This window comes from Nicotiana tomentosiformis, chromosome 9 (assembly GCF_000390325.3).
Source record: "Nicotiana tomentosiformis chromosome 9, ASM39032v3, whole genome shotgun sequence".
NCBI classification, from domain to species: domain Eukaryota; kingdom Viridiplantae; phylum Streptophyta; class Magnoliopsida; order Solanales; family Solanaceae; genus Nicotiana; species Nicotiana tomentosiformis.
This window is the reverse complement of record NC_090820.1, coordinates 35,007,704-35,079,792: the sequence shown is the minus strand read 5'-3', so window position 1 is coordinate 35,079,792 and position 72,089 is coordinate 35,007,704. Positions and strand designations below refer to the sequence as shown.

At 39.1% G+C, this 72,089-nt stretch overlaps 2 protein-coding genes and 1 pseudogene across 5 annotated transcripts; 1 reads left to right on the top strand and 2 right to left on the bottom strand.

The window, feature by feature from the left end:
• Nucleotides 1-31,948: 31,948 nt before the first annotated feature.
• On the bottom strand, nucleotides 31,949-33,836 carry LOC138899475 (zeatin O-xylosyltransferase-like; annotated as a pseudogene).
• Nucleotides 33,837-56,628: 22,792 nt separating this feature from the next.
• On the top strand, nucleotides 56,629-62,186 carry LOC104095992 (F-box/kelch-repeat protein At3g06240-like). 4 transcript variants are annotated; one of them, XM_070186129.1, is made up of 4 exons: nucleotides 56,629-58,124; nucleotides 59,025-60,134; nucleotides 60,311-60,579; nucleotides 61,794-62,186. In XM_070186129.1, exon 1 carries the CDS (start codon nucleotides 56,988-56,990, stop codon nucleotides 58,092-58,094), a length of 1,107 nt encoding a protein of 368 aa, XP_070042230.1. In that variant the 5' UTR covers nucleotides 56,629-56,987; the 3' UTR covers nucleotides 58,095-58,124; nucleotides 59,025-60,134; nucleotides 60,311-60,579; nucleotides 61,794-62,186. The 4 variants fall into 4 exon arrangements, with proteins under 4 accessions (XP_070042230.1, XP_070042229.1, XP_070042228.1 ...); XM_070186128.1 differs by lacking the exon at nucleotides 60,311-60,579; XM_070186127.1 differs by having other exon boundaries at nucleotides 59,025-60,579.
• A 3,845-nt stretch (nucleotides 62,187-66,031) lies between these two features.
• Nucleotides 66,032-67,928, bottom strand: LOC104095994 (xyloglucan 6-xylosyltransferase 2). Its single transcript, XM_009602267.4, has one exon. It carries the CDS (start codon nucleotides 67,636-67,638, stop codon nucleotides 66,244-66,246), a length of 1,395 nt encoding a protein of 464 aa, XP_009600562.1. The 5' UTR covers nucleotides 67,639-67,928; the 3' UTR covers nucleotides 66,032-66,243.
• Nucleotides 67,929-72,089: the final 4,161 nt, after the last annotated feature.

The window sequence follows — 72,089 nt, the reverse complement described above, 5'->3', positions numbered from 1 at the left end:
TTCTGTTGTTGTGAATCGGATCTACCGGTCCTGTATTATTACATTCTGTGGTTATGAAACTAGAGCAGATCTCCTATTGCTTGAGATGACCGATTTTGAAATTATTCTAGGCATGGACTGGTTATCTCCATATCATGCTATTCTAGATTGTCATGCCAAGACTGTTACCTTGGCTATTCCAGCATTGCCTAAGCTGGAGTGGAAGGGTTTGCCTGTTAGTTCATTTAATCGAGTTATTTCTTTTATAAAGGCTCAACACATGGTTGAGAAGGGTTGTTTGGCTTATCTAGCCTATGTTCGGGATACTACTGCAGAGACTCCGGCTATTGATTCAGTGCCTGTAGTTCGGGAGTTCCCCGATGTATTTCCGTCAGATCTTCCAGGTATGCCACCTGATCGTGATATTGATTTTTGTATTGACTTGGCTTCAGATACCCAGCCTATATCTATCCCACCGTATCGCATGGCTCCGAAAGAATTGAAAGAACAGCTTGAAGAGTTACTAGCCAAAGGGTTTGTCAGACCGAGTGTATCGCCTTGGGGTGCACCAGTATTATTTGTGAAAAAGAAGGATGGAACAATGCGGATGTGTATTGATTATCGCCAATTGAACAAAGTCACTATTAAGAACAAGTACCCTTTGCCGCGTATTGATGATCTATTTGACCAGTTGCAGGGTGCTAGGGTATTCTCTAAGATCGATTTGAGGTCGGGGTACCATCAATTGAAGATTCGGGATTCGGATGTTCCGAAGACTGCTTTCCGTACTAGATATGGTCATTATGAGTTTCTGGTAATGTCTTTTGGTTTAACTAATGCCCCGGCAGCATTTATGGATCTGATGAACAGGGTATTCAAGCGATATATTGACTCATTTGTCATTGTCTTCATTGATGACATTTTGATCTACTCACGTAGTAAGGAGGAGCATGAGCAGCATATGAGAGTAGTTCTTCAGACATTGCGGGAACAAAAGCTATATGCTAAGTTCTCTAAATGTGAATTTTGGCTAGAGTCTGTAGCATTTTTGGGACATATCGTATCGGGCGAAGGTATTAAAGTTGATCCCAAAAAGATTGAGGCAGTTCAGAATTGGCATCGTCCTACTTCGGCGATGGAGAACAGGAGTTTTCTGAGTTTGGCAGGTTATTATCGTCGGTTTGTGGAAGGTTTTTCATCTATTGCAGCACCTTTGACCAAATTAACCCAGAAGGGTGCTCCATTCTGATGGTCCGATGATTGTGAGGTGAGCTTTCAGAAGCTCAAGACATCATTGACTACAACACCAGTGTTAGTGTTGCCTTCCGGTTCGGGGATGTATACAGTGTATTGTGACACTTCGCGCGTTGGCTTGGGTTGTGTATTGATGCAGGAAGGGCAAGTTATTGCATATGCTTCACGTCAGCTGAGGCCCCACGAAAAGAATTATCCGGTACATAATTTGGAGTTAACTGCGATTGTTCACGCTCTTAAGATTTGGAGGCATTATCTTTATGGGGTGTCTTGTGAAGTTTACACTGATCATCGCAGTTTGCAGCATTTGTTCAAGCAGAGGGATCTAAATTTAAGACAGCGTAGATGGCTGGAGTTACTAAAAGATTATGATATTACTATCCTGTATCATCCGGGCAAAGCAAATGTGGTTGCAGATGCCTTGAGCCGAAAGGCGGAGAGTATGGGTAGTTTGCATTTCATTTCAGCAGAGGAAAGGCCATTAGCCTCAGATATTCAATCCTTGGCTAACAGACTTATGAGGCTGGATATTTCAGAGCCCAGCCGAGTTCTTGTATGTGTTGTGGCCCGGTCTTCACTATTTGAACAGATCAAGGCTCGCCAGTATGATGACCCACATCTGGTGGTTCTTCGTGAAATGGTACTACGAGGTTATGACAAGGAAGTTACTATTAGAGCGGATGGTGTTCTGCGACTCCAGGATCGTCTATGTGTTCCTAATGTGGATGGACTGAGGAAAAAGATCCTGAAAGAGGCACACAGTTCTCGATATTCTATTCATCTAGGTGCTACGAAGATGTATCGTGACTTGAGGCAATATTATTGGTGGCGACGAATGAAAAAGAATATAGTTGAGTATGTAGCTCAGTGTCTAAATTGCCAACAAGTTAAATATGAGCACCAGAGGCCAGGTGGCCTACTTCAGCAGATGATCATACCATAGTGGAAATGGGAACGAATTACTATGGATTTTGTAGTTGGGTTGCCGCGGACCTTGAGAAAGTTTGATGCAGTTTGGGTGATTGTTGACAGGTTGACTATGTCGGCACATTTTATTCCTATTGTGACTACGTATACTTCAGAGAGGTTGGCCCAGATTTATATTCAGGAGATAGTTCAGTTGCACGGTGTGCCAATTTCCATCATATCAGATAGAGGTCCTCAGTTTACTTCACATTTCTGGAGAGCAGTACAGGGTGAGTTGGGGACCCGTGTAGAGCTCAGCACAGCCTTTCATCCGCAGACCGATGGACAGTCAGAGAGGACAATTCAGATTTTGGAGGATATGCTCAGGGCATGTGTGATTGACTTTGGAGGTCAGTGGGATCGTTTCCTGCCTTTGGCCGAGTTTGCTTATAATAACAGTTACCAATCCAACATCGAGATGGCTCCATTTGAGGCTTTATATGGTCGGCGATGTCGTTCACCTATCGGATGGTTTGAGCCAGGTGAGGCTAAGTTATATGGTACAGATTTGGTAAGGGATGCCTTGGAAAAGGTAAAGTTGATTCAGGAGCGACTTCGTACAACACAGTCCAGACAAAAGAGTTACACGGATCAGAAAGCGCGTGATATATCATTTATGGTAGGTGAAAAAGTTTTCTTGAAGGTTTCACCGATGAAGGGAATTTTGAGATTTGGGAAGAAGGGCAAGTTGAGCCCAAGGTTTATAGGCCCATTTGAGGTGTTGAAAATAGTTGGGGAGGTTGCTTATAAGCTTGCATTGCCTCCCAGCCTATCGGGAGTTCATCCGGTTTTACACGTATCTATGCTCCGAAAGTATCATGCCGACCTATCACATGTGTTAGACTTCAGCACAGTTCAGCTAGATAATAGCTTGGGTTATGAAGAGGAGCTAATTACTATTGTTGATAAACAGGTTCGCCAATTGAGGTCCAAGAGGATTTCTGCAGTAAAATTCCAGTGGAGGGGCCAACCAGTCGAGGAAGCGACTTGGGAGGCCGAGGAAAACATGCGGAGCAGATATCCAGACTTATTCAGCACTTCAAGTATAATTCTAAACCCGTTCGAGGACGAACGTTTGTTTAAGAGGTGGAGAATGTAATGACCTAACCGGTCATTTTAACTTTTAGAACCCCGTTCCCTAAAATAAAACTTTTCGTAGGTGCTTGTAATGAATTATGACTTACGGGGATGGTTGGTTCGGGATTTGGAAGTGTTTGAGGTAAAACCGGAACACTTGGTTCCTTAAGTTGGCCTTAAAGTACTAAGTTTGACTTCGGTCAACATTTTGAGAAAATGACCCCAGAATAGAATTTTGATGATTCCAACAGCTCCGTATGGTGATTTTGGACTTAGGAGCGTGTTCAGAATTTTATTTGGAAGTCCGTAGCTAAATTAGGCATGAAATGGCTAAAAACAAGAACTTAAGTTTGGAAGTTTGACCGATGAGTTGACTTTTTGATAACGGAGTCGGAATTCAGTTCCGAAAATTTTTATAGCTCCATTGTGTAATTTATGACTTGTGTGTAAAATTTGAGGTCAATTGGAGTTGATTTGATGGGTTCCGATATCGAATGTAGAAGTTGAAAACTCTTAGTTTCATTAAGCTTGAATTGGGGTATGATTCATGGTTTTAGCGTTGTTTGATGTGATTTAGAAGTTTGACTAAGTTCGTATGATATTTTAGGACTTGTTGGTATATTTGGTTGAGGTCCCGAGGGCCTCGGGTGTGATTCGAAGTGGTTAACAGATCAAAAATTTGAGTTAAAAAGCTGCTGCAATTTTTCCTCTTCTGTTGGACATTCTGGGCTGTGATCGAGCCCAGATATCGAGCAAGATATCGAGCCCAGGGTTGACAAGGTACAGGCTCGAGCTAGTGTATCGAAGCCATGATTGAAGGTCCAGCTCGAGGGCCAGTATCGAGACCCAAGATCGAAGGCTCAAGCTCGATGCCATGATTGAGGCTATGATCGAAGGCCATGATCGAGGTCCAGGCTCGAGCCTGTGACCGAAGCCGCGATCGAAGGCAAGGCTCGAGGACATGATCGAAGGTATGGCTCGAGGGCTAGGATCGAGGCCTAAGCTCGATACCCTGATCGAAGGTACACCTCGATTCCCTGATCAAAGGCACCTGTTCGATGCCGCGATCGAGGCCCAGTTCGAGGACCAGTTCCGAAGGCTGCTGGGCAGTTTTATGAAAAGAGGGCATTCATCCCATTTGCCATTTTTGACGAACTTGAGCTTGAGTAGAGACGACTTTTGGCAGATTTTCAAGGGAAAAACATTGGGGTAAGTGATTCTAACTCGGATTTGGTCTACATATACAAGTATATCATCGTTTTCACAATCTAATTAGTGTTTTGAGATTGAAATTTGGAAAAAGTTTAGAAATCTCATAGAAACGAAATTTTGAGATTTCGGTATCGATTCGGAGTCGGATTTGAGTGAAACTGGTATGGTTGGACTCGTAATTGAATGGGTTGTCGGATTTCATAACTTTCACCGGATTCCGAGATGTGGACCCCGCGGGCGAAGTTTTAATTAATTTCGGATCTTTTCTTTAAAATGTAGTATTTCCTTATAGAATTTATTTCCTATAATTTTTAGTAATTGTATCGAATTATTTTGGCTAGATTCGAGCCAGATAGAGTTGGATAATCGTGGAAAAGGCAAAATTGTGGATTAAATTAGAGCAAGACGAGGTAAGTCTCTTGTCTAATCTTGTGAGGGGGAAATTACCTCATAGGTGATTAAAAATTAAATAATTGTTGCTAATTGTGGAGGGCTACGTACGCACGTGGTGACGAGAGTCCTTGCGTAGCTACTATTAATACTAAAGTCCGGGTAGTTTAGGACTCAAAGCATGCCTTAGTTGTGTAAAATGTATTCTTTGATTTATTTATATTAATTGATATCTATATGAATATATTGTGAATTGTTAGATAAAGATATTAAAGGATGGAAATCACATAGGCTTGATTGTCTGTTTAAATCAATTAATTGTTAAAAGAAATTGTTCTCCTCCCAAATTTATCTTATAATGAATATACTCTCCTTCCGGAGGCACATAAGAAAATGTCCTCCTTTCTTGTGGAGCGGGCCGAACGCCTCGGCAGGATAGATGCATCTATGGATCGCGCCGCACGTCCCTCGGCAGTGTACACGACACTTTGGATCGGGCCGTACGTCCTCGGCAGAAATCGTGCTTAATAATAATAATTACACGATACTTTAATAATTTATTTCAGCTTGAGAAGCTAATTAATAAATTGGAAAAATCCTTGAAATTTAATGAATTATTATTCTTGCTTGTTTATGGGATTAATTGTTACTCCTGTAAATGAGATTTAAATTGATAAATGGGAATTTTTCTGAATTGAAGGAATTTAATTAATATATTGAGAATTGTTACATTTGAAGAATTTGATTATCTCTGCTGATTAAACAAATTATTGTAAATTCTGTAAATCATGCTGATTTAAATATTCTAGATATATTTCAGTTATTATTATTGACCCATAGTGAGTGTCAAAGTCGGCCATCTCGTCTCTACCACTTCGAGATTAGGCTTGATACTTACTGGGTACACGTTGTTTACGTACTCATACTACACTTGCTGCACTTTTTGTGCAGGATCTGAGACAGGTACTAGTGGAGGACCTATCATCACATACCCACGTCATCCCGAGGCATAATGGTGAGCTGCCTTTCTGAGCCGTTCTGCAGCTACCAGAGTCTCTTCTTATATTTATATTCTGTCTATTTTATTTCAGACAGTATTTGGAGTTTTGTATAATCTACTAGATGCTCATGCACTTGTGACACCGGGTCTTGGCACACACACATTGGTAGAAGTTGGTATTTTATTATTTTCTTAGAATAAAAGTTTAACCAATGTACGTATGACTTATTAGTTGGCTTGCCTAGCTGTAGTGTTGGGCGCCATCACGACCTATAGGTGAAATTGGGTCGTGACATAAGCCATATTCGATAGTATAGTGTGTGTGTGTGTGTATATATATATATATATATATATATATATATATATATATATATATATATATATATTAAGATGTATATATAGTATATACATCTTACTATATACATAGTATATAAGCCATATTCGATAGTATATATCTTACGATATACTATATATACATCTTAATATATATATATATATATATATATATATATATATATATATATATATATATATATATATATATATATATATATAAATCGAATATTAATGTACAAATCTTAAGATGTATATATAGTAAATCGAATATAGCTTATATATCTTAAGATGTATATATAGTATAGTATAGTATATATATTATAACGCATTGCTTTGAATATCTCTTTACAATATTTTTGTCTTTAAATTTGAATTAAAAAATTTAGGTGACAATTCTATAATATAATTTACTAGAAATTGCCTTAGATATTTTTATTACTATTTTTTTTCTCTAACTTGTATAAAAATAATTTATAAAATAGAAAGTTTTTGTTGGGCCCGCTTAGGCCCGGGACCGGCCCACTTAACACGGGATCACTAGTTCGTGGTCCCGGTCCGGTTCCAACGAGAAGCCCGTGACCGCTTAGGATCGGCCCGCCTAGGACCGGACCACTTAGGACCGGGCCCGCGAAGCCCACTTAGGACCGGGCCCGGCCCACATGCCACCCCTAATTGGTATTAAGTGAAATCACGTGTTCTTAGAGCCACACTATAAGTTTAATTGTTATCCAATTTTAAGGGTAAACAGTTTGGCGCCCACCGTGGGGCCTAGGATAATAGTGATTGCTTAATACCGATATCGATTACACACACTGCTTTACACTTGTTCTTGTAAGAAACTTTGTTTTCAGGATAAACATGCCAAACTCACAAGTAGCGCCTACACATGGTGACAGCAACCTCGAATTTCATGGGGAAAATGACAACATAGCCGCCCCAGGAATCGAGGTGCCTCAGGCCGACCTCGAGGGAGCATCAATTGCAAATCCCGTCGATGTTAGTTCACATGTCGCCCTAAATGCAAATTTGGGCGTTGATCCTGAAGGTAGTATACGCAGGGAAGTTCGATCAGGTGGTCAAGGTACGCAGGGCAGAGAAGATGATGGAGTTAACCTCCAATTGATATTCAAAATATTACAGGCTCAACAGGCCGCTATAGCACAACTACAAAATTAATACCTAACACCGAGTAGGATCGAGCCAGAAGTCGTTCAAAGGACCGAGCCTGTGCCGAAAAGGTCAAATGCTAACGAATCAGGGACCGACCCGCCATTATGAAAATGTTCGAGGAGCTCACTATATGGATTGAATCGGGAGAAAAGAAAATCGAGGCAAATGACAAGAAAGTAGAGACATACAACTCTCGGGCTGACCAAATACTGAAGGCACCGCCGATTCTAAAGGGTATGGATTCAAAAAAAAAATGTACATAAGCCTTTCCCTCCAAGTGCGGCACCGAAACCCATTCCGAAAAAATTCCGAATGCCAGAAATTCCTAAGTACAATGGGACCACCGACCCTAATGAGCATGTCACTTCTTATACATGCACAATAAAAAGGAATGACTTGGAAGACGATGAGATTGAGTCTGTTTTACTAAAGAAATTTGGAGAAACCTTGTCGAAAGGAGCAATGATATGGTACCACAATTTTCTGCTTAATTCCATCGATTCCTTAACTCCTTCGTAAAGGCACATGTCGGAGCGATAATGGTTGCAAATAGGAAGTCGGACTTCTTCAAGGTGAAACAAAAAGACAACGAAATGTTGAGGGAATTCGTATCTCGATTCCAAATGGAATGCATGGAACTACCACCGGTCACAGATGATTGGGCTATTCAAGTCTTTACTCAGGGTTTGAACTAACGTAGTTCGGTGGCATCACAACAGCTAAAACATAATTTAATTGAATATCCAGCGGTAACCTGGGCCGATATACATAATCGGTACAGTAAAAGATCAGGGTCGACGATGATCAATTGGGGACCCCTTCCGGTTCCGTTTATCCAAACAGGCCCATCGGTAGAACTCAAAGGGATATTGATAGAGAACCCCAGTCAAACAAAGATCGGTATCAACCATGCAACGTAGATCGAAGAAACATCAGCCCATGATGCAATCCCATCCGAAATGATCGAAGGAACGATCGAGGACAGAGCTCTTAAGGGCTCACGAGCAAAAATGGCTTCGATAAACATATCGATCCCACTGAAGCACCACGATTATCAGAATACAACTTCAACATCGACGCATCAGATATTGTGTCATCCATTGGGAGAATCAAAGATACTAGATGGCCCAGACCCCTACAAATCAATCCATCACAAATAAACCTCAATCAAATATGCAAATACCATAGTACACATGGTCATAGAACCGAAGACTGCAGACAACTAAGGGAGGAGGTGGCCCATCTATTCAACGAGGGTCACCTTCGAGAATTCTTGAGCGATCTAGATAAGAACCATTTCAGAGAAAAGGATGCAAATAGGAAAAACGAGCAGGAAGAACCACAATACGTGATTCACATGATCGTTGGCGGGGTCGATATTCCACAAAGGCCCGTGTTCAAACGCACTAAAGTATCAATCACCAAAGAAAAATGAACTCGAGACTATGTGCCAGAAGGCACTTTATCATTCAATGATGAGGAAACAGAAGGGATCTCACAACCCCACAATGATGCTTTGGTAATCTCTATCCTTATGAATAAAATTCAAGTTAAATGTGTTTTAATTAATCCATGAATCGCGCCCAATATTATTCGATCAAGGGTCGTGGAGAAGCTCATCCTACAAGATCAGATCATACCCGCATCTCAGATTCTCAATGGCTTCAACATGGCAAGTGAAACAACTAAAGGTGAAATCACCCTACCAGTAAATGTAGCCGGAACTATTTAAGAAACAAAGTTCCATGTGATCGAGGGTGATATGAGATACAACGCACTACTCGGAAGACTCTGGATTCATAACATGAGGGTTGTCCCCTCAACCCTTCACCAAATGTTGAAGTTCCCAACATCGGATGGAGTAAAAACGATGTATGGGGAACAAAATGCTGCAAAAGAGATGTTCGCGATCGACGAAATAATACTGGTATCGTCGCTTTGGTCAACAATGGGATTAGAGTTCAAAGGAAAACATGAAACTAATTAGCAACCACAGTCACCAGCCTCGACTTAGTTGGAGAAGCAGGGAACGGATGAGGACGATGACTACTGGATCCCTCGATCCTTCATAATCCCCGAGGATTCCGACGCCACCAAATCGACTGTCGAGGAACTGGAGCAAGTCATACTGATCAAGAATCTACCCGATTGAAAGGTATACCTGGGTACGGGGTTAACCCCTAAGCTCAGGGAAAAACTCATTAGATTTCTTATCGATAATATGGATTGTTTTGCTTGGTCCCACCTAGATATGACAAGGATCCAGCCAGAGATTACTATGCATCGATTGAGCTTGGACCCGAAGTTTCGCCCGGTAAAACAAAAGAGAAGGCCTCAGTCCGAGGTAAAACATATATTGATCAAGGATGAAGTAACCAAACTTTTCAAAATAGGATCCATTTGGGAGGTAAAATATCCCGAATGGTTAGCAAACGTAGTCGTAGTCCCTAAAAAGGAAAATAAATTTAGAATGTGTGTAGACTATAAAGATTTAAACAAAGCATGTCCTAAAGACTCTTTCACTCTGCCGAATATCGATCGCATGATCGATGTCACGGCCGGCCACGAGATCCTTAGTTTTCTCGATGCCTACTCCGGGTACAATCAAATACAAATGAACCTGAAAGATCAGGAAAAGACTTCGTTCATCACTAAGTATGGTACCTATTGTTATAGTGTAATGCCGTTTGGACTAAACAATGATGATGCCACTTATCAACGCTTAGTAAATCGAATGTTCGAAGAACAAATATGTAAGTCAATGGAGGTTTATATTGATGATATGCTAGTTAAGTCCCTGCGAGCAGAGGACCATTTGACACATTTGCAGGAGACCTTCGATATACTAAGAAAATACAACATGAAGCTCAACCCGGAGAAATATGCATTCGGGGTCAGCTCGGGAAAGTTCCTCGGCTTTATGGTATCAAATCGGGGAATCGAAATCAACCTCGATAACATCAAGGAAATTGAAGACATCACGGTCGTGGACAATGTTAGGTCCGTACAAAGATTAACAGGGCACATAGCCGCCCTAGGCCGATTCATCTCAAGGTCTTCAGATAGAAGTCACAGGTTCTTCTCACTTCTCAAAAAGAAGAATAGTTTTGCATGGACCCCGGAATGTCAACAAGCATTAGAAAAATCAAAGCGGTACCTCTCGAACCCGCCACTGCTTCATACCCTAAAAATGGACGAGCGTCTCTACTTATTTTTAACAGTCTCAGAAATCGCGGTAAGTGAGGTCCTAGTTCGAGAAGAGCAAGGTACACAATTTCCTGTTTACTATGTTAGTCGAACTTTAGGTGAGACCAAGACTCGGTACCCACACTTAGATCTGCGTAGTGACTACTTATCCACTAGGAAATTAAAACTATATTTTTAGTGTCACCCGATCTGCGAAGTGACTACTTATCCTCTTCGCAATATTTTGCATAAGCCCGAACTTTCAGGACGATTGGCCAAATGGGCTGTCGAAGTCAGTGGGTACGATATCGAGTACCGACCCCGAACGAACATCAAGTCTCAAATCTTAGCAGAATTCGTGGCTGAATTTACGTCATCCCTCGTACTAGAGGTCGAAAAGGAACTATTAATAAAGTCGGGTACATCATCGGGGGTATGGACCCTCTTCACAGACGGTGCTTCGAAGGTGAAGGCGTTCGGGTTAGGCATCGTTTTGAAGCCACCCAAGGGTAATACAATTAGACAAGCTATCAAAACTGTCAAGTTAACTAACAATGAGGCCGAGTATGAGGCCATGATTGCAGGTTTCGAGCTAGCTAAAGGTTTGGGAGCAAAAGTCATCGAGGCCAAATGTGACTCCTTGCTTGTGGTAAACCAAGTCAATAGAACCTTCGAGGTTCGAGAAGATCGAATGCATAGATACTTTGGACAAACTACAGGTGACTCTACATTGGTTTAAAGAATGGACCCTACAGCATGTGCCTCGAGAACAAAACAGTGAGGCCGATGCCCTCACAAATTTAGGGTCATTAGTCGAAGACGACGAGATTAGCTCGGGGATGTCGTACAACTTTCAAGGTCAGTAATCGAAGAAGGCCACGCCAAAATCAACTCCACAAGTCTGACCTGGGATTACAGGAACAAATATAATGAATACCTAAAGAACGGGAAGCTTCCATCGGATCCTAAGGAATCTAGGACTCTACGTACGAAGGCCGCACAATTCACATTGGTCGAAGACGGAACACTGTATAGAAGGATGTTCGATGGACCATTCACATTATGTTTGGGACCAGGAGATACCGACTACGTCCTACGAGAAATCCATGAGGTCACCTGTGGAAATCATTCCGGTGCTGAATCATTGGTTCACAAAGTCATCAGAGCAGGATACTTTTGGGCCGATATGGAAAAGGATACAAAAAAGTTCGTTCGAAAGTGCGACAAATGTCAAAGGTATGCACCGATAATTCACCAACCTGGAGAGCAACTCCACTCAGTCTTATCCCCATGGCCATTCATGAAATGGGGAACGGATATCGTCGCCCCTCTACCATCGGCCCCATATAAAGCTAAATTTATTTTGTTTATGACTGATTAATTCTCTAAGTGGGTTGAAGCACATGCTTTCGAAAATATTAGAGAGAAAGAGGTCATAGATTTCATCTGGGACCACATTATATGCCGATTCGAGATGCCTGCCGAGATCGTATGCAACAATGGAAAGCAATTCGTCGGCAGCAAAGTGACCAAGTTTCTCGAAGATCACAAAATAAAAAGGATGATGTTGACGCCATATCATCCTAGTGGGAACGGATAGGACGAATCGACAAACAAGACCATCATTCAAAATCTAAAGAAAGAATTGAACGACGTTAAGGGAAAATGGAGAGAAATATTGCTAGAAGTCCTTTGGGCGTATCGAACAACATCAAAATCCAGTACGAGGGCAACACCGTTCTCTTTATTATATGGCGTCGAAGCTCTGATCCCGATTGAAGTCGGGGAACCTAGCGTCAGGTTTCGATATGCAACAGGAGATTCAAATCATGAGGCTATAAATACAAGCCTCAAATTGCTAGATAAAAAAAGGGAAGCTGCTTTCGTTCGGATGGCCGCACAAAAATAGCGGATCGAAAGGTACTACAATCGAAGAGCCAATCTTCGACACTTTAAAATCGAGGACTTGGTTCTGAGGAAGGTCACCCTCAATACTCGAGACCCAAATGAAGGAAAACTTAGCCCGAACTGGGAGGGACCGTATTAGGTCCTCGATATCATCGGAAAGGGATCCTACAAACTTGGCACGATGAACGACGAACCGTTACCAAACAATTAGAATATATCACTCCTCAAACGATACTACTGCAAAGGTACAACCTTCTCCATTTTCATTTATATTTTTCATACTAACCATTTGCAGGTGTTTAATCAAATACATCGAAGGATTCTTCAAACACAAAGTCCTTAGGTATGAAAGCACGCGTTGCACTCTTTTTCCCTTAGACAAGTTTTTATTCCAAATGGGTTTTTCCGGTGAGGTTTTTAATGAGGCAACCATTTTTCGTGCTAACTTAGAGCAATTCAATAGTATCTGAGGCTTGTTTACAATCAACCTCGAATACTGGGGGGCATCACCCTCGGATAGGAAAATACTTCGTGCCGACAGAGTCTCAATAGGGAAATTTTGTAACAAGAGCCAAACGGTCGAACGAACCATGCCCATGCAGATCACTCGAGCCCTAATGGTAAACATGTACGCATGTTAATCTATTGAAAAAAGTATTTTTCCTTGCCAGATATTTCATGCCTTAGAGAAAGTTTTACTTTACAATGTCATGCTTGTGATCGGTTGTGGAAACTGACTTAAGGGCCGGTCACAACTAAAGTTCGAACAATTGATCCCGCATTCGGGGGGACTGCCATCCAAAAAATTGACATGATCGAATTACTAAAACCTCGAGATCGTAAGACCTTAAAGAAGGCAAACCTCGATCTTATAGGCCAAGGCCACCCCACTCGGGGACTGATACTTTGAACAAGTTCGAAGTATAACAGGGGAACAAGCCCAAAATGCGAAACCCAAGATTAAGTGTACGTCAAAATTAACACGGTTCGGAGACGCTCGATTTCCGTTATAAAACAGGCCTTCGAATATTTTCATAAACCGGTTAAAAAGGCTACTCTCGGCTAAATTACTAAGGGTCTCGATAATATCGACCCTCGAAAACCCTAGTGGGTATAAAGTCGTTCGAACTCTCGAACAAATTCTTTATTACATCCTAAGGCACAACAGATTTTATATGATTAAACAATAAACCTTTCAAGCCGAAAAGAGGGAGAAAGCCATTCTTTTTACTATGGCAGTATCGGCTTGATTCAAGAGCCTAAATGGCCATTTTATTTTTGATTTCGAGAAATCATCCTCACTCAATTAAAACCTAAGGGTCACCGTACTCCGAGTTCGAGCAAGTACTCACTCGATTATAAAAACTACACTTGTCCGGCTTCGATCAAATTGCCTAAGCCTCGAACTTATGAACAAAATTTTCATAAGGCATGAATGAAACAAAATTTTCACAAGGCATAGAATGAAATAAAGACAAGTCGGAAAGAGATCTTTATATATATGAGAATATTTACAAGGTCCGATCAGGATCCTATACAAAAATTCAAAAGTAAAAAATTTTACGGTTCCTAATTTTCTCCGGGGGCAGCTTCTTCTCCATCGAGGCCTCCCCCCCCTCTCGGACCTGCACTTGATCTCGACGTCATCATCATCATCGGAGAAAGCCATCGCTCCAGCATCGGCTTCATGCTCTCTAGCCTTTATTTTCTCGTGGGTAAGATCGAAACCTCGAGCGTGGATCTCCTCGAGGGTTTCCCTCCGAGATTGGCATTTGGCGAGTTCAGCAATCCAATATGCTCGAGTTTGAGCAGTCTCGGCTTCCACGATCGCATCTTCCTAGGCATTAGCTTTTTCGGCTTCAGATTTGCTCTTTGCAAGTTCGGAAGCCAACCGAGCTTCGAGCTCCACTATTTTTTTTTCCTAGGCCGAGCTCTTCTCCTTCATGCCTCGAAGCTGACTTTCGGCCGATGAAAATTTGGGATAAATCAGTCTTTTTTTCTGCAGCTAAACGGTCCATACCTTTTTTTTCTACCCCAAGGTCTCTGCCTTCATCATGTTGACCTCCTCGCAGAGCTGCCTGATCATCTCGACCTTCTGATGTAGCTGTGATATTGAAATGTTAGCCACCGTTCCTGAATCGAGCCTATGAGCTTTTAAGATTTTCATTACCTGCTCGATCAGGTCGGTCTGATCTTGATGAGCCTTGGCTAACTCGGCTTGGAGGTCCTTGCTTTTTTCTTCTCTTTGCCCATAGAGAAGTCTGAGGGAATTTCTCTCCTCCGTGAGCCCTCGGAGGTCGGTCTCATACCGACTCAGCTCAGCTCGAGACCGAGAAAATGTTTCCCGATCAAGCACCGAGGCCTACGTAGAAAGAAGAAAAGAAGTTAGACAGGAAGAGAAAAACGAACACAAAGGTAATACCAACTAGGGGAGTTAAGGCTTACCCGATTCAGAGCTTGTTGCGCTTCGTTGAAAAGGCTCGATGCCTCGCCCAAGTCTTTCCTTGAGACCTCCAAGTCGCTCAGGCCGGTAGCATCTTCGCCCCCAGTAAAATAATCACGGAAGGGATCTTCCCTTCCGTGGGCTCCTTTGATGGAGAGGGTCTTCAAAGCCCTAGCCTCTTGAATCATCTCCTCAGAAAATGAGGGGAGCATCGGGGAGCCCCCAATTTCTATTGCCCCAAGTGGATCACTTGGGGAGTTCTCTCCATCTCGAGGGGCCTCGAGACCAGCCCCTACAGTCGTACCCACCGTTGGCTCATTATGGTTGAAGGCATCTTCAATCCTCGATGACTTGGGGACTTCGCCGGAGTCTCTTCCCGAGACCCCCTCATCTCGAGACGGAGTCTCTACAGTCTTCACCGATTCAATAGCTTTTGGGGCCTCTGTGCTCATTCCCACTCGGGCCACCATCCCGAAGTCGTCTTCTTCCTTTTCTTCGTCTTTATCCCTTAGACGCCGAACAGAGTCTTCGGTCAGGAGGATGATGTTCTTCATCGGCTTACGAGTCGCCTTCTTCTTAAGTTCTGGATCCTCTGAGATTGAGATCTTTTTCCTCTTTTTGTCCTTTGTCGGTTTCGGTGTCGGGATCGAAGTCTCCTCCTCACCAGATAAGGGCCTCATGACAACATCTTTGCCAAGGCCTATATGAAAGGAAATTAAGTAAGAAATGCTTTAACAAAATCATCAAAGACGTAGAAAAGGGGCTTACCGTGAGTTTTGGTCTCACATCGGCCCTTTGATAAATCGCACCATGAGCACTCTCCATACGTAGAGGTCGGGGCTAGGTCCCGTACCCAGCTCTTGAGGTTAGGAATTGTAGCGGACATCCAAGCGATCGCTACATCACAAAAAAGGATATTGATGACAAGAAGCAAATGAGCAAAACATTTAATAGGAACTAATAGGTGGATTGTACTTACACTTCATATTCATTTCTCGGGAAATGGCATCTTCTCGGCCGGGATTAGGTCGGAAGTCCTCGCTCGAACGAACCGTCATATCTAGCCTCGGTCTTTGTCCTCGTCTATGCTCGATAACAACACTTTGGTAGCCCAGCGTTAGAGTTTTATTAACCTGCCTCGATAGAGGCGGGGCTGTACAACCTGATGAGGTGGTCGAGGGTGAAAGGCATCCCCTCGACTTTGCTCACGAAGAATCAGAGCAGAATAACAATTCGCCAAAAGGAAGGATGGATTTGGCTTAGGTTATTTGGTATTGACGGCAAAAATCAACGACGACGGGGTCGGGGGGGCCAGCGTGAAAAGGTAAGTGTAAACACTTAGAAACCCTTACACATGGGTGGTGATGTCCTCTACGGGGGTCGGGATCACTGTCACAACCCAATCTCACCTATAGGTCATGATAGCGCCCAACACTACGGTTAGGCAAGCCAACTAGTGATTTAAACACATATTCAAACCTTTTAAAAATTAACCGAATAATTAAACTCTTCTTACTTGCAGGAATTTAGACAATATGAAAAGATTTAGTAAATTAAATAATCAAGAATAGAATTAAATCCAAACATTCTACTAGTGTGTGTGCCAAGATCTGGTGTCACAAGTGTATGAGTATCTAGTAGATTATATAATAATTTCAAATATTGTCTAGAATGAAATAGACAGAATAAATATTTCAGGAAGAAGCACTGGTTGCTGCAGAATGGCTCAGAAGAGCAACTCACCACTAAGCCTCTGGATATCGTGGGTACGCGCCGATAGATCCAACTATAGTACCTGTCTCAGGTTCTACACAAAAGTGCAACAAGTGTAGCATGAGTATGTAAAGAACGTGTACCCAGTAAGTATCAAGCCTAATCTCGAAGAGGTAGAGACGAGATGGTCGACTTTGACACTCACTAAGGGTCAATAATAATAAATAAAATAAAAATAGAAATATTTAAATCAACATGATTCACAGAGTTAACAATAATTTTATTTAACCAATAAAAATAATTAAATTCCTTCAAATGCAACAATTCACGGTCTATTAATTAAATTCACAAGCTACAATTAAAAATATCAAGGTATCGTGTAATTATTATTATTATTAGGCACGATTTATGCCGAGGTCGTACGGCTCGATCTAGAGTGTCGTGTACACTGTCGAGGGACGTGCGGCGTGATCCATAGATGCATCTATATTGTCGAGGCATTCGGCCCGCTCCACAAGAAAGGAGAATGTTTTCTTATGTACCTCCGGAATGAGAGAGTATATATTATAAGATTAATTCGAGAGGATGAATAATTTCTTTTAACAATTAATTAATTTAAATACAAAATTCAGTATATGAGGTTTCCATCTTTTACTATCTTTCCCTAACAATTCACAATATATTACAAATAATTTAATTAAATAAATAATACAAATTTCACACGTAATTCATGATTTGAGTCATAAACTACCCGGACTTTAGCATAAATAGTAGCTACGTGTGGACTCTCGTCACCTCGTGCGTACATAGCCCCCACATTTAGTAATAATTATTAATTTAAATTAGCTATGGGGTAAATTACCCCTCACAAGATTAGACAAGAGACTTACCTTGTCTCAAAGTCCACTTTTCTGATCAAATGTCGTGTAAAACCTCAATTCGATGCCGAAAAATCCGAAACTATCCAAAAGTTATATAAAATAACTAATACATGATCACTAATTCGAAATTTATCTATTAAATAAATTACCCTATCCAAAATGGTAAAAGTCCTAAAATTCACCCTGGGCCCACGTGCTCGAATTCCGAAAAATTTTGGAGAAAAATGTTACCCATAATCTCAAGAACACAAATATATAATTTCTATCCAATTCCATAACCATTTTCGTGGTTAAAATCTCATTTTTATACAAATCTAGGTTTTTAATCTAAACCCTTGATTTCTAAGATTTACCGGTTATAATCTCTCCATAATCTATGTATTTAACTCAAGGTGTGTATAATTAACTTACCTTCCAATTGCTAGCTGAAATCCCCTCTCAAAAAGCTCTGAAATCGCCCAAACATGGAAGAAAAACGGACTAAGATGAACTGAGGCTCGTCTGATTTTAAGGTTCTGTCCAAGCAGGTTTTTCGCACCTACGAAGGGATTGACCGCATCTGCGGCTTCGCACCTACAGAAATTCCTCGCAGGTGCGAGTTTCACTCACCTGGACCAAGGTCGGATCTGCGCACACTGCTTCGCACCTGCGCGTTCGTAGGTGCGCCAAAATTCCGCATCTGCGGCGATGGCCTCCCCTTATTTTTGCCGCTTCTGCGAACAAAACTCGCATCTGCGAGGGTCGCACCTGCAGTTGTCCAAGCGCAGGTGCAATCATACCATAAGCAAAAGGCTTCAGTTCTTCCTACAAATTCCAAAAATGGTCAGAGCCTTGTCCGGTTAACACTCGGGCACCCGGGGCCCCGCCCAAACACACCAACAAGTTTGAAATCATAAAACAAACTTGCCCGAACACTCGAAACGTGTAAAACAACATCAAAACTAAGAATCATACCTCAAACCAAATTGATCCAACTTAGAAATTTCAAATTCTTCAAACTTATTTCGAACGCTCCGAAACATACTTATACTACTCGGAATGACACCAAATGTTGTGTGCAAGTCTTAAATCTCCATACAGAACTATTCCCAAACTCGGAATTTCAAACGGACCTCGATTACTCCAAAACCTACTCCAAACCAAACTTAAAGAATTTTAAACCTTTAAATAGTTTGTTTTCACTATTAAGCGCTAAAACACTCCTGGATTATCTAAAACCCGATTCGAACATACACCCAAGTACGAAATCATCATATGAACCTATTGGAACCGTCAAATCCCAATTCCACGGCTATTTTCCCAAAATATTGACCGAAGTCAAACTTGGCCTATTAAAGCCAAACTAAGGAACCAATTATTCCGATTTCAACCCGATCACTTCTAAATTCTGAACCAACCATCTCCGTAAGTCATAAATTAATTAAAGCACATACAAGGAGTTTTATTTAGGGGAACGAGGTTCTAAAAGTCAAAATGACCGGTTGGGTCATTACATTCTCCACCTCTTAAACAAATATTCGTCCTCGAACGGGTTTAGAATTGTACCTGGAGTGCTGAATAAGTGTGGATATCTACTCTGCATGTTTTTCTCGGCCTCCCAAGTCTCTTCCTCGACAAGTTGGCCCCTCCACTGGAATTGTACTGCTGAAATCCTCTTGGACCTCAACTGGCGAACATGTTTATCAAAAATAGCAATTGGCTCCTCTTCATAACCCAAGCTATTATCTAGCTGAACTGTGTTGAAGTCTAACACATGTGACAGGTCAGCATGATACTTCCGGAGCATAGATACATGGAAAACTGGATGAACTCTTGATAGACTGGGAGGCAAAGCAAGCTCGTAAGAAACCTCCCCAACTCGTCTCAACACCTTAAATGGGCCTATAAACCTTGGGTTCAACTTCCCCTTTTTTCCAAATCTCATGATTCCCTTCATCGGCGAAACTTTCAAGAGAACTTTTTCACCTACCATAAAAGATAAGTCACGCACTTTCTGATCCGCGTAACTCTTCTGTCTGGACTGCGCTGTACAAAGTTGCTCCTGAATCAACTTTACCTTTTCCAAGGCATCCTTCACCGAATCAGTACCATATAACTTAGTCTCACCGGGCTCAAACTATCTGATGGGTGAACGACACCGCCGACCATATAAAGATTCAAATGGAGCCATCTCGATGTTGGATTGGTAACTTTTATTTTAAGCAAGAACGGCCAAAGGCAAGAAACGCTCCCACTGGCCTCCAAAGTCAATCACACATGCCCTAAGCATTTCCTCCAAAATCTGAATTGTCCACTCTGACTGCCCGTCGGTCTATGGATGAAAGGCTGATATGATATGATATTGGCACACCGTGAAACCGAAATATCTCCTAAATATATATATATCTGGGCCAACCTCTCTGAAGTATACGCAGTCACAACAAGAATAAAGTGTGCCGACTTGGTCAACCTGTCGACAATGACCCAAACTGCATCAAACTTCCGCAAGGTCCGCGACAACCCAACTACAAAGTCTATAGTGATGCGTTCCCATTTCAACTCTGGTATAGTCATCTGCTGAAGCATGCCACCTGGCCTCTGGTACTCATATTTAACTTGCTGGTAATTTAGACACCTAATTACATACTCAACTATGTCCTTTTGCATTCGTCGCCACTAATAATGCTGCCTCAAGTCAGGGGCGAAGCTACGTTCCTCCAAGGGTGGTCAGCTGACCACCCTTCGCAGGAATATTATACTCCGTATAAGGTAAAGTATTACTTATTATTGATTAAAAATAGACTTTGAACACCCTTACATAGCCCACTGTCAAAGGTTTGAGCACCCTTGTTGAATTTCCTGGCTTCGCCACTGCCTCAGGTCACTATACATCTTCGTAGCGCCTGGATGAATAGAATATCGAAAACTGTGTGCCTCCTCTAGGATACCTTTCCTCAGTCCATCCACATTAGGAATACATAGACGATCCTAGACTCGCAGAACACCATATGCGCCAATAGTAACTTCCTTGGCACCACCCCGTAGTACTGTTTCTTAAAGAACCATTAAATGTGGATCATTATACTGGCGAGCCTTGATCAAATAATGATGACTGGGCCACAACACATGCAAGAACTCGGCTGGGCTTTGAAATATCCAGCCTCACAAGTCTATTAGCCAAGGACTGAATATCCAAAGTTAATGGCCTCTCCTCTACTGAAATGAAAGCCAAACTACCCATACTCTCCGCCTTTCTACTCAAGGCGTCTGCAACCACATTTGCTTTGCCCTGATGATACAGGATAGTAATATCGTAATCTTTTAGTAACACAAGCCATCTGCGCTGTCTCAAATTTAGGTCCCTCTGCTTGAACAAATGCTGCAAACTACGATGATCAGTGTAAACTTCACAAGATTCCCCATAAAGCTAATGCCTCCAAATCTTAAGAGTGTGAACAATCGTAACTAACTCCAAATCATGCACTGGATAATTCTTCCCGTGGGGCTTCAGCTGACGTGAAGCATACGCAATAACTTACCCTTCCTGCATCGATACATAACCCAAGCCAATGTGTGAAGCGTCACAATACACTGTATACATCCCCAAATCGGAAGACAACACTAACACTGGTGTTGTAGTCAATGCTGTCTTGAGCTTCTGAAAGCTCACCTCAAAATCATCGGACCATCGGAACGGAGCACCCTTCTAGGTTAATTTGGTCAAAGGTGCTGCAATAGATGAAAAACCTTCCACGAATTGACGATAATAATATGCTAAACCCAGAAAACTCCTGATCTCAGTCGCCAAAGTGGGACGATGCCAATCCTGAACTGCCTCAATCTTTTTGGGATCAACTCTAATGCCCTCGCTCGATACAATATGCCCCAAAAATGCTACAGACTCTAGCCAGAATTCACATTTTCAGAACTTAACATATAGCTTTTGTTCCCGCAATGTCTAAAGCACCACTCTCATATGTTGCTCGTGCTCTTCTTTTCTGCGTGAGTAAATCAAAATATCATTAATGAAAACAAAGACAAATGAATCAATATGTAGCCTGAATACCCTGTTCACCAAATCCATAAACGTTACCGAGGCGTTAGTTAAATCGAAGGACATCACCAGAAACTCATAATGACCATATCTAGTCCAGAAAGTAGTCTTCGGAACATCCGAATCCTGAATCTTCAACTGATTGTACCCCGACCTCAAGTCGATCTTAGAGAATACCCTAGCACCATGCAACTGGTCAAATAGATCATCAATACACGGCAACGAGTACTTGTTCTTAATAGTGACTTTGTTCAATTGACGATAATCAATACACATTCGCATCGTTCCATTCTTCTTCTTCATAAATAATACCGCTGCACCCCAAGGCGATACATTCGGTCTGACGAACCCTTTGGCTAGTAACTCCTCAAACTGTCTTTTTAACTCCTTTAATTCTCTTGGATCCATGTGATACGGTGGGATAGATATAGGCTGGGTATCCGGATCCAAATAAATATAGAAATCAATATCACGGTCAGGTGGCATGTCTGGAAGATCTAAAGGAAATACATCAGAGAACTCCTGAACTACATGCACTGAATCAATGGTCGGAGTCTCTGCAGTAGTATCCCGAACATAGGCTAGATAAGCTAAACAACCCTTCTCAACCAAGTGTTGAGCCTTCATAAAAGAAATAACCCGATTAGATGCACTAACAGGCGAACCCTTCCACTCCAACATAGAAAATTTTAGAATAGCCAAGGTTACAGTCTTGGCATAGCAATCTAGGATGGCATGATATGGAGATAACCAGTCCATGCGCAGGATGATTTCAAAGTCAGTCATCTTAAGCAATAGAAGATCTGCTCTAGTTTCATAACCACAGAATGTAATAATACAGGACCGGTAGATCCTATTCACAACAACAGAATCACCCACATGAGTGGACACATAAACAGGAGTACTCAAGGACTCACGAGAAACATCCAGGAAATGAGAAAATAGAGACGACACATAGGAATATGTAGACCCTGGATCAAATAATACGGAGGCATCTTTGCCGCAAACAATAAATAATACCTGTAATCACGGCATCTGAGGCCTCTACATCTAGTCTAGCCGGAAAAGCATAGAACCGAGCTGGAACGCCAACTGCTGACCTCCACCTCTAGGACAACCCCTACCCACTTGTCCTCCACCTTTTGGTGGTCGGACGACTGGCGGAGCAATTGGTGCGGTAATCATAGGCTGCGAACCCTGCTGCACTGGTCTACTCCGAAGCCTGGGGCAGAATCTCCGCATATGACTGGGATCCCCACACTCGTAACAACTCTTCGGTGTGATGGGCTGCTGACTAAGAGTCTGGCCCTGGTGACCTGAATACCCACTGGAAGAACCCTGAATAGATGGTGGGCGATAAGAACTCTCGGGCATAGCACTGAAATAAGGTCGCACTAGAGGATCCCGATGAGGCGGTGGTGCTGGATATGGGGGCCTGCTGGATTGCCCTCTCACGAACTGACCTCTACCCCCAGACTGAGCACCTCTGAACTTTCCAGAATATCTAAATTCTTATCTCTCATAACCTGCTCTCGGCTACGCTGACGCACACCCTCAATCCTCCGTGCTATCTCTACGACTAGCTCATAAGAAGTACCCATCTCAACCTCTCGAGCCATAGTGGCATGAATGCCAGTATGTAAACCTGCAACAAATCTCTGTACTCTCTTCGCCTCAGTAGGGAGTATCATAAGTTCATGGAGAGATAACTCAGAGAACCTCGCCTCATAATCGGCCACTGACATCTGACCCTGCTGGAGCTGCTCAAACTGAAACCGCAACTCTTCCCTCTGGGAGGGTGGAATATACATGTCCAGGAAAATATGGGTGAAACTGTCCCAAGTCATGGGAGGAAAATATGTTGGTCTGCCAAGAAGATAAGACTTCCACCATCTATGGGCCCTACCCTCTAGCTGAAAAGTAGAAAAGTCTACCCCATGAGACTCCAATATCCTCATATTGTGCAGTCTATCCCTGCACCGATCAATGAAGTCCTGAGGATCCTCATGTAGCTTACCCCCAAAGACAGGAGGATGTAGTCTAGTCCATCTGTCCAATAGTTTCTGCGGATCAGCGGCTGCAGCTGGCCTGGGCTCAGGTGTAGCTGTTGCCACTGGCTGGGCTCCACCCACGGGTAGTGCACCCTGGGTCTGATATACAATAGTTGCCTGCCCATGAGCCTGTGCGGTAGGGGTCTGTGCTCCCCCGCCCGCCTGAGATGTGGTTGGGTCTGTCCGAAATAAACTGGCCTGAGTCATAGTGTCCATGAACCGCAGCATACGACCCATGATATCCTGGAATCCCGGTGCAGATGTGAAATCCATCGGAGTTGGCTCTACCATAGGCACCTCGCCCTATTCATCAATGATGGGATCCTCTACTGGATCCACTAGCGGCCTAACTAGAACAGTCCTGGGACGTCCTCATCCCCTACCACGGGCTGGAGCCCTTTCTCGGCCTCTAACAACTGGGAGAGTAGCTCTTCCCTAGTCTGGAGCCTCATTAGAGCGCGTTCTCACCATATGTGAGAGAATAAGAGAAAGAAATTTAGTACTACATCAATCGCACGATGGAATATGAAGAAAGGTAGTTTCCTAACACCCTATAGCCTCTCGAATATAAGTACATACGTCTCTGTACCAATCCACAAGACTGTATTAGGCCTGCTCATAACTTATAAGACCTACTTGAACCTAGTGCTCTGATACCATGTTGTCATGACCCAATCTCACATATAGGTCGTGATAGCGCCCAACACTACAGCTATGCAAGCCAACTAGTAATTTAAACACATATTCAATCCTTTTAAAAATTAACCTAATAATTAAACTCTTCTTATTTACAGGAATTTAGACAATATGAAAAGATTTAGTAAATTAAATAATCGAGAACAGAATTAAATCCAAACATTCTACTAGTATGTGTGCCAAGACCTGGTGTCAGAAGTGTATGAGCATCTAGTAGATTATACAAATATTTCAAATAATGTCTGGAATGAAATAGACAGAATAAATTTTTTAGGAAGAAGCACTAGTTGCTGCAGAATGGCTCAGAAGGGCAGCTCACCACTAAGCCTCTCGATATCGTGGGTGCGCGCCGATAGGTCCAACTATAGTACCTGTCTCAGGTTCTGCACAGAAGTGCAGCAAGTATAGCATGAGTACGTAAACAACATGTACCCAGTAAGTATCAAGCCTAATCTCGAAGAGGTAGAGACGAGATGGTCGACTTTGACACTCACTAAGGGTCAATAATAATAAATAAAATAAAAATAGAAATATTTAAATCAACATGATTCACAGAGTTAACAATAATTTTATTTAACCAACAGAAATAATTAAATTCCTTCAAGTGCAACAATTTTCGGTCTATTAATTAAATTCACAATCTGCAATTAAAAATATCAAGGTATCGTGTAATTATTATTATTATTAGGCACGATTTCTGCCGAGGTCGTACGACCCGATCCAGAGTATCGTGTACACTGTCGAGGGACGTGCGGCGTGATCCATAGATGCATCTATACTGCCGAGGCATTCGGCCCGCTCCACAAGAAAGGAGGATATTTTCTTATGTACCTTCGGAATGAGAGAGTATTTATTATAAGATTAATTCGAAAGGATGAATAATTTCTTTTAACAATTAATTAATTTAAACAGAAAATTAAGTATATGAGGTTTCCATCTTTTACTATCTTTCCCTAAAAATTCACAATATATTACAAATAATTTAATTAAATAAAGAATATAATTTACACACATAATTCATTATTTGAGTCCTAAACTACCCGGACTTTAGCATAAATAGTAGCTATGTACAGACTTTCGTCACCTCGTGTGTACGTAGCCTCCACATTTAGCAACAATTATTAATTTAAATCACCTATGGGGTAAATTCTCCCTCACAAGATTAGACAAGAGACTTACCTTGTCTCAAAGTCCACTTTTCCGATCAAATGTCGCGTAAAACCTCAATTCGATGCCGAAAATCCGAAACTATCCAAAAGTTATAAAATAATTAATATATGATCACTAATTCGAAATTTATCTATTAAATAAATTATCCTATCCAAAATGGTAAAATTCCTAAATTATACCCCTGGCCCACGTGCCCGGATTTCGAAAAATTTCGGAGGAAAACGTTAGCCATAATCTCAAGAACTCAAATATATAATTTCTATCCAATTTTATAACCATTTTCGTGGTTAAAATCTCATTTTTATACAAATCTAGGTTTTTCATCTAAACCGTTGATTTCTAAGATTTACCGATTATAATCTACCCATAATCTATGTATTTAACTCAAGGTGTGTAGAATTAACTTACCTTCCAATTGCTAGTTGAAATTCCCTCTAAAAAAGCTCTGAAATCGCTCAAATATGGAAGAAAAACGGACTAAGATGAACTGAGCCTCGTCCGTTTTTAGGTTCTGTCCAAGCAGGTTTTTCGCACCTGCGAAGGGATTGACTGCACCTGGTGCGAGTTTCACTCGCCTGGACCAAGGTCGCATCTGCGCACACATCTTCGCACCTGCGCGTTCGCAGGTGCACCAAAATTCTGCATCTGCGGCAATGGCCTCCCCTTCCTTTTTCCGCTTCTACGAACAAAACTCGCATCTGCGACTGTCCAAGCGCAGGTGCGATCGTACCTGAAGCAGAAAGCTTCAGTTCTTCCTCCAAATTCTAAAATTGGCCCGAGCCTCGTCTTGTTAACACTCGGGGCCCCGAGGACCTGCCCGAACATACCAGCAAGTTTAAAATCGTAAAACAGACTTGCCCGAACACTCGGAAGGTGTAAAACAACATCAAAACTAAGAATCATACCTCAAACCAAATTGATTCAACTTAGAAATTTCAAATTCTTCAAACTTATTCCGAACGCGCCGAAACATACTTATACTACTCGGAATGACACCAAATTTTGCGTGCAAGTCTTAAATCACCATACAGAACTATTCCCAAACTCGGAATTTCAAACATACCTCGATTACTCCAAAACCCACTCCAACCCAAATTTAAAGAATCTTAAACCTTCAAATATTTGATTTTCACTATTAAGCGCTAAAACGCTCCCGGGTTATCCAAAACCTGATTCGAACATACACCCAAGTCCAAAATCATCATACGAACCTATTAGAATCGTCAAATCTCGATTCCGGGTCGTCTTGTCAAAATGTTTACCAAAGTCAAACTTGGCCTCTTAAAGCCAAACTAAGGAACCAATTGTTCTGATTTCAACCCGATCACTTCCAAATTTTGAACCTACCATCCCCGAAAGTCATAAATTAATAAAAGTACATAAGGGGAGTTTTATTTAGGGGAACGAGATTCTAAAAATCAAAATAACCGGTTGGGTCATTACAATCACCACATCTTTGCCCTCCCAGTTGTAATCTTTCTTTACCTGCTTAAGGTATCCCTCAGTTATCGAGCATATATACCTCGACACTGGCTCACATCGACCGAGAATCGACCAGGCTTTATCTGTCTTAAAGTCGGAGGTGAGGACGCACCCCCCGGGAACACACTCCTCAGGGCACGACTCCACCGGTGTTTTTTCGCCGGCCGACTGCGATGAAAAAGCGTTTTCCTTTTGAGAAACAATTTTTGATATTTTCGCCATTTGAATTTGAAGTTAAAAATATATGGAGATGATAAGATTTGGTTTTCTAAGAAGAGGTTAGCAGTGAGAATCGTAGATATGCATATGAAGAACTTAGAAGAAGTAAAAAGAACTTAGTAGATTTGGAGATTGAAAATTTGAAAGTAAAAGTTTAAAATGGTGAAGAGAGGGGCTATTTATAGATTTCACAATGACGATTCAAAATTGGAAGTGGCTGACCATCGAATGACGCGCATTTAATGCCTTGGTAACTGTACAGACTGGACGTTTCAGTCACTTCCGTCACTTATTTCACGAGGATGACGTCATGACAGGTCGAGGTAGAAAAATCGAAGGCTCAATTCGTTTCTTGTCATTGCACTCCAAAACAATGAGGGGACTATCTGTATACGGATAAAACTGGGCCCACCCGATTTTACTGTTTGACCGAGATCGGGAGACTGCATCGGAAGACGGCCTCATAACGGAGCAGACTAAAACACGAGGATAAGGTACCGAGTTCAAAACCGAGGTACCTGTCCAGATCGAGGCTAGTAGCGATCGAAGCCAAATGAGACAGACATCGAGCAAGATCGAAGATAGCATAATAACGGAAAGGCGAGATATCTGTGACTGATCGAAGATCACGGTGTAAATCTCGGTGACTGGTCGAGGATCATGGAGTAAATCTCGAAACGGATCAAATCAGAAATGGTTAATTAGCTAATCATGGAATTTTCTTCTGTAATTAGAACTATACCATAAGTGGGATTCCTCTACTATATAAAGGGGGTTCTAATCATTTGTAGACCACGGTTCACAGAGATCAAAGCAATATAATTCTCTTTCTCGTTTATACGATTGTTCATCAGGTTGTTATATTTTAATTATTCTTGCATCTACCAGTTCGAGGGTATCCAAACTCGAGGGCTGAGTTCCATTCTAACACTAGTTTGCTTTACTTTATAGTTCAATTCTGTTATTAATCCTCATATTTATCAATTGGTATTAAGTGAAATCACGTATTCTTAGAGCCACATTATAAGTTTAATTGTTATCCAATTTTAAGGGTAAACAAACTTATAATTGAAGAGGGCCATAAGATATTTAAGTTTTCAAGTCCAATTCAAGTGGAAGATTCTAAAGATGTAAAATCGGGTTATACAGTAAAGGTGTTAATCGGGTGGCGCCGGTCCACTAACAATCTGGTTTTGACCTGGTTCAGCCTGGGTCAGCCCGTCCGGTAAGGGGTGGGACGGGTTGGCTAGGGTAGGGGTTGTGCCGTCGGACCTTTTTTGGCTATCGGTACACCGAAACCTAGGTAGCCGGGTAACCCGTTTAAGAGTTTTAACCGTGTTCCAGCCTGGTTTAAGTTGCAATTTTTTTTTAAATTCTGACTGTTGCCAACGGTCAAAATAAAAAATGATCGTTGGGCAACGGTCATTTTTTGCACTTTTAGTCATTTCGGCCTATCCCCTTAAAACAAATAGCCTATCCACCCTTAATAATTGATAAATTATATTTTTAGCCTTTTAAAAACTATAAATAACCCCCATCTTCTTCATTTTTTCTCACAACTTGTTCTCTTCTTCTACTCTAATTCTCTCTCAATTCCCTCTTGATTATTGAATTGCTTAATGCTCTCAAGTTCTCAATTAATTAACATTTCAGGTTTTATCAATTATTTACGGTAGCCACTATAAAATTATAATTATCAAGTGAAGTGTGGTTACCATTTTTGTAAGGTTCAAGTTTAATCATGCCCCATGCTTCTAGAGTGCGCTCACATGTTTGGGAACACTCTGAGGTGGTAGAAAAAATAAAAAAGTTCACAAAGTATAGTGCAAGAACTGTGGTCGAGTCTTTATTGTTGGTCGAAAGTGGGAGGGCACATCTGGTTTAAGGAGGCATATCAAGGATTGTCTTGAGCGTCCTCCAGAAATTCGTATTTAAGTTGATATGAGACAATTTGTGTTATTTTGAATTTGTTAGACTTATTTAAGCTTAATGTGTTAGTTTATTAGACATGTCAATTTGAAGTATTATTATGCAATGAAAATATAAAATGAAAGCCTTTGAAGTTTGATCCTTACATATTGGTCTTATTAAATAATTTTATATAGCCACTTAATTACAATTTTAAAATTTTAAAATTAAAATTTCAAATTTAAAACTTTAAACTTTAAAAGTTTAATTTTATGCCTTAAAATATTTATTTTATTATTTAAAAGTTTGCAAACACTTAAGAATCAATTGAACAAGGAAATAGAATATCCTAAAAATATTTAAAAAAATTAACCGTGCCAGGTCCGGACCCGATAAGCCCGAACCTGGACGGGCCTAACAAAACCCGAAATATCCCAACCCACTAACCAGCCCGGAACCCCAGCCCACTAACCAGCCCGCTCGAAATGAATGCCAGTTTTCATTAATTTATTAATTTCTACAATGGCAAAGTATATACATGCAAGTGTTGAACTGGCAGGAGGAACTGCTATGGGCAGAAATTAATAAGACATGAAGGAATGCAGAGGCGGAACTTTACAGAATGGTGTTTGCCAGAGGCGGATCCAAAATTTAAATCTTATAGATTCAAACTCATTATATTTTTAAGGTTATGAGTTGATATCTATTATTTTTGCATTTTTCATAAATTTTTACATATAAATTTTTACTCTACGTCGAAAGTTATGGGTTCAGTTGAATCCGTAGCTAGTACGCTACATCCGCCACTGGTGCTTGCTGGGTGCATCTATCATGTATAGCAAGAAAGAAATATTAGAATATTTCAGGAGAAACAGAGATCGGTGCAGGGGATCATTAAGCAGATTATTCAGGAGGTAACATGTAAAGGGACACTGAAGCCAAAGATAGGAAGGAAGTTAGTTCCTCTTAATTTCTACCCTTAAGTGTACTAGCAGTAATAGTGATGTTCTGGTTTGGGGCCTCTCCAAAGTCAGTTGCTTTTTTTTCATACTTGTACTTATTTGTTATTGGTAAATAAAATATTTTACTTACCAAAAAAAAAATTAATTGTCTTTGAACATAGAGGTTTGTTCTTTTACAAGGTCGTTAAACCATGAAAGGTTGTAGGCATTCAGATAGAAATTTTCAACATGTAACAAGCTACCTGAAAATTGGGTTGTGGAGAGCGACGACAAAGATAAATGTCAAGCTAACTCAACTTATATTTTTTAAGAAATTAAATATTTGTGTTTTTTATATTACAATGTCAGTCTGCTCATTATTTGTTGTCACTAATAAGAAACTATGAATAAGATTTGAAGTTCAACGCTAATTTGAATATACATATTACATATAGCAACACGAAGAATATACATAATCATTAATCCGAAGTTCCTTTCATGAGTACCATAGAGTCTGTGAACTCCATTCCCTTCATGAGAATCAAGTATCCCTCCATTTTTTTAAAAATATTATTGGGTGTATGTCTGATTCAACAGAAACAATGCATTTTTTGGAGAATCCAATACGGATGCGACAATATTCTTAGAGGATCCGAGCAATATTGCCCAAAACAAATCAGGTTCCCCTATTTCCTAGAAAATTCCTTTTTCACCTAATCTGATCTTTTTGAATTACTAATATTATCCAATTAAGTACCATCTATTTCAATACAAACAATGAATCGAATTTTTTATATACATTGTCAATAGCAGAGCTGTCAATACGGGCTAGCCCGCTCCGGCGTAGCCTAGCCTTGGCGGGCTAGGCTGGGTTGGCCCACTGTTTTCGATGGGCCTTGAAATGGTTAGCCCAACCCTACGTGGGTGAAGGGCCCTGCGAGTCAGCCCACTATTTTTAAAAAATATATATATATATATATATATATATATATATGTGTGTGTGTGTGTGTGTGTGTGTGTGTGTGTGTTGTGTGCATGTATATAGAAGTCCAAAAACATACTTGTTGGCTAGAAAGTTTCTACAAAATTTAATAACGTTTGGCATTATTTTAATAAATTACTATAAAATACAAAAAAGTAGGACATTATTTCATTAATTAAAAATCAATACTCAAAACAAACTATTCAAAAATACTTTCAAGGTGCTCATGGTATATCCAACAAATCATTTTCATCAAGCACAATTGAATCCTCTTGTGAAACATCTTCCATTTCATCTAAATCTATAATTATATGCAATGTTAATTAGTTAAACATTAAGAATAACTAAAATCTTAAAGAACAAAGAAATATTTAAACTCACTTAAAAATATTACCATTTTGAGATTGGACTACTCTTCTTGTTATTTTAGTCTCATATATATTAATATTTTTAATTAAATACATTTATTAAGCCCACGGGCTAAGCTAGCCCAACCTCATGAATTACGAGCTTACTTCGGCTGGGCTTAAAAGCCTCATTTTTAAATGGGCTTCAAAATTACTGAGTTGGGTTGTGCCGGCCTGACTCTAGTAAATTAATGTCAATATTTTTCAGGTCCATAAATTCCCCGAGATGTTCCTTAACTATGTACCTTTTCTCATTTTGAGATTTTACAACCTTTTCTCTATCAGGAAAAAATAATTTTTTTCCCACAAATATCGTATCTACAGCTACCGTCACCATATATTAAGATTTAATAAAAGATATTCCAATAAAATCTGTAAGGCAAGTTAACTAACATTGATCATCCACAGAAGAGAATAAATGAGAATATGTTTTCATTGTCATGGCATTCCCTACCTATAGTGTATTCATATGTTTTCTTACATTATACCTCTTGTGCTAACTAGACTGTGGATGCATTACACTACATTTCCAATGAAGAAAAACTCAACGATTAATGTGGGCGATGAAAGAATCCATCTCAGCACGGTTTACGCCCCCATCTGTTACTGATATTTTGATAGCTTTACTCAAATCTGCTGCTCTTTTCCTCATCTCAAAGTTTTCACAGCATTTTCAACCATTTTTTATCTCGACGCGTCCATGGCTTAACAGTTAGTCCAATTTTCAGATACTTTGATACAAGTTGAGAATTCCTTGGCTGATCTGAATGCATTGGCCATGCTGCTATAGGAACTCCCATTGACATACTTTCCATACACGAATTCCATCCATAATGACTCATAAAACCGCCATTTGAATTATGTGCTAATTAATATCTCCAACTGGGGTGTCCAATCTCTTACTATAATCCCTCTTCCTTTTATTCTTTCTTCATATCCTTCAGGCAATAGGACTTTTCTAACTTCACTTGTGAAAACATTTCCTTTGTCAGCATCCCTGAGTACCCAAATGAACTTTTGCTGGCTTTTCTCTAGACCAATTGCGAGCTCTTTGACTTCTTCGTTAGACAACGAAATAGTCGTTCCAAATGACACAAAAATAACTGAGTTAGGTTCTTGTTTGTCAAGCCAATCGAGGGACTCGTGGTGTTTGTTTGAGTCTTTGCTCTTCTCTTTTGGCTCTAAAGGATTGAATGGACCTATAGCCCATTGCATCAATCCATCATATTCTTTGGTAAAAATAGCACGGGTTACCCAGTTTTCGGACTGGTAATTGAAAAATAGCCAACGCTTGCAAAGTCATTGAAAAATAGCCATTATTTTACTGTAACACGGACCGGTCCAACATGATATACTGGAGATTGGTGCACCTGTGTGTAAACTTCCAGCATATTATGTTGGAACTCCAATACGCGGAAAGTTCCAGCATAATATACTGGAGATTGAAGCACTTATGTATGAACTTCCAGCATATTATGCTGAACCGGTATATTATACCGGAACTCCAGTATATTATGCTCGAATATTTTTCGAATTTTGAACAGTCTATACATGAAAATTGACTAAATTTCGATTACTTTTGAAACTGTTGCTATTTTTCAATTAACACTTGTAAATCGACTATTTTTGTATTTCTCCCTATTCTTTGGCCATTAAATCAAGGTTTAAACTTTCTATTATTCTCGACGAATTGTAAAGTTCACCGCAACTGATCTTCCCATTAAATTGTTCTTAAATGTTCAGAAATTCCCAAAACTCTGTGGTAAACAGTCTCCAATTGATGGAATATCATCATAATATTCAGTTCCAGGTAGAACAGGTTTTCCTTTGAGTTCCCATAAAAATGAATATGTCATGAAAGCTGAGGTACTATTGAAAGAGTAGCACTCTGCAAATCTTGAAACACCCAATTCATCAAATTATCATAAATAGCAACCACTTTTTTAGTATTCGCGCTTAGAAGTTCGCGTACTAGAAAGCAAACAAGGTGCGGAGATGGAACGTCGCGTAGAAAGAAGGCATTAGCTGGTTTGGGAATTTGTTAGAAGCATTAGGATTTGGAAGGGGAGTTTCAAAAGGTGTTTTAAATTCATGGAAATAAATGTTTGTAATGGTGAGAGGATCAAGACCATGAGCCCGAATTTTCGCCTGTTAAATGTGAGCAACGGTTCCAATATAATGGACAGGGATATTGTACGAGGAAACGAGTCGAGAGAGATGGAGGAGTTGATTGAGATGGCCTTGGACCGGAAGTGGTACCGTTACCACTGCCACTTAGGCCGTCTCTTGCAGTGACAAAGCCAGGAACTTCAGTTTAATGTCATTTTCCAATAAATGGTATTCTACTGACGACCCTTCGCCTGTTGTAGACCCACCCTTGGCATCTTGTGCACCATTTTGGCCATGGGGTTTTAGGTAAGCTTTTCAGCCATAGGTAAGCTATTAGTTCTCTAGTGATACAGTTTCAGAAATAATATAATGAAGTGTGTTATTGAGGAACAAAAAAGATCATTTTATAAGGAATGTATTGATGACTGCAACAAATATTGGCCAACCATTTGCTAAAAGATTTATCATTGGAACACAAAATGTGTTTGCTACAAGATATATAATTTTTTTTGTTGACATATCTCTGGATTTTGTTCAAGACTACAAATGGAGTAGAAACACCAATTACAAGACATTTGACTGTCATATACATACAACGTGGAGCTAATGGAGCTCCATATATCTTCATCACATAGCATAACGGCAAGAAACCAATATGACTGAATTAAGCTAAACAAATTTTGCATCATGAATGGTTTTCACCTATATATTTAATGAAATGGGTGCAAATGTTTTATACTAGGGTTCAAATTCCACCAAGACAAAAAAGTAATTTCTTTTCTTTATCTAAACCTTGATGAAGAGAGAGTTAGCGGTGCTTGTATTGTTATTAAAAGGTTAAATAATATTATTATTATTATTAATAATAATAATAATAAACTATTATATATATTTTCTTCCAGAAAAACTGACGAAGTTGATACTATACTACAATAGTAGAGTCCAACTCAGTCACACACCTGACTTTGTCACAAGGAAAAGCGTGCAAGTAATAATACCACAAATACGGAAAAGCATGCAAGTGATAATATTACAATTACAACAGACCTAACAATGAGAATTATTGTAGTCAGGGGTGGGAGGGAGTTCATTCGAATCTTTTTGATATATATATTGATTACTTTGCGTATTTAATTTTTTATTTTTTAAATCCTTTTAGAGAAAATTCTGTTTCCGCCACTGATTGTAGTGAGTTGTACATCTCGTTCCTTTCTTTGGAACTTCCGTATTATCAGGTGGTCCCTTTGTTATAATGTCATGATGTAACGACTCGACCGACCGTTTTTAGAGTAATAGCCCCGATCCCTTATTTATTGCCTTCTCTGTATCTTTTTCTACTTATGTGACTTGCCAGGATATTCCGTTTTTGGTTTCGGAGTGTATTGGGACACTTAGTCCCTAAACGGGAGCTTAAACCTTAGAATTTTGACCGTAGTCGGGATTGTGTGAAGACGACTCCGGAATGGAGTTCCGTCGGTTTCGTTAGCTCCGTTGAGTGATTTTGGACTTAGGAGCGTGTCCGGATTGTGTTTTGGAGGTCTGTAGCTAAATTTGACTTAAATGGCGAAAGTTAAAATTTTGGGAATTTTGATCGGTAGTGGACTTTTTAATATCGGAGTCGGATTTTGATTCCGGAAGTTGGAGTAGGTCTGTAATATCGAGTATGACTTGTGTACAAAATTTGAGGTCAATCGGACGTAGTTTGATAAGTTTCGTCATCGGTTGTAAAAATTTAAAGTTTCAAGCTCATTAAGTTTGAATTGGAGAGTGATTCGTATTTTTAGTGTTGTTTGATGTAATTTAAGGGCTCAACTAAGTTCGTATGGTATTTTAGGACTTGTTGGTATGTTTGGTTGAGGTCCCGGGGTCCTTGGGTGTGTTTCAGATGCTTAACGGATTGAATTTGGACTTATGCAAATTGTTGAAGTTTTCTGGTTTCTGGTGTTTCGCACATGCGGTGGGAAGACCGCAGGTGCGGACTTGCACGTGTGGAAGGAGGAGCGCAGATGCGGATTTGGGCAGCCCAGACTGGGTTTGCAGGTGCAGATCTATTTGCGTAGAAGCGGCCTCGCTTCTGCGGTGGGATGGTGTGCAGGAGCGGTGAGGGCCACAGGTGCGGCTCCTTGGTCGCAGGAGCGCATCCGCAAGTGCGGCGCTTCTCTCGCAGATGCGGACCCAGGGGACTTAAGTTAAAAGTTAAATCCGCACCTGCGATGGAATACAGGTGCGGCATCGCAGATGCGATTATAGGCCCGCAGATGCGCAATAGCTAGGAAAAAAAGGCCAAGTTCGAGGGTTTTTATCCCATTTTCAATTTTGAGACTTTGAGAGCTCGGATTTGGGCGATAATTTGGAAAACTTTTAGAGGAAGCTTTTGGGTAATGAATCTTAACCCATTTATGGTTATATTCTACTAATCTATCATTAATTCCATCCTTTAATTTTGGATTTGGGTTGAAAATTTTGGGGAAAATGGGAGAAGTTCTTCAACTAAGTTTTTGAGTTTTGGTTTGGATTTTGATATCGGATTTGGACAATTTTGGTACGAGTGAACTCGTGGTTGATTGGGTGTTCGTATTTTGTAATTTTTACCCGATTCCGAGATGTGGGCCCGGGTCAACCTTTTAGGGCGATTTTCGAATTTCTTGTTAAAATCTTGATTTCATTAATTATAATAGTCTATTATAGTTGTATTTATGGTATGTAATTATTTTTGGCTATATTTGGGCCATTTGGAGTCAGATAATCGAGGAAAAGGCATTCTTACGGATTGATTTGAGCTTGGTTCGAGGTAAATAGCTTGCCTAACCTTGTGTGGGGGATATCCCCTAAGGATTTGGTACTGTTGTGATATGTGAGCGACGTGTACATGAGGGGACGAGTGCGTACATGGGCTATTTGATGTATAACTCTACTTTTACTGAGTAGTAACCTGTTTCCATCTTAATTAAGTTATACCAGCATGTGTAGTTATCCTGTGTAGTCTAATATCGTATGTCTACGTGCTTTAACTGCTTATTTGAACTATGTGCAGCATGCCTAGTTGTTTTCTTGTTCTTCCTTGATCTTTATCAGTCTTAACTGTAGAATTCTTGTTGTTAAGTGTTGTATTTATCGGTTGAGCTGTGTGTTTACTTTTGGGACTACGAGGCGGTACCTCGGGAGATCCCCCTGCACATTTACTTTTGAGACTACGAGGCGGTACCTCAGGAGATCTCCTCGCATATTTACTTTTGAGACTACGAGGCGGTACCTCGGGAGATCTCCTCGCATATTTACTTTTGAGACTACGAGGCGATACCTCGGGAGATATCCTCACATATTTACTTTTGGGACTACGAGACGGTATCTCGAGAGATCCCCTGTTGAGTATTTACTTTTGGGACTACGAGACGATATCTCGGGAGCGACCCTGTTGTTATCTGATTGTGATGTGTTGTTATTTCTCTGTGAATTCTTTTTATTAAATTCTCCATTTTACTTCATTTTTTATTATATCATCTATCTTATTATTATATCCTAATAGGGCCCAGACCTGACCTCGTCACTACTATACCAAGGTTAGGCTTGGCACTTACTGGGTACCATTGTGGTGTACTCATGCTACTCTTCTGCACATGTTTTGTGTGCAGATCCTGATGCTTCTTATCAGCCCCGCTACTAGCTGAGAGTGCTTGTTGTTGTACGGAGACTTCAAGGTATATACGCTGCGTCCGCAGACCTCGGAGTCCCCCTCTATTCTCTCTTATATCATTTACCTTCCGTACTATTTTTTTTAGACTCTGGTGTATAGAGATACTAGTTTCCTTCTGTAACTTGTGACTTATGATGTTTCGGGTTTTGGGAATACTGTGTATTACTAGAGTGTTGGTTATTGTAAATGTCGAGCGACATTGTTACTAGTTATTTAGTTGTGTGTTGCAGTTAGTTGTTAAGTTTTGCTTCTATTTTTGTTATTTTTGCTTTTTGTTAGGCTTACCTTGTCGTAGAGACTAGGTGCCGTCACGACGTCTTACAGAGGGAGAATTGGGTCGTGACAAGTTGGTATTAGAGCTCTAGGTTCATAGGTGTTGTGAGTCAGAAGCCGATATAATAGAGTCTCACATATCGGTACGGAGACATCTGTACTTATCTTCGGGAGGCTATGGAACTATTAGGAAACATTTCACCTCTTTGATTCCTTATCGTGCGAAAACTGTTGACTTAAAAAAAATCTAAATTTCTGTATTCTATTCTCTCACAGATGGTGAGGACACGTACAGGCAGATCTGATGACCAGGCACCTGCTCCCCCTACTAAAGCCGCGAGAGGCCAGGGCCGGGGTAGAGGCCGAGGACGTCCATGTGGTGCAGCCAGAGCACTCGCACGAGCTGCTACATAGGATCCCCCAGTAGCTCCAGCTGGAGGGCAGACACCTGAGGTACTTGTTGCTGCACCAACCATCCAGGAGACTCTAGCCTAGTTTTTGAGCATGTCCAGCACCTTGGCTAAGACTGGATTGATTCCACTTGCTCCTGCCACATCTCAGGCCTGGGGAGGAGCACAGACTCCCGTCGCCGGTACTCTAGAGCAGCGGGCTCAGGTCAACCAGGTTCCAGAGATTATACCGATGCAGCCGGTAGCTCCAGCTCAGCCCGAGGTTAGGGCAGTAGTTTCTGAGGCGGAGTAGCTAAGACTTGAGAGGTACAAGAAGTACCACCCTCCTACCTTCAGTGGATTGGAATCAGAAGATGCATAGAGTTTTCTGGAAGAGTGTCACTGTATTCTCCATACTATGGGCGTAGCGGAATCGAGTGGGCTTTCTTTTACTACATTCCAGCTTAGAGGAGCAGCCTATCAGTGGTGGCGTGCTTATGAGTTGGGTAGTACGGTTGTGGCACCTTCACTTACATGGACTCAGTTCTCGGACATGTTCTTAAGGGAGTACGTTCCCTAGAGTCTTAGAGACGCATGGCGCACGGAGTTTGAGCAGTTGCACCAGGGTGCTATGACTGTGTCAGAGTATGTATTTTGCTTCAATGATTTGGCCCGACATGCACCAGACTTGGTTGCCATAGTTCGAGAGAGGGTTCGTCGGTTTATTTAGGGACTCCACCCTAGTATCAGGCTTAGCATAGCCCGAGAGTTGGAGATGGATATTTCTTACCAGCAGGTTGTGAGTATTGCTATGAGATTGGAGGGTATGCTTGCTCGGGAGAGAGAGGAGAGGGAGGCCAAGAGGTCTCGAGAGTCTAGCACTTATGGTGGTACTCATGCCCCAGCTGCATTCGTCATGGTAGGGGTTATGCGAGTCGCCCCGTCCACTCAACACTTCTAACCGCCAGTGGTATTAAGGCCCCTTCTAGACCCCCAAGAGCCTTATTATGCACCGCCAGTATCTAGTGCGCCTCCTGCATAGAATGCTTTTAGCGGTCAGTTCAGCAGATCTGGCCCGAGCTAGTCACAACAGCCATTCCCTCCGAGGCTTGTTTTGAGTGTGGCGACACTCGTCATATGGTGAGGGATCGCCCCAGACTTAGGAGGGGTGCACTTCCACAGACTTCTTAGTCAACGTGTGCTCCACCGGGTCCTCAGGCTATGATTACAGCACCAACTACCTCCTCACCTGCTCTGCCAGCTCGACGTGGAGTTCGGGGAGGTCGAGGTCACCCTAGAGGGGGAGGCCAGGCCAAATATTATGCTCTTCCTGCTCGTACAAAGGCAGTTGATTCCGACTCTATCATTACAGGTATTATTCCGATTTGTCATAGAGCTGCATCGGTTTTATTTGATACATGCTCCACTTATTCCTATGTGTCATGTTATTTTACCTCGTATTTGGGCATATCTTGTGATTCCTAGAGTTCCCATATTTATTTGTCTACTCCTGTGGGAGATTCTCTTGTTGTGGACCGCGTGTATCAGTCGTGTTTGATTGCTCTTAGTGGTTTTAAGACCAGAGCCGATTTTATTATTTCTCTGTATGGTAGACTTTGATGTTATCTTGGTTATGGACTGGTTGTCGCCCCATTATGCTATTCTTGATTATCACATTAAGATCTTGACGTTGGCTATGCCAGGATTACCGTGATTAGAGTGGAGAGGTACTTAAAGTATACTCCCAACAGAGTTATTTTATTTCTTAAAGCTCAACGAATGGTTGAGAAGGGGTGTGACGCATATCTAGCTTATGTGAGAAATGTCAGTATTGATACCCCTACAGTTGAGTCAGTTCCAATAGTGAGGGATTTTCCATATGTGTTTCCATCTGATCTTTCGGGCATGCCGCCCGACAGAGATATTGATTTTGGCATTGATTTGTTGTCGGGCTCTTAGCTCATCTCTATTCCTCCATATCGTATGGCTCTTCCTGAGTTGAAGGAGTTGAAGGAGCAGCTACAAGAGTTGCTTGATTAGGTCTTCATTCGGCTAAGTGTGTCACCTTGGGGTGCTCCGGTCTTGTTTGTGAAGAAGAAGGATTGTTCTATGCGTATGTGCATTGATTATCGCCAGCTGAACAAAGTTACAGTGAAGAACAGGTATCCATTGCCTCGTATTGATGATTTATTTGACCAGTTACAGGGTGCCAAAGTATTTTCCAAGATTGACTTACGGTCATGCTATCATCAGTTGAAGATTCAGGAACTAGATATCCCGAAGACTGCTTTCAGGACTCGGTATGGTCACTACGAGTTCCTTGTGATGTCCTTTGGGTTGACCAATCCCCCAACAGCTTTTATGCACATGATGCACAGTGTGTTACGGCCCAATCTTGACTCATTCGTCATTGTGTTTATTGGCGACATTCTGGTGTACTCCTGGACTCGGGATGATCATGAGCAGCACTTGAGGACTGCGCTTCAAACCTTGAGAGAAAAGAAGTTATACATAAAATTTTCAAAGTGTGAGTTTTGGCTAGACTCAGTGGCATTTTGGGTCATGTATTATCGAGTTATGGGATCTAGGTGGATCCGAAGAAGGTTGATGTAATGACCCAACCGGTTATTTCGACTTTTAGAACCCCGTTCCCCTAAATAAAACTCCTTGTATGTGCTTTTATTAATTTATGACTTGCGGGGATGGTTGGTTCAGAATTTGAAAGTTATCGGGTTGAAATCGGAACAATTGGTTTCTTAGTTTGGCTTTAAAAGGCTAAGTTTGACTTTGGTCAATATTTTGATAAAACAACCCCCGGAATCGGGATTTGACGGTTCCAATAGTTCGTATGATGATTTCGGACATGGGCGTATGTTCGAATCGGGTTTTGGATAATCCGGGAGAGTTTTAGCGCTTAATAGTGAAAATTAACTATTTTAAGGTTTAAAGTTCTTTAATTTTGATTTGGAGTAGGTTTTGGAGTGATCGAGGTCCGTTTGAAATTCCGAATTTGGAAATAGTTCCGTATGGTGATTTAAGACTAGCACACAAAATTTGGTGTCAATCTGAGTAGTATAAGTATGTTTCGGCACGTTCGGAGTAAGTTTGAAGAATTTAAAATTTCTAAGTTGAATCAATTTGGTTTTAGGTATCATTCTTAGTTTTGATATTGTTTTACGAGTTTCGAGAGTTAGAGCGAGCCCGTTTTATGATTTCAAACTTGTTGGTATATTCGGGCAGGACCCCGAGCGTTAATCGTACGAGGCTCGGACTAAGTTGGAAATTGAGAGCCAAAGCTGAAGCTCCCCAGTTCTGTCATAACCGCAGACGCGGAAAAAGGGCCGCACCTGCGAAGGCGCAGGTGCAAAGGAGAGAAGAGCAGGTGCGGAGAAAGCGCAAGTGCGACGTAGAAGTCGTAGAAGCGAACTCACAGATGCGAGCCGCGATACCTTTTCTGCAGATGCAGAGCCGTAGATGTGGAGCCGCAGAAGCAGCTAGCTAGCCACATATGCGAAAAACCTGCTTGGGCAGAACCTTAAAAACGGACGAGGCTCAGTTCATTTTAGTCCGTTTTTCTTCCATGTTTGGGCGATTTCTAAGCTTTTTGAGAGGGGATTTCAACTAGCAATTGGAAGGTAAGTTAATTCTATACACCTTGAGTTAAATACATAAATTATAGGTAGATTATAACCGGTAAATCTTAGAAATCAAGAGTTTAGATGAAAACCCTAGATTTGTATAAAAATGAGATTTTAACCACAAAAATAGTTATGGAATTGGATAGAAATTATATATTTGAGTTCTTGAGATTATGGGTAATTTCTTCCTTCGAAAATTTCTGAAATCCGGGCACGTGGGCCCAAGGTAAATTTTAGGTATTTTACCATTTTGTATAGGATAATTTATTTAATAGATGTATTTTGAATTATTTAACATGCATTAATTATTTTATATAACTTTTGAATAGTTTCAGATTTTCCGGCATCGAATTGATGTTTTACGCGACATTTGATCGGAAAAGTGGACTTTGAGACAAGGTAAGTCTCTTGTCTAATCTTCTGAGGGGGAATTTACCTCATAGGTGATTTAAATTAATAATTGTTGCTAAATGTGGGGCTACGTATGCACGAGGTGACGAGAGTCCGTGTGTAGCTACTATTTATGCTAAAGTCGGGGTAGTTTAGGACTCAGAAATCATGAATTACGTGTGTAAATTTTATTCTTCATTTAATTAAATTATTTGTAATACATTGTTAATTTTTAGGGAAAGATAGCAAAAGATGAAAACCTCATACACTTAATTTTCTATTTAAATTAATTAATTGTTAAAAGAAATGGTGCTTCGTCTCGTATTAATCTTATAATAAATACACTCTCATTCCGGAGGTACATAAGAAAATGTCCTCCTTTCTTGTGGAGCGGGCCGAATGCCTCGGCAGTATAGATGCATATATGGATCACGTCGCACATCCCTCAGCAATGTACACGATACTCTGGATCGGGTCGTACGACCTCGTCAGAAATCATGCATAATAATAATAATAATTATACGATACCTTGATATTTTAATTGCAGCTTGTGAATTTAATTAATAGATTGGGAATTGTTGTATTTGAAGGAATTTAATTATTTCTGTTGGTTAAATAAAATTATTATTAATTCTATGAATCACGTTGATTTAAATATTCTTTTTTTTTTTACTATTGACCCTTAGTGAGTGTTAAAGTCGACCATCTCGTCTCTACCTCTTCGATATTAGGCTTGATACTTACTGGGTACACGTTGTTTACGTACTCATACTACACTTGCTGTACTTTTTGTGCAGGACCTGATACAGGTGCCATAGTTGGACCTATCGGCACGCACCCACGATATCCAGAGGCTTAGTGGGTAGCTGCCCTTCTGAGCCATTCTGTAGCAGCCAGTGCCTCTTCCTGAATATTTATTCTGTCTATTTTATTTCAAACAGTATTTGAAATTTTCGTATAATCTACTAGATGCTTATACACTTGTGACACCAAGTCTTGGCACACACACTAGTAGAATTTTTGGATTTAATTACTTTCTTGGTTATTTTAAGTTTACCAGATCTTTTCACATTGTCTTGATTATTGCAAGTAAGAAGAGTTTAATTATTTGGTTAATTTTTTAAAGGATTGAATACGTGTTTAAATTACTAGTTGTCTTGCCTAACTATAGTGTTGGGCACCATCACGACCTATAGGTGAATTTGGGTCGTGAGAGTTGAAGCAGTGCAGAGTTGGCCCAGACCGTCCTCAGCTACGGAGATCCGAAGTTTTCTTGGTTTGGCGGGGTATTACCGTCGATTTATAGAGAGTTTCTCATCTATTGCAATACTTATCACCAGGCTGACCCATAAGGGTGCTCCGTTCAGGTGGGCAAAGGAGTGTGAGGAGAGATTTCAGAAGCTCACGACAACTTTGACTACAGCCCAGTATTGGTATTGCCTACAGGTTCGGGGTCTTATATTGTATATTGTGATGCGTCACGGATTGGTTTCGGCGCGGTGTTGATGTAGGATGATAAGGTTCTTGCCTACGCGTCCAGACAACTGAAGGTGCATGAAAAGAATTATCATGTCCACGACCTTAAGTTAGCAGTTATTGTTCATGCCTTGAAGATTTGGCGACACTATTTGTATGATGTCCCTTGTGAGATCTACGCCGATCACCGGAGTTTGCAGCATCTGTTTAAACAGAAGGATCTTAACTTGGGTCAGCGAAGGTGGTTGGAGCTATTTAAGGATTCTGATATCGTCATTTTGTACCATCCCGGGAAGGCCAATGTGGTGGCCGATGCTTTAAATTGCCGGGCGGAGAGTTTGGGGAGCTTAGCATATCTACCAGCAGTAAAGAGGCCATTGGCATTGCATGTTCAGGCCTTAGCCAACCAGTTTGTTAGATTGGATATTTCCGAGCCGAGTTGAGTGTTAGCTTGTGTAGTCTCTCGGTCTTCTCTTTATGATCGTATCAGGGAACGTCAGTATGATGACCCTCATCTGTTTGTCCTTAAGGGCACGGTTCAGCACGGTAATGCTAAGAAGGTCAGTATTGGAGATGATGGTGCACTGAGGATGCAGGGCAGGCTATGTGTGCCCAATGTAGATCGCCTGCGTGAGTTGATTCTCTAGGAGGCTCACAGTTCGCGGTACTCCATTCACCTGGGTGCCGCGAAAATGTATCAGGATTTGAGGAAACATTACTAGTGGAGGAGAATGAAGAAGGACATAGTGGAATATATAGCCCGGTGTCTGAATTGCCAGCAGGTAAAGTATGAGCATCAGCGGTTAGGTGGATTGCTTCAGAAGTTAGAGATTCCAGAGTGGAAATGGGAGGGATCACTATAGATTTCTTTGTTGGGCTTCCACGGACTCAGCATAAGTTTGACGCAGTTTGGGTGATTGTGGATAGGCTGACCAAGTCAGCTCATTTCATTCCTGTGATGACTACTTACTCTTCCGAGCAGCTGGCTCGAGTTTATATCTGCGAGACTATCAGGCTTCATGGTGTGCCAGTATCTATTATCTCTGACCGGGGTACGCAGTTTACATCACGGTTATAGAGGATCGTACAACATGAGTTGGGTACTCGAGTAGAGTTGAGCATAACATTTCACCCTCAGACGGACGGACAGTCCGAGCACACTATTCAGATATTAGAGGATATGCTCTGTGCATGTGTGATGGAGTTTGGAGGTTTGTGAGATCAATTTTTGCCACTTGCGGAGTTTGCCTACAACAACAGTTATCAGTCGAGCATCCAGATGGCACTGTATGAGGCTCTGTATGGTAGGCGGTGTCGGTCTCCAGTGGGTTGGTTCGAGCCGGACGAGGCTAGGCTATTGGGCACAAACTTGGTTAAGGATGCTTTGGAAAAGGTTAAGGTGATTCAGGATCGACTTCGCACATCCCAGTCCAAACAAAAGAGTTATGCGGATCGGAAGGTTCGTGATGTTGCATTCATGGATGATTGGGGAGCGGGTCTTGCTCTGGGTTTCGCCCATGAAGAGTGTTATGAGGTTTTGAAAGAAGGGCATGCTGAGACCAAGGTTTATCAACCCATTCTAGGTGTTGCGGCATGTTGGGAGGTCGCTTATGAGCTTTCATTGCCTCCCAGTCTAGCAGGGGTTCACCTAGTATTCCACGTTTCTATGATCCGGAAGTATCACGGTGATCAGTCCCATGTGCTGAATTTTAGCTCAGTCCAGTTGGACAAGGATTTATCTTATGTTGAGGAGCCGGTGGCTATTTTAGACAGGCAGGTTCGAAAGCTGAAGTCGAAGAACATTGCTTCCGTGAAGGTTCAGTAGAGGGGTCAGTCGGTCGAGGAGGCGACTTGGGAGATCGAGCATGATATGCACAGCCCCTATCCTCATCTTTTCACCACTTCAGGTATGTCTTTATGCTCATTCGAGGATGAACGATTGTTTTAAGAGGGGGAGGATGTAACGATCCGGCCGGTCGTTTTGAGAGTAATAGCCCCGATCCCCTATTTACTGCCTTCCCCGTATCTTTTTCTGCTTATGTGACTTGCTGGGAGGTTCCGTTTTTTGTTTCGGAGTGTATTGGGACACATAGTCCCTAAACAGAAGATTAAGTCTAAGGATTTTGACCGTAATCGGCACTGTGTGAAGACGACTCCGGAATAGAGTTTCGTCAATTTCGATAGCTCCGTTGAGGGATTTTGGATTTAGGAGCGTGTTTGGATTGTGTTTTGAAGGTTTGTAGCTAAATTTGGCTTGAAATGGTGAAAGTTGAAATTTTGGAAAGTTTGATCAGTAGTAGTTTTCTGATATCGGGGTAGGATTCCAATTCCGGAAGTTGGAGTAGGTCTGTAATGTCGAGTATGACTTGTGTGCAAACTTTTAGGTCAATCGGACATGGTTTGATAGGTTCTGGCATCGGTTGTAGAAATTTAAAGTTTCAACTTCACTAAGTTTAAATTGGAGGGTTATTCATGTTTTTAGTATTTTTTTGATGTGATTTGAGGACTCGACTAAGTTCGTATGGTATTTTAGGACTTGTTGGTATGTTTGGTTGAGGTCTCGGGGGCCTCGGGTGTGTTTCGGATGCTTAACGGATTGAATTTGGACTTATGAAAATTGCTAAAATTTTCTGGTTTCTGGTGTTTCGCACCTGCGGTGGGAAAACCGCAGGTGCAGACTCGCACTTGCGGAAGGAGGAGATCAGATGCGGATTTGGGCAGGCCATGCTGGGTTCGCATGTTCGGATTTATTTGCGCAGATTCGGCCTCGCTTCTGCGGTGGGATGGTGCGCAGGAGCGGTGAGGACCGCAGGTGCGGCTCCTTGGTCGCAGGAGTGCATTTGCAGGTGCAGAACTTCTCTCGCAAATGCGGACCCAGGGGACTTAAGTTAAGTCTGCACCTGTTATGGAATTTCCGCAGGTGCGGCATCGCAGGTGCGATTATAGGCCCGCAAATGCGAAATTGCTCGGCAGAAAAGGCCAAGTTCGCAGGTTTTTATCCCATTTTCAATTTTGGGACTTTGAGAGCTCGGATTTGGGCGATAATTTGGGAGATTTTCAGAGGAAACTTTTGGGCAACGAATCTTAATCCATTTATGGTTATATTCCACTAATCTATCATTAATTTCATCATTAATTTCAGATTTGGAGAAAATAGGAGAAGTTCTTCAACTAAGTTTTTGAGTTTTGGTTCGGATTTTGATATCAGATTTGGATAATTTTGGTACGAGTGAACTCATGATTGATTGGATGTTCGTATTTTGTGATTTTTACCCGATTCTGAGACGTGGGCCCGGGTCGACTTTTTAGGGCGATTTTCGAATTTCTTGTTAAAGTCTTGATTTCATTAATTATAATAGTCTATTATAGTTGTATTTATGGTATGTAATTATTTTTGGATAGATTTGGGCCATTCGGAGTCGGATAATCGAGGAAAAGGCATTCTTACGGATTGATTTGAGCTTGGTTCTAGGTAAGTGGCTTGCCTAACCTTGTGTGGGGGAAATCCCCTTACGATTTGATACTGTTGTGATATGTGAGCGACGTGTACGTGAGGTGGCGTGTGCGTACACGGGCTATTTGATGTATAACCCGACTTTTACTGAGTAGCAACCTGTTTCCATCTTAATTGAGTTATACCAGTATGTGTAGTTATCCTGTGTAATCTAATATCGTATGTCTACGTGCTTTAACTGCTTATTTGAACTCTGTGCAGCATGCCTAGTTGATTTCCTGTTCTTACTCGATCTCTATCAGCCTTAACTATAGAATTCTTGTTGTTAACTGTTGTATTTATCGGTTGTTGTGTGTTTACTTTTGGGACTACGAGGCGGTACCTCGGGAGATCTCCCTGCACATTTACTTTTGAGACTACGAGGAGGTACCTCGGGAGATCTCCTCGCATATTTACTTTTGAGACTACGAGGCGGTACCTCGGGAGATCTCCTCGCATATTTACTTTTGAGACTACGAGGCAGTACCTCGGGAGATATCCTCACATATTTACTTTTGGGACTACGAGACGGTATCTCGAGAGCGTCCCTGTTGTTATCTCATTGTGCTGTGTTGTTATTTCTCTGTGAATTCTTTCTGTTAAATTCTCTGTTTTACTTCATTTTTATTATATCATCTGTCTTATTATTATATCTCAGTAGGGCCCGGACCTGAACTCGTCACTACTCTACCGAGGTTAGGCTTGGCACTTATTGGGTACCGTTGTGATGTACTCATGCTACTCTTCTGCACATGTTTTGTGTGCAGATCCAGGTGCTTCTTATCAGCCCCTCTACTAGCTGAGAGTGTTTGCTGTTGTACGGAGACTTCAAGGTACATTTGTCGTGTCCGCAAACTTCGGAGTCCCCCTCGATTCTATCCTATGTCATTTAACCCCCCAACTTTGTTTTAACCCCAAACGTTTTATAATTACATTATTTCCCTATTTTCAACTATAAATACTCCTTCATTCTTTCATTTTTCTTACAAAATTATCAATCTATCGCAATCTCTCTCTCGATATATATATATATATATATATATATATATATATATATATATATATATATATATATATATATATATATATGTATATATATAAGCTATATAAGATGTACATATAGTATAGTATAGTGTACTATAAGGCGATGAGCACTAGTGCTAAAAAATAAATCCAGAGTTTAAATTAAGCTTTAGCATATCGGAAACAAATATGCTTAGTTCTCTTATTTATGTTTCTGGCTGGAAAAATGGTATATATTGCTTATTTTATAGATAGTTTAAATTCTTAATGATTTCTTTTGTAAGTGTTAGATTGTCAATGAAATGCGATTACTCTTTGGATTATCTGTAAGAAAAGCATTCCATTAATCACAAAGCAACAAATAATAGTTATCTAGTGTCAGGAATTTCTTCTTTAAAAGAAAGTTAAGGAAACAAAAGTTCTCTTTTTTATCCCCTTTTAATCTTTGGATTATATAATGATTGATTTTTTTGTCATTTCTGTTTCTGAAATGTGAACAGTGAACTAAAAGAGATTACCGAAATGAAAAAATCTTTCTATATGAGTTTTTATTTTCTTATATGCATCTGACAAATACGAAGAGTGGAAAAATAAAAAGAGAATTTGAACTATAAAATGTTGGAAAGGCGGAGGTAGACAGAACCACATGAATACCAACATCTTGGGATTTACCTCCCATTTCTCTATCCCACGTCAGAAGAGAAAAGAATATGAAGGAAATTTATTTGATCTCTTATTTACGTTTTTTAAACATAATAAGTTTATCAATCATAAATTATTTGGCATTCATATCAAAAATACAAGGTTGAAAACACTGTTGTTTGGTTTGAAGACAAGTTATATTAGGATTAGTTATACTAGGATTGGTTATGCTGTGATTAGTTATTTTGATATTATTTCTTATTGATTGTTTGGTATATTGTATTAATCCTGGGATTGTCGATTTTACTGCTTTATCCTGGAACAACTTATCCTCGGATTACTATTCCATCATCTGGCAGACATAAGTTATTTCGGTACTATTTTTCAATATTGAAATAACTTATCCTAGGATTAGTAAACAAACAAGGGATGAGGCAATACTAATTTTTTATCCCGAGATTTTTTTTTGTTTATCCATCATATGCAACGACCTCTAAAAGTTTTCCCTATTACAATATCCTCCTTTGTCCCATGATATATGGCACTGATCATTTGTTATTCACATAGAGCTTTCTAAATATTTTTAGTTGTCTTAATTATAAGAAATGTGATTTATATAACTTTTATGTACTCTATAATTGTATTTATAATAACAAAAAAAAAATGATTGACTCATCGAATTCAATGCGTGATTTGAATCTCAATGACTAAGGTACGATAAAGCTTGTATTACCTACAACGTTGTCATTTCTGTTTGGCCTTGACTTAATTTGCAAATACTGGAATTGTTTTCTATATATAAGGAAAAATACTGAAATTGTTATTTGCAAGTTATAGTTTGATCATATATTGATGAAATATTGAAAAGATTCTTTGAATAATATTTCAAGAATGGTTTTCATTTACGAAATTACAATCTTTTTCCAAGTAAATTATGTAATTTTAACTTTCAAATACTGTTATTCCATTTCAACTTCAAATACCTTTTTGTCAAATTCAAGCAAATATTGTCTCTTTTTTTTTTTGGTTTAAGGGATAACTATTATATTAAGTTAAGGTGTAGTAGTACATGGAGCATTAAAAAGCGTAGATACTAATCTAAGGGGGCGACCAGTAGTGGGTCGTTACAAAGGGGGATCTAGGGAAATTACTACTACTATTAACATCCATATTTCTGAAATTACAAACAGGTTGGCTAAGAGGAGTTTGTGGACAGGTTGCATGTTGTAGAGCTGATAGTGCAACCCTTCTGACAAAAAGTGTGCCTGAGCGATCTTGCTCCGGAGCTAGTTGTACAAAAGACGGTGGTTGTGAAAAAACAGTGATGCCTGCAGTGTTATCCATATGACAGGCATTCTTCGCTAGTAGATCAACTATTTGGTTTTGCTCCCTGTATGTGTAAAGTATAACAAGATCATCCAGCTGCCCGAGCAAGAACCTACAATCATTTATAAGATTAGTATATAAAGGGTGTGAAGTCTATAATATATTAATTACTGTTTGAGCGTCTAGGTTCATTTTGATAGGTTTGTATCCATGAATATATGCCAATTGCAATCTATGATATAGCGTGCGTCGTTCAGATGCAATACTCCCATGCGAGAAGTGATGTCCTGAAAAGTCGATGAGCCAATTTCCCGAGGAGTCACGTATGACACCGCCTATCCCTCCATGGCTGGTATCTATGCGAGCTGATCCATCGGTGTTTAGTTTGAATGGAGTGTTGCTAGGGGGTGCCATTGAAGTTGTATGGGGATACGGTTATGTGAAGACGGTGGTAAGATAGCAATATGGAAAAATTTGGCCGCCATGTTGAGGATATGAGAGGAAGAAAACGGTTTTGCAGGTGAGCGAAAAACTATAGCATTTCGAGCTAACCAAATATGCCAGAGAGAGAACGGTATTGTCACGACCCAAACCGATGGACTTTGACGAGTGCCCGAGTTCTACCTACCGAACACCCCTAAGCATACGTTTACGATATAAATATGAAATAAGTGTAGGTCATGCATAACATCTGCCCCTAAACTGTTGAATCATGTGAATAATATACGTGAAGAGACATACTCAAAAGAAATATATACATATACATGCAGAATACAAATAGAGTGAGCTAACAAGGCCACATACTATCCAACTATAGATGACTGTCTATAGACCTCTAATAGAGTGTAAACCTGTATAAAGGATGGGACTGGTCCCCGTCATACCCTTATATATATACAAAAGTATCGTACCAAAACCCAATGGCAGCTCCGGATCAAATGGAGCACACCAACTCTCGCTGAGCTAGGATCCTAAGGAGGGGGACTGTCAGCCTATCTACCTGCACCTGCGGGCATGAAACGCAGGCCCCCAAGCAATAAGGGCGTCAGTACAAATAATGTACCGAGTATATAAGGCATAAAAATTAATATATAAAAGGCATGAAAGAAACATGGAGTAAAGAACTCAACCTGTAAGTCTGAATAGCTCTGTGAATCATGAAAATATTTATAATATCACTCGTATGAGTATAAATATCATATCATGCATAGGTATATGCGCACATAACATCATCAAGCCCTTGCGGGCATCCCATCATATCATCTCAGTCTCTGTGGGCAAAATCATAAACGTATACCACCTGATCAGGTGGTGGTGCGTATATAACGTCATACCCTTTCTCCCATACCCCATATACATATACTATACGCGTATATAACTTCATTGGTCATGGGTCAATATACATGTATAAATGAATGCAGTGCATAATGAAATAAGTCAATAAGATCTCTCGGAATATCATGAGACCCATGAATAGACGATATGATAGTAGGATATATGGGGAATCAAGAACATAGGTAACCCTAGTACTTATTGAAATAGAATCATTCGTGAAAGTGGCGTGCTTGCTCATTTCGTTGTATCATATGGATCATGCCAAAGGGAAAGAAGGGATAGCCTTAACATACCTGTATGATTTCTACCTTATTACTCATCCAAGCTCGACACAACTTCTTGTATCTACAACAAGTGAAATGATATTGCCGTTAACATATAATGTCGTACCATCATATTTGGCTAGTCGTATGGCTTAAGAAAAATCATGCTACAACTCCCCTATTTTTAATACATCCCAAATACCGCTAAGGGTCATCAATAGCCCAACAACAAAAACTATATCCAACAATAGCAACAACAATAATATAATCCAATATGAGTTTCTCCGATTATCTTGATAATCATATTAAGCGGCAAGCTCGTTTTTACTCATAACAATATATAAATTGAATCCAACTCTTATTCCATAAATTAGTTTACAACCTTCAAAATATCATACTTATATGTACTATATTATCTCTAGTTCAAAACATCCACAAAATGCCTTCCAAAACAGCCCTATACATCTAGCACCTTAATTTTTATCGTCAATCACTTATTTTTCAACTTTTTTTCTTCAATCAACTTAATTAACACCTATAAAAACTTAACAACAATATCCACAATATTATCAAATTATTTCTCACAATTTTCAGCCACCACAAACCATATATTTAGCCACAAAATAGTCCAACCAAAAAGACAACCATATCCCATGTTCTTTCAAGTGCTATCTTATGGTTTTTCACTCAAACAACACAACCAACACAAGATTAACCTTAGGCACAATTAAGAAGATGTTATACATACCTTAAACAGCAGCTACAACTCGAAACCATATCTCAACTTAGCTCAAATAGCCCCCAATCACACCACAACATCATAGAAGCATTCTCTTGTAGTCTTTAATACCTTTGATGATGATTTGAGTTGACTTCCCTTGAGTTTGGTTCTTGGGATCTTGAGATATGTTAGGGAGGGTTTTGGAGAGGTTTTGGACGAAATTTGGGAGATAAATGACCCGAAATGAGGCTGAAACATCTTTTAAAAGACGTAAGGTCGGTGGCCATCTCAAGTGGGTCCCAACCGAGCTGTTTGTGCAGTCTCGCAAAAATATGGATATCTCTTTACTCCAATATCGTATCGATAAATGGTTTAATGTGTTGGAAACTAGACTCTTAGATTTTCAATTTGGTATATAATATGTCCCAAAAGGACCCTATATAGCACACGAAATTTATTGTTCAAAATGCTTTGTTACAAGGCAAATCCTTAGTCGGTTTTTCCGCAACTTTAATCCGATTTTTCCCAAACTTTATATTTTCTATCCAAACATCATGTATAAGACATATTATGACTTTAAACTCATTTAAATCATGATTAATAAGTCTCATATTTATTACGTCACCTTGGGACGCACAGGGTGTAACAGGTATGAGAATGGAATTGGAGATATTTAGGGAGTTAGGGACATCGTTATGTAAGATAAGTTGTTTTAGCCACTGAATAGGGGAGTCATCACGTCCCTGGAGTTTAGCAATTTTGGGGAGCATTTGGAGGTCATCTCATATTTGTGTGTTGGCTGGACAATCTAGGAGGGTATATCTAATATTTTCAAGACTAGTAAAGCACCTAGCACAAACATCAGTGTTTAGTATGCCGAGGTGATGATAGTGGGCAGTGGTGGGTAGACGATGATGTCCGCATATCCAGAGAAAATGTTTTATTTTTGGAGGTAGTTGGAGTTTCCAGATGCACGTGAAGGAGTGTCTAGAGGAAAGTGGAAGTAAATGGTGGTAGAGTGATTTAGTGGTGAAGTTCCCATGCGGCGTGAGAGTCCAAACGTAGGAGTCTGAAGCGTAGGAGTCTGAGGAAGCTGTATAGGAAGGGATGTGTATAATAAGAATATTCTGAAGTAGTGGAGGTGGAAGTTCAAAGGGTAGGGATGTAAAATCCCATTGTCCACGGGAAAATAGTCAGAGACCATTTGAGTATGTGCATTACGGGACACGGTCCCAACTAAGTAGTTGCAAATGGGTGTATGGGATGGTAACCAAGTGTCCGTCTAAAATAAGAGTGCCTTACCCAGGATCCATCGTATTCCTTGTTGGCAAAGGTGCTAGCCAGCAATAAGGTTTGCCCAAATAAAGGAGCCACCGGTGGTTGCATCTCGTCTGCGGTAGAAGTATTTATGGATCAATGTGGCAGCCCACAGTGAAGTAGGTTGTTTAAGTAATCGCCAAGCTTGACTGGCGAGCAAAGTCTGATTTTTCAAGTGGAGTTTTTGAATGCCCAGGCCACCATGTTGCTTCGGGGTAGTGATTGTGCTCCATTATAAAAGATGAATTTTATTCTTTTGGGGAGTTGTCCCCCACAAAAAGTTACGCTGGTATATTTCTAGTTGATGAATGATATATTGAGGGATTTTAATATACTGCATTACGTGATTTGGTAAGCTATTAAGGGTGGAGTTAATAAGGGTGGTGCGACCCGCCATGCTAAGGAAGTTTATTTTCCAACCCCCAAGTTTTGTTTTAAAGTTATCAAGAAGAAATTGAAAATCTCGTTTTGAGGGTCGGGATGTGAAGATAGAAAAGCCAAGGTATTTTTCAAAGGAAGTCCCTTCTAAAATTGGGATAGAGGTAAGAATAAAAAATTTATCTTGAGGGGTGCAATTTTTAGAGAAGAAAATTTTTGATTTTTGAAAATTGATCTTTTAACCCGATGCTAGATTGAATTCGGTAAGAGTATAAATGATGGCATGACAACTAGTGGCTGAAGTAGTGGATGTGAGGATAATATCGTCCGCGAAAAACAAATGAGAGAGTGGTGGGCCATGACGAGATAAACAGATAGGGCACCATAGTTGATAATCCACTGCCATATCAATTTTTCTTGTAAGTAATTCCATACATAGTATAAATAGGTATGGGGATAAAGGATCTCCTTGGCAAATTCCACGTGAGGGAGTGAAAAAATGGGTGCAAGTACCATTAATAAGGATTAATAGGGAGGTAGTGGTGACACATGACATGATAAGTTTAATGAGTGGAGGAGGGAATTGAAAGTATTGTAGGGCTTGTCGAACAAAAGGCCATTCAATATGGTCGAATGCCTTTTCAAGGTCCAGTTTTAACAGCATGAAGCTTGTCTTACCCGATTTATGTTTGAAATGCGATAAAATTTCCTGAATTATGATAGCATTATCCGCTGCTCTGCGATTTTGTTGGAAGCTGGATTGAGTAGGGCTAGTGATATCCTCATGAGAGGTTTGATGCGTTGTACGTTGATTTCCGTTACGATCTTATAGATAGTAGAGCATAGTCCAATTGGTCAGAATTGGGAGAACATGTAGGCATGGCGCACTTTAGGGATTAGACAGAGATAGGTTTGGTTTATGTTGGCTGGAATTTCGTAGTCAGTAAAGATTTGTTTACAGAAAGCGGTCACTTTAAGGCCAACATCGGGCCAAAAATGTTGATAAAAGAAGAGGAATTTTTAGAAATGACTATTGTTTAGTGGCTATTAACTTCCTATAGCTACCATATACATAATTACTTTCCGTAACTACCTTTCAGTTATTATGGTAATGTATTCGGTGTATTCGAACTATTGTATTCATGAATACAGTAGTAAATATCGGCTAAAAAATAGGACAATCCAGCTGTTAGCCGTTGTATTCACATGTATTCATGAATACAACATAATAATAGGTCTCTTCAGTTGTTTAATAACGGAAAGCTGTTAATTTAACGGGATACACTACTAATATAACTCAACTAAAGTAATTATAACACACAACATTATCAATCCAATTAATGAGAAGATTTATCATACGCTAAACACCAAAAAAACAGAGCATTCTTCAGAGTTTCAGTCCCTTTTTTTTCTGATACAGTTCGAGTTTTTTTTTCCTAACATTGTTCGAGGTTCTACTCGGAATTGATACAAGTATCTACAGAAATACATTGAAATTCGATTTTCTGTATATGAATACATCATGTATTTATGTCGGATACAACATGTAATAGTAACCTATTGCCTACATATTTCATAATAAACCTAGTGTTTGTATTCTGTTGTATCTAACAGTTGTGTTCAATGTATTCAAGTTTATTTTTGTATTCACAATATTTTATTTATTCCTAATACATGGTATTGCTGCTTTATTGAGTATATTTCATTGGTTGTATTCATTGATTTTCTAATTGTATTGAGAGTATTTTATTGTATTTCATTGTATTGTTATTTTAAATACAGATGGATACAATTAGGTTGAAAATACAGATGAATACAGTTAGATTGAATGCATAACTAATTGATGAATAACATCAAAATGATATAACTAACAATTTATTTAAAAATATTATTGTATGAACTCAAATACATATAAATACATCTAAATACAACAGTCAAAAATCACTGTACAAAATAAAAATCAATGTATGCCTTATCGAATACATATAAACACATCCAAATACAAGAAGAGAAAACCACTGTACAAACTAAAAATCAATGTATGCGGACCCGAATACATATAAATACATCTACAATTAGGGTCATTACGTATTTTTATTCTCCTTTCGGTTTCAATGGTTGCTGATGAACCTGCAAATACAATTCCATTGTTATATGTGAATGGTTTAACCCATTTCCTCAAACCTAATCCTAATCTCATTAGCCGCCGCCACACTCTCCTCTGTCCTTTCCTCTTCCATGTCAACATTCAAAATCAATTCAGCTATGAACAGACCATGTTCGCTCCACTTTGGGAAAAAATACAACTCATATCAGAAACTTTGATCAAGACATTTTGAAACTCATGCTAACAGAGATGAAATCCAGCAAATCGAGATCTAGGGTTTGAGAACAATCTAGAGAGAGAACCTGCAAATAAAGGAGAATCATGGTTCAACAATGGAGAAGACAATGGAGCTGTGAGAGAGAAATCGTGTAGAGAGAAATAAGATACGGTGATTTTTGGGAGAGAATAAACTAAAAGAACGAGAGAGAAAAATATTAGACAGCGTATTTAATGTCTTAACAGTAGGAAGTGACCATAAATATATATTTTGTTATAAAAATTAAAAGGTAGTTATAGAAAATAATATTTTAAAATAGTTTTTATTTGTAATAAATAGGGTGTAAAGATTTGTTATAGAAGTCAAAATTTCCATAAAAGAAAGGGTGAAGGTCTTTAAAAGGTTTAAATGACTTAACCGCTGAGAGAATTTCTAAGTCAGTTACAGGGTTTAGAAGGTTGGACGTATCAGTGGATGAGATAAGGGAGGGGCACAACAGTGTGCCTGGTAATGGGGATTGGGTAGATTTCAGTGGTATAAAGAGTGGTAAAATAGGTGAGGATGGTGTTATGTGTTTGAGTGTCTTCGAAGCACCAATTACCAAAAGCACAATCAAGTCGAAAGAGAAAATTTTGCTGGAAAAGAAATTTGAATACACTTTTCCATCCATTAGCTTAAATTTTTTTTATTATCAATGATTTTCCAAAAGTTAAAAAACTACTCCACTAGAGTACAGATACAAGAAAATACCTTAAATTAGTTTCACTTTCTCCTCCAAATCCAAATTCAACCATGGCGATGAGCAAAGCTGAAACCCTACCTCAAGAAATCATAATTGACATACTCTCTCGGCTCCCTGCAAAATTCGTAGGTCAATACAAGTGCGTATCAAATCAGTGGCACAATTTTCTCTCAGACCCGCAATTCATCAAATTTCACCTCACAATCCATGCCCATAAAGAAGAAAAGAAACTCATTTATGTCTCTGCTTCAAACTCTCTTCATACTATCACTTTTAACCACAACCCCCAAAATGGAACAATTGATGCCATTTCAAGAAAACTTAATTTTCAGCAGCTCTCATATAACTGGGTAAGAGTTGTTGGCTCATGTAATGGCTTGGTTTTGGTATTGAATGATGAAATGATTAAGTATTTAATAAACCCCACAACCGTAAAGTACCATAGAATTCCAAACTTTCATTTGGCTATTCCCTTACCTGGTAGCTGTAGCGTGTATGGTCTAGGGTATGATTTTGCTACTGATGATTATAAGGTGGTTTCTCTTTCTCGATATCGAGGGCATATTGAAAGTACTTTTGTTGATGTCTACTCTCTGAGAATGGGTCTATGGAAGAGACTTCAGAGTTTACCTCATTATCATGCAGTTCGTATGCGTGCTTCTGGGGTTTTGGTAAATGAGGCTTTGCATTGGTTGGCTAGGAAAGCTCCTGATTATTCATATGTAATTGTTGCTTTTGATTTAAGTAATGAGAAATTCTTGGAGGTGCCAACACCTGCTACACTTGATAACAATAGTTTTGTGTTTAATAAGCTTTCGGCTCTTAGAGGGTGTCTTTGTATGTTATTTGATACGTTAGAAAACGAAGTTGATGTTTGGATGATGAGAGAGTATGGAGATGAGGAGTCTTGGACTAGATTTAGGATTGCTAGACTGGATTTAGAGTATGGTTCGGTACCATTTTGTTCAATCAGTGATGATGATGTTGTATTGAATGTGGATACGGAGAAGTTGACTATCTATAACATGAAAGAGGATCAATGGAGAGATATGAAGGTTGATGGAATAACTGCCAAGTTTGAAAGAATTGGAACTTTCATGGAGAGTCTTGTCTCTCCTATGTTTAGCAAGGGAACTGAAGGTTACCATCGTGCTTGATATAATATGCCGAGATGATGTTGTACTCAGGTATTAGATCAATACTTTCATGAGCCTTATTAATTTTTGGTGTATTTTGCATAATATTTTTCATTTAGTCCTCATTTGATTCAATAAAATGAACCCATAGAGTTTTATGAATGGTAATTCTTTTGTCCTCATAGAGTTGTGTGATTGGTAATTCTCTCGTCCTCATAGAGTTTTGTGATGGTTATACTTCAGCCTGAAGAAAACATACAGTGATTAATTGTATTACATGAAAAGGAAAAAAACTTGGATTTGTCTCTTGCATTCAGTATCACAAAATGCTGGTGCTTTATAAGGGAAAACAATAGTTACTTTTTGGGCATACGTTGTCTTGAAAAGAATAGTTTATGTAAATTTAAGCAATCTGACCGTAAGTCTTATCTAGCTGCTTTAAATACAGAAATAACATTTATGTTGCTACCTCATGATCGTGTACTTGTCAAGATCTATGACTTCAAAGACTAAAGGTCAATGTTGGCTAGTGTTATAGCTTAAGAAGCAGATACCTGCTGGTTAGTGTTTTTTTTTTGTTTCATGCTATAAGATAGACAAACCTTGAAGCTCTTTTGAACTCTTGATACAAAAATGTGTTGTCATTTTCTGCTTCATTTATTTGCTACAATAGGATGGTTTGTCGCTGATTGTCTTGTTTACCCTATAAATTATTCAAAAGCACTATTTTATTTGCATAGGAACACCGTGGTAGCAATTTTGATAGGTAACAGTTTCAGCAGTATTATAAGGCTACACCTTTAGCCAAATCCCTTGCTTTTAACAAATGTTGCTAGTTTACATATTTATTCTTCTGAAGTTGCTTTCATGTTACTACAGGGTGGCATATCCATTTTTGTTTCTGGTAATGCCGCATAATACCATTTGACGCTTGTTCTATGCCTTGCACAGGAGTTAATCTGGTTCTATGGAATAGAAAGTAGAACTGTGGACAAAGTCGCAGAGGCTTGGATCTCAATATATTCTAGTTCCAAGGATGTTACTCCAGCGGTTTCTTTTCCTCTTTGTCCAAGAAACCTCGAGTATATTCGATCCTTTCTTCTTGATTTTTATACTCTCTTTTCACCAGAATTAACCATGGTGGCCCAACATGCTAAATGCGAAGAGGCACAGGTTTGAAGATCCGGCTGAAATCGAGCTCAAGAACAAATCCTCATAGCAAAAGTGGAGAATGAAGTCTAGCAACTCCAGATCGGATGAGTGGGGTTTCAGGGAGTAAAACTAACGAAAGAACTCGTTTATCTGGTAGTGACTTGGTGCTAATCAATCAAGATCATAAGATGCATAAAGTTATCAGGGCTAAGTCTGTATCTGGTTTGGGTGCACTAGCATCATTAATTCATATGATGCTTGTTCCAGCTTTGTTTCACAAACAAAGTTCCGATATTTCCTTCTAGTTACTAAAGCCATGGAGAAAAAGTGCAACAGGACTGCTAATAGGAAGGTTGGTTGGTATGGAGTTTCTAAAGAAGAAATATGGTTTTGTCCAAGTTCTGTCATGGAGTTCAATTTTCTGCTCCTGATTACCTTCTTGATTGTCTCCAAACTTCTATTCAAGACTAAGGCATTTATTGATTTGCGAATTGGTTCTAGGAAGATTGGAAGTAGTAACTCCTTGTTCACAACAGTTTAAACCAAGTTCAGGGGATGTTTATTCTGGGGTTGACAACTTGATATCTCCAAGAAGTATATAGTTTGGAGTAGTCGCCTGAGTACACATATCTTCTCTGAAGTCGTAGTCAGTTTCAGAGCTTCGTCTCATTCAGAAGGGATTGATGAATTTCCAACTCTTTCAAAGAATTAAATTTACCAAGGATTTCCTTTGATGGTTTGTATCACTAGATTATCAAATATCTTGCCTCTCATGCTATCAAGTTGATAAGAAAATATCAGAATGATCATCAAAAGGGAAAGATCACCGTGCAAGAATTTGTTAGGCAAGTGAGGGAAGTAGCAGGAAACAGTTTGTTGATTGCAATCGTAAACTCTATCTGGTCTTAGGTAACAATCACCACCTCTTCATTGAAGCAATCATTAGACCTTGTCTTGCACTAAAAATCCCCTGTCACAGTACTTGCAATATTTCTTCCTCATAAGTCATGGTAGTGTCAAATTGTCAATTAACTAGCTCAATGTTATTAAAAGCTATTGCTTTGTTTCTTCATTGCATGAAGCAGAGCGAAGCAATGGTTATCCGACACAAATTTAGTGTTACAAGACGAGATTCAGGTTTCACCCCCTTGTATTTAATGAGTGATAATGATATTGTTTTGGATGTGAGTGGAGAAGAGAAGTTGTTTGTCTACAATAAGAAAGATAAACAGTGGAGAGATTTGAATGTTGATGGAATAATTACTAAGTTTGGAAGGACTAGAACTTTCATGGAGAGTCTTGTCTCTCCTATGTTTGGCCTTGATGCAATATTCTGAGATGATGTTGTACTCAGGTATTACATCAGATTTTCATGATATTTCATTCATTTTTAGTTTATATTTTTTATTATGTCCTCATATTTGCTTCAATAAAATAAACCCATAGGGCTCGTTTGGTATGAGGGATAAGGAATAATTAATCCCGGGACTAAATTTAAGAAGAGTATCCCATGTTTAGTTGGGAGAAAATTGCGGTATAATTAATCCCGGGATTAGTTATCCCGGGATTGTAGTGTTTTTTTATCTCCATGGAAAGATGGAATAACTAATCCCGGGATAACTAATCTTGGATAACTTTTTTCCAACCAAACGACCCATAGAGTTTTATGAAAGGTAATTCTTTTGTCCTCCTAGAATTGTGTAATTCTCTCATCCTCGTAGAGTTTGTGATGGCAATTCTTCAATCCTGAAGAAGATATATTGCATTACATGAAAAGGAAAAAACTTGGATTCGTCACTTGCATTAATTCAACATCATAAAATGCTAGTGCTTTAAGGGAAAAATAGTTACATTTTGGGCATACACTGTCTTGAAAAGAATAGTTTGCAGACCTTTTGACTCTTCTTTGACTCATGAGTTAACCTCGCAATGAACTAATGTAGTATTGTGGCCACTTCTGTGCATGCTGTTTTTAAGCAATCTGATGGTAGAAGTCTTATCTAGCTGCTCTATATACATAAATTACATTTACGTTACTCCCTGCTTGATTGTGTAATTGTCAGAATCTATGATTACAAAGAGTAAAGGTCAATGTTGGCTAGAACTATATCTTAAGAAGCAGATACCTGCTAGTTAATAATTTAGCATATTTTCTATCTTATACTAAGATAACTAAATCTCGAAGAAGCTCTTTTTAAAAACTCTTGATGCATAAATATGTCGTTATTTTCTGGTTCATTTATCGCCTATGATAGGATGGTTTATCACTGATTGTCTTGTTTTTCCTGTAAATTGTTCTCAAAAGCCACTCTATTTTATTTGCATAGCAAAACTGTGATTGCAACTTTGACAAATAACAGTTTCAGCAGTATTATGAAGGCTACACCTTTAGCCAAATCCGTTGCTTTTAATGAATGTTGCTGGCTTTCATATTTATTCTTCTGAAGTTGCTATCATGTTACAACATATAGTCTACAGACATGTTGAGGGTACAGGTTAGCACATGCATTTATCTGTTGAGTATAATGCCATATAATCCATTTAACACTTGTTCTATGCCTTGTGCAGGGAACTTGGACAATCTATGGAATTGATTGTTAGAGAACTTGGACAGAGCCATTGAGCCCTGGATCTCACTATATTTTAGTTCCAGGAGTGTTGCTCTTTAATTATGATGTTATAAAATGGATACTATTTTAGATCTTAAGAAGATCACTATCGTAGAAGGAGAGTTTTTGAAGTAGACTTGCATTTGTGATTTGTATACTGTGTAGTATACAATGAACAACAGTATAGCATCGTAAGGAGAAACCGGTTCCCGATGTAGTTGATTGTTGACATCTCAATTGAGTTTCTTAATATCAGATGATAGATGATCTCAGTAACTATGTATGCACATTTAGCAGGATATTTTACATCAAGTCTTCCCATTTTATGAAACCAAGGATATTATCCTTTGAATTGCTGTAAACAGATTTTTAGCTTTGCAATGTTTTAGCATGATTCAAAAGATTGCAAACTATTGAGTGAAAAGGTAAAGTTCTCTTGCAAAAGGCTCAAAGCAATACAAACAAAAAAAGAACGTGAAAACTCAAAAATGTGAACGTGTTATGAATACATCAAATTGTGCACAATTTCATGTACTCCTTTGCAAATAACTTGAAAGTAGTTTTCTGAAGAGGTTTACAATTTTACAAGCTTTCAGGAGAAATTTGCAATGGAGGAGTTTGCAATCAAGCAAGTAGCTTGTAAACAATTTCCCAAAGAGGCTTGCAATTAGCATTGCAGCAGCTTGCAAGCAACTTCTTTTTTCTCTTATTAGAGAGCTAAATCGATTCATTTTGTACATCAGTTTGAACACCCACAAGTGGCGTCTGGATGCAACACGAGAACTTCCAAGGGGGTCACCGATTATAGTATACTCTCGCCCAAGCACACTTAACTTTGGCATTGTGATGAGACAATTGTGCTTGCTTCTCTTATTTGTGTTTCTGGCTGGAAAAATGATACAAATTCCTTAAGCGAGACACCTATGCTTTCCACTTTTTAAATTCAAACACACTTTCTATTGCGTCTAGTTCTTCTTAGATTCAAGATCCAACTTTTCTGCATACGTCGCCAATGGAGAATGAAATCGAAATCAAGACAGCCATCACCGATGATAGCACGTTGGTTCTTGCAATGGCTTTGGTTTTGGTGGTGAATGACCAAGATTTTACTTGTAATGCAAGAAAATAACTTTTACCAACTTGCTAGTTTTACCATTGCATGGAAAAAAGGATATGATCCTATTACATGATAACAAGATTTTTATGCTTTCCTGCTATTGTATAACACAGATGACGAAATGAAGCGGGTATTACATACACTTCCATTGATATTACTCTTCAAAAATGGATTCTTGGAGTTGGCTTGAGGGTTCTTGATATGATGATGTTGGTAACTTTAGTTCAGAAGCAATACAACACAGCTCAAGAGCTTCAATGGCAGCTCAGGGATAATGCAGAAACTAAGCAACAAGCCTGAGAGAAATGAACAAAAATAGCATAATGTATTGATATTCTACTGTAAAGAGTACACTTTCTTATTTATACAATTGAAACTCACCTAACTGCTGCTATTGTAAGCTGCTAACATGCGCTGTCATTGCTAATTTTCTCATTATCCGCTTCCCTAAGAACTAAGCAGCATATAATTTTCTTACATGCACCCCTGGTCCCGAGACCAGTCCCCATATTTGTGCTACATTCTCCTGCAACTTGCATTCCAAAAGATAACTAGTATACCCCTTGAAAACTACCAAATAGGACTATAAACTTCTTTCTAAGCCAAGTGGATAGTTATTCTCTCATCAAAATAGACTGTAATTGAGGTGAATCAACTATGATATAGTTGGAAAAAGATTCTGAACTCACTAACATTACATAAATGAAACAGAATGCATGATAATACTTTCAGAACCTAGAGGTCAAAACTAAATAACATGCTATTTATGTGCAACTAACAAAGTGGAACAGAGCCCATCGGCGATGCTTCTATCACTTCCCCAAAGAAATGCAATAGGGCCTGAGTTCTATTAGCTCGATGAAACTGCCAATCAATCAATTACTTGCAACCTTAATCCAGAGTTCCAGACTAGCTGGAGTGCTATATGAACTCTCTGTATCCAGTCTGCTCTGTTTGCACGGTTTCACCCATTTCTCAAGTTCAATAAAACTATACAAGAACAAAAAGCAAAAGGCTAAAACTTAAAAAAGAAAAACATGGCATCTTGTTCTTAGAAGTGTACAAGATAGCTACTACACCAACACAAATCTTTTGAATAATACTATTCAAATCTAGGTGAATATTCTCATAGCAAGATTTCAAATACCATCCAGTAGGCTATTATAGATATCTAAGCTTCACATTTCCAACCGGGACATTGGGTTGGAATCATCCAAATGAATCTTAGTGATAGATACTTTTCAAACTGTGAAACCTCTAATAAATTTCTCAATAATTTGTAAAATACCTTTACTAACAGAGGAACCCTGCATGAAGTCCTCGTAAGTTGGCCATGTCAAGTTTGGCTGTCTGACTTTGCTATTGTTTGACAGGATATGCAGAGTGCATAAAAATTAGCAGCATAATTACTCCTCCAAGAAAAAGAAAAAATTAAGATTAGCAGCATATAAGACACTCATTAACAGTGCGCTAGATGGTATTCCAACAAATATGATGTCTCTCTATTTCCCATTCCTGTGAAGATCACTACACAACCTTGACAGACTGAGGTTACTGTGGGAAGAAAATGCTGATAGAAGGAAGCTACATCTGATTAAGTGATCAACAGTGATGAGACAGAAAATATATGCAGGACTTGGAGTTAGAAACTTTAGGCTCCATAACAAAAGCTTTTTTTGTTCAAATGGTTCTGGAGGTTCAACAATGGCAAACAATGTTATTAAAAAGCCATCTCTTCATTGCTTAAAGAGCTGAAACAATGCGAAGGGAGGCATTATCGCTTCATTGCAATGCAAAGTGATCCAAAAGAACATCGGCAGTCCTTTCAATCTCAACTGTAAGAGTTGTATCTATATTAGCATTGGTGCATATCAAAGTTGAAATTAGGTATTTAATTACCTTTTAATTTATATAGTCCTAAATTCATGTATGTTTGACAGTTCTAAATTTTTCATAAATTGCGATATTCGCTTCTCACTTTTCCCTTTTAAAAACACTGATGGCAAAGAGGAACTACGGCAAAGACTGCAGCACTGCTTTAATGCAACTAACTGTCATCTCCATTTCAGAAGAAACCTTCAAGATTGGGAACTAGAGAGTGCAAGCATGCTCATAACTAAGTTTGGACAGTATAGTGTTAACAAGGGACAGATCTGATTCTTTGGTATGGATGGCTAAGAAAAAAAGAATTTCCTCAGTCTAATCTTAGTAAACACGCAGTAGCATACCGACAAATGTCATTATTGTTACGCTGACCATCAGGTCGTGAGGCTTTCCCAAGGGATGTTTTCAATTTACATTCATGTCTCTTAGAAAGAGCGGCTAAACGATGGGACCAAACAGGCACATGTAGCTTGACCGCCTTACCCGTCACTGAAACACAAGCGGGAGACGTGTCGGCCTTTATTCCCACCAATGTGATCCCCGAACGATACACACTAACCCCCCTGAAATAAGGTAAAAGCTTTATTTCCAACCCTTTGTACGAGACTCTATTAGCTGATTAGCTATCTAAAGCAGTAGAGGAAGGAAGCAACAATGGCCCTGGAAGCTGATATGAAGAACTTATGTCCCAAAACACTGGCTATCTTTGGATGGCTAGCAATTAATGAAGCTTGACTTGATCTATTTGTCTACAGAACTTAAATTCTTGGTGTAAAAGGAAACCTGTACAGGAAATAGAAGATATATTGGAATTCATGAATTTCTTATGGACTTAGAGGGGATGGAATACATAACACTTTTGGTAACATGATAGGTACCAACTTGGTCCTATTGACATCAATGAATTTACTTTTCACCAATCAAAAAAATATCTCCAGTACTACCTTCACTCTTCGCAGAAACACATTTTTGGTTTAAAGCTCCAGCATGATAGAAACTTAATGTGGCAGTATTAATAATTAACCAAGAATGTTCATCGCAAGAACTATGCGCAGCAATAAGAATCCATCCTTCAGCGGCATCCAATACAAAATGAGAATAGCAAAGAATATAACCTCAACGAAGGAAGAATGCACCAAAGCAGATGCCTCCAAATCACAACGGCAACCAAAAATGAACAAGGAGAACATACAATATGAATTCAATTATGCCTTCCATTGAAATTTATATAACTTAAAAAGATTATGTCACAAGAACACTATGACAAATGAAGGAATACAATAACCAGTGTTCTAACACAGGCGTAAATAACAAGTACATCGTGGCACATATCGTGAATAAGTGGTACAAAAATTTAAGGTAAAAGAGCATCCTAATCTCGACTTTAATGCATCTCTTTCTTGTGCATTCAAGAAGATGACGGTACCTTGACAGCTTTAAATGGTGGGTGAAGTAACCCAAGCTCATCATTCACTTCAAGCGGATTGCTTGTTTCGTTCCGTGTTCTCTTCACTCTCCTACTACCAAGTGATTTATGAGTGAATCCATACATCTGAAGGATCTGGTTGTCGCCAAAGTTGAATGCACGATCCATTTGCTTCAAACACCTCTCTACTGAATAATCTCCAAACTTTGCACAAGGCTTGCAACCCACAAAGTGAGTAACAAGTGGCCACCTATGATCACCAAGACCCGGGTGGTAATTCTCAATCATCTCTTCATATTTATCCACCAAAATACCCCAGTAACCGTGCAAGTAATAAGCACTCTCAAGATATACCTTATCACCCCATTTCTCCTTCTGAGTAGCCAATATATATACCATTGCAGACTGATCATCAGCTTCAAAAACTGGTCTACCTTTAAGCTCCCGAGTAAGAACTGCCCCGGCTTCATCCCTAGTCTTTCCCTTTGGTCCCATAGGTGCCAAAGTATCAAGCAAATCTAAAGCAAATTGAGTATTCCTCAATAAGAAACTACCAGTATTCAAACCAATCCAATTCTTCTCATTATAAACCATATCATTCCATCCATGCATAACAAGATCAACATCTTTATACCTTTCCCAAGGCAGCTCAAAAGCCATATCAGTAAACATAGCATCACTATCCATCCACCAAATAAACTCGATCTCAGGATGTGAAAGCAAAAGCTTCCTAAGCAAAGGCAATTTAGCCCAAAAACCAGACATTTCAGCATCAAGCAAAGCCATATTGTAAAAAATCTCAATCCCATGAAGCCTGCAATAATCAATCTTGTTCTTTATTGACTTCAACAAGTAATGATCGCCAATTGGATTTTCACATGGTTTAGGTGATGAACCAGTAACCAACAAAACCCTAGGCTTATTTGGTCCTACAAAATTAGGAAAATTAAGATTCTTTTTCAACCACTCAGCCCTCTGCTCATCCCAATCTGATATTTTAGGACCAAGACTATAAGGTTCATTTGGATCTCTCTTAAACTCAGGCTCACCATCATCTTCATCAACTAAAATCTTCTTTAAATCAAAAGTAGCATAATTATTACTATCTGATGATGTAGCACCACCACCACCCTCAGTTGCAGTATCTACCTGCTGTGCTTCCTCAAGAACGCGTCTGGGCTCCACGCGCTTTCGAACATAGCTAAATGTGTCACGAATTTCCTTCAAATCTTGACCAGGTGTACCAAATTTTCCAGCACCCAAATTGCCTCTAAGGACAACAATGGTAAGAAACAAACATAAAAATGTAAGCTTTCCATTTCTTACAATTCTCCTAACTTGCCATGCTCTACGAGCACTCAAGAACCGATCTAGCATTTTATTTTTATTAAATACCCAGAAGCTGAAATGGAATAAAAATCAAATCTTGATGGTGAAAAAGGGATAAAAATCAAATCTTGGAAAGTTTTAACAAGGAAATTGATACAGAAATGGAAAGCTTGGTTCTTGATTTCATTTGGGAAATTGGGTGTTTAAAAATGGAGATTTAGACAAGATCTGAGGTGGGTTTTATGAGGGGAAAAAAGGTGTCGGTGGATGTAAGAAAAATGGAGATGGAGATGAAAAAAATGAGAGGAAAGAATGTACTGTTGTATGCTTTATGATTCCGACAAGATTTAAAATATTTTATTTAAGTTATATTATTTTAATCATTTAATGAAATGATTTATTAATTAATTACAGTCTGGATGATACTACGCGTAGTGGGAGAGTAGTGCTATGCTGTTTCCTTTTTTCCATTTTATTTTCCAATTTTAGTCTTTGGCAGGTAGACGGCAAGTTCTAGTGAAAGGTCCACATAAATAATATATTTTACTTTCCAAGCTTATGACACATTGCCATTATAAACTCTGCATTAATACTATTGTTTAATTATGTGAAGATTATATTAGCAAAACATAGTTTTATATCGAACACTGAATAAGTAAAACAATCTTTTATACGTATATAGAGATTAAGTTTTTATTCCAAACTAAACGACCTTCACTTGTTTAGCTTATAGAGATGCATGTTTAAACTGTTTAGACCATACACATTCATTATGTGTAACATGGTTTAATACTTTAATTGAGCAATTAAGAGCATTATGGGCTTGGGGAAATTTCAGAGCTTTAGCTTTGTAAAGATAAATTGATTGTTCAATATACTTAATCCTTACTCCTTTAATAATTTTGAGCAATTATATGGGAATTATTTATTGACATTTATATAACCTTTGCTGAATATATTATAGATGAATTTGTCTGGATTTTATTGATAAATTCTTGTGATTTCATTTATGTATCTTGTAGAGAAGTATTGTAAGGTGCTTCTTAGTAATTTTCCTAAGTTTGCACCATGCATGTATAAATTTTTAATGAGTTGAGAATCTTGAGATTATGATTATGTTATTTTATGTTCTTATGAAATGTTACTAGTCATGATCTAAGTAAATTTTACTTCCATTAATACTTTTTATGAGTTTTATTTTTAGTAAGTTGGAGTTTGACTAAGTTATATGAATTCTCAGTGTACATATTATTCCTTAAGTCTGTCTAAATTAAGTGTTATCAATTATTATTCCTCCTAGTATTAAAAGTACTAACATAAAATATAAAAAAAAATTATTGATTGTTGGATTTTAAGCAAATGTTCATAACATTGATATATGAGGAGCTTATTGAAAGTAAAAGTTACTCGCACTAAATGTTTATATCAAATTAAATTAAATTTATTATAATTAAGTAATGTAATAAAGTAAAAATATATTCTAATTAATTATGATTAAGAGAAAAATTTTATGTTCAAACACACGTTATACATGGCCCACGAATTAGGGAGACCCACATGGATTAGACTTGATTCGGGTAATCGGATCTAGTGGATTTACGCCGTCTGTTACCGGACACATGCATCACAGCCATGTTAACATGACACGCGGCAGCATTAGTAATTTTGCAATTTTGCAATATTGAGTGAAAATAAAGAATTAAAATGCACCAAAAATTAGTAGCACTAGCAATAAAGAATTATTTAAAGGGTGAATTAAAGTGCAAGAAAAGTTGTAGAAGATGATGACTTCTCCACCGTCTAACTTGACATTTGGAGGGCCAGCTTTATTTGTTTCTTCTTCTTATTTGTTTGTTCTGTTATTTTGTTTGTTGGTTAAAATGGGTTTCAAACTATTATTAAAAAAATATAGTATATTATAATCTAACATAAAAAAATATATCAAAAAAATGTGTAAAGTGTTATTATGTAGGATGCCTATTATAGAAAAGTTTAACTATAGTGAAAAAGGAAAATCAATACTAGGGATAATATGGAAAGGCAAGTTAAATAAACGAGAAAATCCTATAAACTTGGAGAAAATAATAAATATCCTTTCTTATTCTCGTTTTTAATGCCCTTAGTCCTTACCATGTCTGCAGCAGAGTCTGGAAAATTAGCTCTACGGATACAGCTGAATAATTTTAGTTCAAATTATATATTTATCTTAAGTAATTTATTTAAAATTCATAAATTATTAATTTATTTAGGCTGGATAATATAATTTTAGTTCAAACTATATATCTATCTGAAGTAATACATTTATAACAACAACAACAATAAAATCAGTGTAGTCCCACAAATGAGGTATGGGGAGGGTAGATTGTATGCAGACCTTATCCCTGCCTTTAAAAGGCAGAGAGACTATTTCCGGTCGGCTCATGGAGCAAAAAGGGAAGGGGGTATCTTAAGTTATATATTTAAAATATATAAATTATTAATTTAAAATTCAATAACATATAAACTAAAATTGCAAATGTACAAGACTTTACAACGTGAATTTAAATGATGCAACTACATACCTAATATAATATGATTATATCAGGGGCGGCTCAACGGATCTCGTGATATAAGACGAAACCATATTGAGAGGCTCTTAAATTTATTTTATAAAATATTTACACTAACCATAAAATTTGCTTTCTAAACAACAAAATATGAAGAAGAGCACAAAAATAAAGTGGTGGACTATCGGATGTTGAGGTCCACAAATTTTGATTTGTCTATCATCACAAACAAGAAAAAGAAATAAACGTACATAACGTAATAACTTAAGTTTTGAGCATTAATGGTGTCAAAAATAAATTTACTCCTTACTTAATTGACATTTATTGGTGAATATCTAAAATAAATTATAAATAACCTAATATAATATGTCGAATTACACTAAAAGAAAACCGGTGCATGAATACTTTTGTATTCATACAGTTTCGGAGAACATTGTAATTAAAAGAAATTCATTATGTTATAGATATATATAACTTTATTCCTATATAAAAAGGATAAATTTAAGAGTGAAACAAATATACTAACTAATCAGTGAAGAAAATTATCATAATTTATAAACTTGTTGATATAAAATAACCTCAATCAAATAACCAAAAATATACTGTAACACTTTTTTTTATAATAATTATTTATATAAATTATATAATATATAGCAGTAATAATAATAAGAATCTATATATATATTCTATATATATAAAGCAAGGAAAAAGATCAGTGACGTGGTGATGTTTGGCATATTTCGATATGTGTTGATGTTACTTTGCCCATGCTTTAACCACTTTTTGATGTTATTTAATCTTTAAAACACCCAACATGGTGTAATTATTGGTTTGATGACTAATTAAGTTATGTGTGACGATTTAAGGTGTTCGGAGTGCAAAATATGAAGAAAAGGTGGTTTAGCTAGAGGAAGAAGGGTTGGATGCGTCGCATCCAACCTAGGAAAACATCATCATGCATGCAACCTTAGCAGTGAAGTTGGGCCATCGCGTCTGCCATCGCGTGCGAAACTGGGAAGTAGAAGTGAAGCTGGATGCGTCGCGTCCGCCATCGCATGCAAGCTGAGAAATAGAGGACAAGGTGGATGCGTCGCATCCACCTTAGCATCAATCCCTGAAGCTGATTTGGATTAGAAATAGGAGAACTTTGGCCCACGACTTTGGTACGCAATATATAAGCCAAAAACGCCTCTTTTAGGTCATCGAACATATTGGGAAGAGGGAAAAAGCCACGAAAAAGCTGTGGAGGCCGGAATTCATCAAGTTTCATCTTTCTCCTACCAAACTTAGTAATTTTTATGTTTCTTTGTATGATTTATTGTTTGGCTACCATGTCTATGTGGAGCTAAACTTCACGTTCTAGGGTTGTGGTTCTTTCATGACTATTGTTATTCGGATATTGATTTTGACTTCTTGATTTATCATATTAGTTTATTTATTCAATCTTGCACTTAATTATTTAATTGCTTGATCACCAATTGAATATTATCTACGAATCTAGAATTGAACTCGAAAGTGGGAATTCTATATTGCATATAGGATTGAGTAGGGCAAGTTCTTGAACTCGGGCATCGGGGAACGGATTCGTGGTTAGGATAGACATATACCTAATTACCTTGCTTGGTTGATTTACAGGAATTATAAATGCGTTCTTGTTGATTCTAACTCCATAGACATATAGGCGTTAGGTTAGCTTGAATAGGCGAGTAAGAACTCGACAGATTCTTATGAGCAATATTAACCCTGTCAACCAATAAGCTAGACAAATTAGTCGGTCAATTCAATTGAAGAATACAATAGGATTGTTAGATAGCCCATAACCCTAGATCGTTTTCATTACATTGATATCATTAAAATCTGCTCTTTCTCTGTTCAAAGTCTATTATTTATATTTTTCTTATTTAATTAGTTGGAATAAAATATTTTTAGATTTAATTCTTGTTTAGATAATTA

What these genes read in the sequence shown, in the direction of transcription:
- LOC104095992 (XM_070186128.1), top strand. Translation starts at nt 56,988, where the DNA reads ATGGCGATGAGCAAAGCTGAAACCCTACCTCAAGAAATCATAATTGAC.
- LOC104095994 (XM_009602267.4), bottom strand. Translation starts at nt 67,638, where the DNA reads ATGCTAGATCGGTTCTTGAGTGCTCGTAGAGCATGGCAAGTTAGGAGA.